Source organism: Dipodomys spectabilis, unplaced genomic scaffold, assembly GCF_019054845.1.
Source record: "Dipodomys spectabilis isolate Male_0828 unplaced genomic scaffold, ASM1905484v1 ptg000036l, whole genome shotgun sequence".
NCBI lineage: Eukaryota > Metazoa > Chordata > Mammalia > Rodentia > Heteromyidae > Dipodomys > Dipodomys spectabilis.
In genome coordinates this window covers 2,869,335-2,941,423 of record NW_024870713.1, presented here as the reverse complement: position 1 = coordinate 2,941,423, position 72,089 = coordinate 2,869,335, and the positions used below count along the sequence as shown (strand labels likewise).

At 43.9% G+C, this 72,089-nt stretch overlaps 1 protein-coding gene across 1 annotated transcript; it reads right to left on the bottom strand.

Moving 5' to 3' along the window:
- Positions 1–26,566: 26,566 nt before the first annotated feature.
- Rxrg (retinoid X receptor gamma) lies at positions 26,567–53,343 on the bottom strand. Its single transcript, XM_042677342.1, has 9 exons — positions 53,301–53,343; positions 47,742–47,886; positions 43,247–43,426; positions 36,919–37,079; positions 36,663–36,792; positions 35,484–35,616; positions 34,236–34,327; positions 32,805–32,910; positions 26,567–26,786 (listed from the first exon to the last, which is right to left on the bottom strand). Exons 2-9 carry the CDS (start codon positions 47,812–47,814, stop codon positions 26,639–26,641), a joined length of 1,023 nt encoding a protein of 340 aa, XP_042533276.1. The 5' UTR covers positions 47,815–47,886; positions 53,301–53,343; the 3' UTR covers positions 26,567–26,638.
- Between the last annotated feature and the right edge of the window lie 18,746 nt (positions 53,344–72,089).

The following is a 72,089-nucleotide window of genomic DNA, read 5'->3' as shown; positions in this document are numbered from 1 at the left end:
AAGCCGAGCTCTGAGGTACCTCTTTCCCTGGCTGTGTTCATTCCCAGCCCCAGTCCAGCTTCCCCAGGCAAGGATTAGCCCAAGTCTTTTGGCTGGAACTAGCTAGGGCCCTCTCTCCACCTCGCAGCCTTTGGCCTCATCCCTGGGGCTGCAACCTCCCTTCCCCCAGCCCCCCCCTCTCCCCACCCCCTATCCACCGGCTCTGCTGCCAGAATCGAGTTTCCGTTCCACAGTTTTGATCTTGTCACATCCCCTCCTCCCTTGGAAGACCCCAGAGTCCCATGAGCCTCATATGTCAAATCTCAATTTCTAACTGTGAGCATTAAGGTCCTCCCCCATGGCCCCCCATCTTGCCTGCCAAGTCTCAGTGGCCTCCTCTCCAGCACTAGTCCAATACGAAACTTGTGCTCAGATGACACAAAACTTCAGAGCCTCTCCCTCCCTTCCCCCATACACTTAGTCATTCAACAAGTATTTATTGAGTATTTATAATGGGCCAGGCACTGAACTACAGGCTGCAAACCTAATAATGAGAGAGGAACGCTCATCGGCCTTCACAGACTACTTCCCAGTCAATTTACAAAGACAATTAAACAAGAAACGATTTCTTGCTCCTAATTGTCACTGAAGCAACAGAGATCCCATGTAAACCTGAGCACAACTTTATTGAATAAACTAATAAACAGATGATGCACAAATCAAAGACTAAAAGAAAAGATGCCAAGATTGTTGGTAGTTATTCCCCAGGTTAGCTGACAAGTAGAATTAGGGTAACGATTTCCTTACTTCTACTTCACAGTAGTTTCCAAATTTTCTAACAAGATACGAATTTTCATAATAAAAAGCAAGTTGTTTTATGAGGTGTGTGTGTGTGCACGGAAGCGTGTGTACCAGTACTGGGGCTTGAACTCAGGACATCACACACTCTTCACTTAATGATTTTTTTTTTCCTGGTTAATTGGAAATTAGAATCTTAAGAGACTTTTCTGCTCCAGATGGTTTGGAACTAAGATACTCAGATTTCAGCCTCCTATGTAGCTAGAATTACAGGTATGAAGCACCATACCTGGCATGAAATTTGTTGTTGTTTTCTTAGTAAAAAAGCAATTTCCTCCTCCCCCTCCTCCTGCTCCTTTTCTTTCTCCTCCTTCTCTTCCTCCTTCTCTTCTTTTTCTTCTTCTTCTTCCTCCCCCCCCCCACCTCTCTGCCAGTACTAGGGCTTGAACTCAGGTCCTGTGCACTATCCCTGAGAGGTTTTTGTTTGCTTTTTGCTAAAGGCTAGAGCTCTACCACTTAAGCCACAGTTCTACTTGTGGCTTTTTGGTGGTTAATTAGAGGTAAGAGTCTCATGGTCTTTTCCTGCCCAGATTGGCTTCCAATCACAATATTCAGAGTATCTAGGATTACAGGGAATTTTTAAAAGGTAATTTTGAAACTATAGAATATATTAGTAAGAAAAAAATCCACAATCCTAATATTAACACATTATAAATACATTTTAATTATGTTAGCACTCATCCATTGTCATATTTTTTCATAAAATTGGGCTTACATCATATGCAATATGTTGTAACTGTATGTGTGTGTGAGTGTGTGTGTGTGTGTGTGTGTGTGAGTGTGTGTGTGTGTGTGTGCATGTGCACACACTGGGCCTTGTATTCAGAGCCTGTGCTCTTGCTTGGCTTTTTCTTATCAAGGCTAGTGCTCTACCCCTTGAGCCACATCTCCACTTCTGATTTTTTACTAGTTAACTGGAAATAAGAGTCTCACAGACGGGGCTGGGAAGGTGGCTCAGTGGTAGAGCGCTTGCCTTGCATGCCTGAGGCCCTGGGTTCGATTCCTCAGCACCACATAAGCAAAAAGAAAAAAAGCCGGAAGTGGCGCTGTGGCTCAAGTGGTAGAGCGCTAGCCTTGAGCTGAAGAGCTGAGGGACGGCGCCCAGGCCCAGAGTTCAGGCCCCAGGACCGGACCCAAAAAAAAAAAAAAAAGAGTCTCACAGACATTTCTTCCCCAGCTGGCTTTGTACCATGTTCCCCAGATAGCAGCCTCTTGAGTACCTAGGATTACAGATGTGAGTCACCAGGTTAATAACACTTATTTTAGCCTAATTTAAATAATTACCATGACATTGAAGTGACTTTCTGCATCATTTTTATGTCTTCATAATATTTCACATTAATGAACCACCTCTGGCTTGATCAATCTTTATGTATAAGTCATTATACACATCTCTGAAGAGGGAGATAAACTCTTGATCGCTGGATTGGAATCCTGACTATAACACTTGTTGAATATAATTTTTAGTCAACTTTACTAAATTTTTCTAGGTCTCACTGTTCTCACACATATTCATGATGATAATAATATCATCTTAGTTGTGAGAACAAAGTAGAATAGCATACATACATAGCTTTGGGCATGCCTGGTACACACAACTTGGTCACTAGCATTGGTCAGCCCTGGGATTACATCAATGCAAGAAATGCTAGGCAAAGCAATTAGCTTATCATGAAGATTTTGGAGGCATACTGCCAAGTCATACTGTGAAGAACATTAACAATTCATGTGAGAAAATAAACAGGAAGCATATGGGGAAAGTCCTAAAAGTCCAATTTATTTGACCCTGTGTGCCCTGGGTCATCTCAGGCTTATCCAGTAAAAAGACAGCTAGTATCACCTAGCTGTTCACTCCACCATGAATACCTTCCTCTGCTAAGAATCCCTTCCTCTGCCTAGTCTCAGCTGGATTCCTGTGGAGCTTCCTCCAAGAGTGTCCCCTGCATATGCCTCCTCTCCGAACATTTCTGGTGCATCCAAACACTGTATTACCTAAGCCTTTTTGCACTCTCTCACACAGGCCCATGCTTACTCTTCCATCAGATTCTTAACTGATGTTTGAGGGACAAATTAAACTGCTTTGGATTCTTTAGTTCACTCGTTGCTGCATGGATATAGGATAAACTACACTTGAAGACCTGAGAGGTAAGAAGCAGGCATATGCAGAGATGTTAGGTAAGGAAGCCTGGACATCAGGAAAAAATGAATCCTCTCCAAACTCATGCAGCAGCAAAGGAGCCCTCGTTCCTGTCTCTTGGTGTCCTGCCCATCATGTCAGTCTCCTCCCGCCAGGGTCTATGTTTTATTGCTCCATCTAAGCCCTGTGCTATGCACCACACTATGTCAACTTGAAAAATCTTGCCCTTGACTCTTGCTTTTGTGCAGAACACTGCCCTGCTATCTGTCCAGATCGTTCTCTGCCTTTGGACACCACACTCCCACCCACCACCCTTCCGTGAACTGGGGGAGGAAACGGAGTCTGTGCCCACCCCAGCATTCCTGCGTATGCTGGACATGAAAGCAGTTATGAAACAGGCAGAATCCTCCCCAATTTATTTCGTTTTTCCCTTACATCCCTTCCCACTTTGATGTCAGAAGAATATTTGAAAGAAAAGGCTCTAATGTGACCTACTACCCTGGAATGCCAAGAAAAACATTTACCAGGGTGATGGTGCGCAGTGAGCAGAGGAAGACATGGGCAAAACAGGTTTGTTTTCTGAACTCTTATTCCTCTTCAGGGCTGCTCTTTCTTTCTGCAAGTGATCCAGAGCTCCCCACTTACTATCCTCAGTGTTCCCACAAGGTATTCCTAAAAGGGAGAGGATCTTTTATTATCACATTGCTTTCACTGATAGCACATAATTACATCTACAAGATATATCAGCGAGGTAGATATAAACTTAAAAACAAAGCGTAGGGCTGGAGGTGCCGCCCAAGTGATAGAGAACCAGCAGAGGAAACAAGCCAAGCAAAAGTGAAATCCTGAGATCACACTACAGTAGTGGCTCACGCCTGTAATCTAACTACTTAGGAGGCTGAAATCTGGAGTACTGCAGTTCAAAGTCAGCCCAGACAGGAAAGCCCACAACAGTGAGCACACATAGCTCTGAGTTCAAGCTCAGGCACCAGGAAAAAATGACTAAATAAATCTAGTATAATATTCTTGTTTGAAGAATCAAACATTATAAGAACACATGGAGATTGCTACAACAAAGTTAAAAGAACTAGCCACTTCTGGCAGAGGTTTTTACCCCTCATAGAGCTAAGCAGGCTAATTTCAACGTGGCTTTTCATCCACTCCCTCCCCTCCGCTCCCTCACCAGGCACTATGGATCAGACACTACTTCCTGCTGATCCTTAGCCACTACTTCCTGCCTTAGCAGAAGGTAAGAAAAACTGGGGGCTCAGAAAAAGCTTTTACTCCTGGCTGTTACCTCTGTCAGTGTGACATTCTGACCTCAACATCCCAAAGTATGTACCAATCAAACTGCACAAGACGTAATGGAGTTATAAACTGTCCTTCTGTGGGCATTGCTTGCGAGCGTGTGCGGGCGCGCGCGCATACACACACACACACACACACACACACTCACACACACCAAGTGTGGCTCTGCTCAGAAAAGTCTCTGCTGACCACTATATCTAAAATGGTAAGCTTCCTTTCCCAGCACAGGGCCTCCTTTCCTCCCTTACCTTGTATTTGTTCTTCATCATGTATAGAATTTCCTTTCTATGGGTTCCTTTGCTTTTCTATTCCTTCCTAGAACATCAACTCCATGAGATCAAGAATAATTTTACTCATTGCCTAATCCCAAAGCCTAGAACACAACCTGGCTTATATGGTATGAATAGTATGAGCCTGGCAAAAAATGGTATGAAAGTAATTATACGTAGTATAATATATATCTATATCTATCTACATCTATATCGATACCTATATTTATACTTATATAAATATATATAATTTATATCTTCTATCTCTATAGTTATAGATATATAGAGATAGATATAGATATACATCTAGCTATCAAAAGAACTTCTGAGTATGTTTTTGATTCCTAAGAGTTTTATGCAATACAGGAGGGTTGTAGTTGCTGATCTCCTTCTCTTCCTACCTAGTTCTTTGATTTAATTATAATAGACAAGAGTTTTGAGCAGCTGAGACAGAGCTAAGATACCCCCAAAATTCAGGGTTCTCCTAGCAGAAATTATGAAAATATGTTCAGAGGAGGTTGACTGAAGGAGGAGTTCTTTGCTAATGAACACACAGGGATTCAGGATGCAAACTTACACTCCCCCCCCCCCCAGTCCAAAGCATGTAATGAAGAGTAATATATCTTATGTAAGTCATATCTCAAATTCCATTGTTTACAGAGGAAGTACTATTTCTGATAAGCATAAGCCACTGAGAAATATGACAGGAGTTATAAGCCCTGACAAAGGAGCAGTTCCTGAACTGGAAGGTTTGACAGTGCAATTGCATTGTATTTGCTCAGACATTTCTGTAACCCATGGAAAAAATGTGTCTTTTCAGTGTTTGTCCAGAAGAGAAGCAAATGACTCAGAAGACAGAATAGTCCATGCAATGCATAGGTGTCCTTGGGGAGCTATAATGTGGGGAATGAGAATCTGGGCTCTAGTTTTCATGTAGTGGCATCTTTTCTGCCACATGGACGATAAAGCCACATGCATGACTAGTGTCTGATTCTCTTCTGAATACCTACCCTCAAAGTGACATGTATTTCTGTGACTTCCTCTGGCCAGTGAAATGCAAATACAATATTACCTGTTGGGGAGAATATTTTAGAAGTAGCATCTGATTATTTGGGTCCACTTTCCTTCCTGTTACTGCAAACCTAAAGCCTAATGTTGAGATGGCCATACAAGATTCTTCAGAACATCTATTATTAACAACATCCCTCCTTCTATTTTCTCATTGAGTACGTAGTGTAGAGGAGAATAAAGCCTTATTTCACACATTGGGATTGTTACATCAGCAAATGTAGCCTATCCTGACTACAGCATATCTATAACATCCTACAGACAGTAGGAAGGCATGTGCTCTTCCATCCATTGACCTGTGTGATTACTCCTGCAAATGCTGATGGGTAAGAAAGAAGACAGGTTCAGCAAGATCAAGATTCAGACATTGGGGACCAAAAACAAAACAACTTCAAAGCTGACTTGCCTGATTCCAGAGTAGATTTCCTCTCCTCTCTACTACATTATGATGACTTTTGCTTTTTTTAAATTAAGTTTTTTTATTGTGAAAATACTTCACAAGGGGGTTACAATTACATGAGCAAGGTAATGAGTACATTTCTTATCCAGCATTGTTGCCGCCTCCTTTGTTTTTCCCCTACCATCCCTTCCCTCCCACCTCCTCAGCTACAGGACTTCTGCTTTTGATGTTCATGTTCCTTCAGACCCTGTGGGGCTCACCACCCCTGTTCAGGAACTATGGTGTCTTGGTTTTTTATTTATGGAGGTCTATGGCATCATAGGTTTTATGATTTAAGGGGGAAAGTCAGAGAGATATTCATACTTTTTCCTTTAAAAGCAGGTTGGAGATCAGGCATACCAGGGACATGTGGAAGATTAGAGGGTGTGTGACTGAGAGAGGTCGGGAGGAACGTTAGGATGGGCAGCCAAGCCCAGGGAAGCCCAACAGTCATTCTGAGAGGTGTCAGATTGGACTGGCTCTTGGAAGAGTTGGGTTCCAGCTTGGCTGGGCCAGTCTTGATGAGTCACCTTTCTGGGCCTACCTCCCAGATATCGAATAAGCACTTTTGGATTTCAGTGCTGTTTGCACATTAGTATCACCTGGGGAGCTTTAAAAAGCTGAGTGTCCCTTGACCTCAGAGGTTCGGATCCAGGGGGATAGGCGGCATTCAGCTCTTGATGGGAGCTGAAGCACAAGCAACCTGGGTGTCACTAGGATAGGTCATGCTCGGATTCCCTCCTCTTGACACAGCGACCTGGGTGCATCCCTGCTCTGCTTTCGCCAAGGAGTTTTAGCCATTCCTGGGTTCCAACTTAGCTTTCTGGAGAAGTGCACAAAAGGCCTCTCTGCCAGGACTCCAGTGGCCACTCAAGTCAGGGGTTCCAGGGGGCAGAGGATTCTGAGGGACTCCATGCCTACCCTTTGACTGATGCCATCTTTATAAGCTCTGTCTCTCTCTGTCTCTCTCTCTCTCTCTCTCTCTCAAGCCAAGAAATTTCTTCACCCAGATGATCCTCATGCTCCCCACTATTGCAGGCCACACAACCAGGCAACACTTTTTAGCCACAAAGAACAAGCCAGCCTGCCTCCAAAGCCTCTTTAGATCTGCCTCTTGTTGCTCTAGATCCTCTGGACCCTTCAGATGCTGATATCTGCGGCATTAGCCTTGGGCTTGGTCGGTTGAGAAACTGCAACAGTGCCAGGGAATTGGCAGAGGCTGACAGCTTTCCACCAGCTTCTTGGCAGAACCCAAGGCGGCCTCTTGGTTGGTGTGCTGGATCCCAGGCTGCTGGGTCCTTGCCTGGCTCTAGTGACAGACTCCACGGCAGAGGGCAGGGCATGCAGCCGCTCTGGTTGGTAAGCACATTCCGGTTTCTAGGAGTCTCATGGAAACATGAAGCAAATTAGCCATCTAATTAAGGCCATCAAAGCTGAAACTCATTTTTGTCTTCAGTATGGGGCTGTTCAAATGAAAGGCCTCGCCTGCTCCACACCGCGCTCTGTGAATCCCAAGCAGTATCTGGGGAGGTGGCTGCAGGGCCATCATTCTCTGTAGGGCCCCAAGGAACGTAGCACACAGACATGGGCTATCATTGCTCCTCGCAATGGCTTGGTGGTCCTCCTGCAGCTATCTCCTGCTCTGAGCTGCACAAGGTCAGGGATGTCCAAATGTGCATGCGGACCTCATGCCACAAACCATGGCCACAGCCTTGGGGGTAGGATCTGAGAAGCATTGAAGAAGCTATGGTTTTACCTTTTTCGTGTAACTGTAACCCCTTTTACCTTCTCATTTACCTACTTTCTAAATCTTTCTAGCTTTCCAAAAAACAATTGCAAAATAAAATTAAATGAGAGAATTATCCACTGAACCACTAAGAGAAAGAAGGAAGCTAAGAGGCAGATATTGAAGCTGTTGGGATAAAGGAGAGAAATAGGAGATGAGCAGTTGTACCAAGAGACTAAACATTAAAAAAAAAATGTGCCTGCAATCTGGTGCAAAACTCAGTCCTAAACATCCTGATAATATGGATCAAGATGATCTTCCTAAGTTAGTGTTTAAACTTAAAAACAAACAACCGTCACTTGATGAAATTTCAAATTTTTCTATTGCAGATGGAGTTCCCTGGAGACAGACTTTGAGCAGAAAAACTTGTTGCACAAAGTTTACCCAGAACTGCTCTTGGAAGACAGACCTGTAAGGAAGGAAAGAAGATAGGATGAGCCAGCAAAGAGATACTGACCCACGTGTGGTAGGAATGGAGGCCTCTGCCAGGCGTGTGGGAAGTTCTGGAGCTGGGATACTCATATGGCGTGGTTGCAAGTTGAAGCAAAAAAGTTCAGGTATCAGCTAGCTATTGGCCACAGACCATCCCTTGGGAATGGGACATAAGAAGAGGTAAGAGTCACTCAGGTTTGTCTGCCCACGCTGGCTTTAAACCTTGATCCTCAAATCTCAGACTCCTGAGTAGCTAGGATTACAGATGTGAGCCACCAGCACTTGGCTTCCTCCTTTCTTTTTTTTATTACAATAAATATACTCATATACACGTGCATATATACCTATATGTATATATAGTATATTTCCATGTTTAATCTAGTAGCACTAATTATAGCCACAAGGCTATGCCACCCCCCCCCCATCCATTTCCAAAACTTGATCTCTCCAAACAGAAGTTTAACTCCTCATTTTCCACTTTCTCCAGTCTTAGTAACCTCTCACCTACGTTGTGATTCTGTGAGTTGTCCTATGCTAGATGTTTCGTACCTGTGGAGTCCTAATTTATCTGACTTTTCACTTAGCATAACATTGGCAAGGTTCATCAATGTTGTAGCATGTATTAGAACTTGGTGCCTTTTTTCTTGGTGCCTGTATAGGACTTAAACTCTGGGCACTGAGCACTCATTTGGCTTTTGTTTGCTCTTTACATCTGTCATTCTACCTCTTGAGCCCACCCCCTCACTTCTGGCATTTTGGTGATTAATGGGAGAGAGAGTCTTGAAGACTCTTCTGCTGCAACAGGTTTTGAACCCTGATCCTCAGATCTGAACCTCCTGAATAGCTAGGATTATGGGCGTGAACCACCAGCATCCAGCTTCCATTTCTCAGTTTTAAGCATCTCACTTTACATCAAAGGAACTGTCCATCAGTCCTTTCATATAGGCAGAATTTCCTCACCCTACTGCACAGCGTATATTCTTCTCTTCACCTAGAGCGCTGGTCACTTCTCCACACCTCATAATCCTCTCCCACTGTGCTAGAAAGAAGTGCTCCTGTAAGTACTATTCATTTCCAAATCCCTAGAGCCTGTGAATATGATTTTACATGGCAAATGAGGTGGCTAAGATAGAGATCCAAAGAGGAGAAGCTGACCTTGGATGACCATTGTGGGATCAAATGCCCTCACTGTATCTGCACAAAAGAGAGCAGGGACAGATATACACCGAGGAGGCCTATGAAATTAGAGGCAGAGTCTGGAGTGATGGGCCAAGCCCAGGATTGTTGGCAGCCTCCAGATGCTCTTCTAAGAGGTAAGGAATGGATTGTCCCCTGGGTTTTGTTGTAGGACACTAGCACAGCCCTGCCATCACCTGGGGATGTCTGGCTTCCAGAATCATGAGAAGACATTTCCGTTGCTATCAGTCACCAAGATGGTGGTGATTTGTCCATGACAGCCCCAAGCATCAACACATCATCTTTGAAGAATTATTCAAGCCCCACTTTCTCCAAGAAGCCAGCCCTGATTACCTATTGTGGAAACTAAAGGTTCCCTTTTCTGGGCTACTTCACCCTTTGCTTATGTCTTTTTTTTTTTCATTTTCCTTTTCTTTCCCTCCTCCCTCCGCCCCCTCTCTCTCTTTCTTCCTTCCTTTCCTTCTTTCTTTTTTTGTAGTATTAGGGATTGAGCTCGGGGCCTTGTGCTTGCTAGGCAAGCATTCTTATCATTTTCCATATTGCCAGCTCATTTTTGCTTTAGTTATTGTTCAGATAGAGTCTCATGCTTTTTTTTTTACCTGGGCCTGTCTCAGACCATAGTCCTCCTATCTCTATGTGTTTGAAGAAGCTGGGATTACAGGTGTAAACTGCCATGCCTGGCTGCTATATCTCTTCCTAATGTTTTTCATAGTGTGTTTTGAAGTGTGAATGTCTGGATTATAAAATATTTAAGAGTAGGCATCAACTCTTATGCATTAAACTATTTCATTTAAATTCATATAATAAGTACTTAGGTCTGCTCCAGAGACTGAAGTCCTTGGTTTGGCTCACATACATCTTTCTGATTTTTTCATTTCATAAATAATTCATTCATTTAATCAACAAACATTTATTGGACACTTACTCTGTGCCAGACATTTTTCATTTTAGATTTTGCAGAAAAAAAAATAATGGCAAACAAAATAGTAGCCCTAGTACTTGACAACCGCCAAATAGTCCTTGTCCTCACGAGGACGCTGGAAAATAAACAAGTATTATTTATGTAGTAATGAGTTGCATGTGGAAGTTTCAGGCCACAATGGACGGCGTGCACAATGATGGTCCTATAAGATTACAACAGAACAGAAAATTCCCATTGCCAAGTGACTTCATACCCAGGCAATATTGCGGAGTGATGCATTAGCACGTCATTGTGTGGGTGCTGGTGTGACAGCTATGGTGACTGTTCAGACTAGCACATGAAAGTATTGTAAAGCAGTTATGCCAGCGCATAGTACTTGATAATAGATCACCATGCTACTGGTTGAGGTGTTTACTATACTGTACTCATTTATTGATTTGAGTGTGGGGAGCTATAGAGGAGCTTGAACTCAGGGCCTCATTTCTCACTTGGCTTGTTTGCTCAAGGCTAGTACTTCACCACTTGAGTCATACCTCCACTTCTGGCATTTTTGGTGGTAAATTAGAAAGGCTAGTGCTCTACCACTTGAGCCACAGCGCCACTTCCGGCTTTTTTCTTTTTGCTTATGTGGTGCTGAGGAATCGAACCCAGGGCCTCTGGCATGCAAGGCAAGTGCTCTACCACTGAGCCACCTTCCCAGCCCCTTATTGATATTTTAGAGTATAGTCCATCTACTTAAAAACATTTACTGTAAAACAGTATGCACATTATGTTGTCAGCAGCCTAATATTACTATGTGTTTACTGTGTCTCTTGAGTGTATCAAGTTCTCTTGTGCTTGGTTTAATGCAGTGTTATTTTGTTCATCATGGCCCTAGGAACAACTGGTTACATACCGCATTCTTGATGTGTGGCCAGCCATCACACCAGGCATGTGTAACTATACTCTGTGGTGTCACCACAACCAAAAGGCCCAAGGATGGAGTTCTCAGAAGGTACTAATATTAAGTGATCATGACTGTTCACACACACACACACACACACACACACACACACACACACGGTGACAATACCGACTAAAGAATTTCAGAGGTAATATATAACTTTTGCCCTACACAAACTGTAATATTACACTTGAGCCTTGTCCTCTGGGTTAACATTGTGTGTCATCTTTTTGCTACATACTTATGCACACCACATAAAGATCTTTTTATTTTGTTTAGAAATGGAATCATCCTTTATGCTTTCATTGTACTAGAGCTTGGCATAGATTTTCACAGGGTTTTTATTTTGCCTACATCGATAGAATAGATGCTTGGTAGCCTGAGTTTCTTGAAGGTCTCCAAAGACCTACCTAATGTTGAGCTTTAGGGCTTTTGTCTAAGGTCAGTGGCTGGTCTTTCTGGCCTCTTCTATGAATGGGTGTGTCTGTCAGTGAGCTCCATAGGTGCAGGAACGAGCTGAGCCACTGGGATTCATGTGTGGAGCCCCCAGCTCCACAACTCCATCCTTCCATCACAATGCTTCTTGGTGTTTAGAGCCTGTGTTTAAGATATGGGACAGCCCCAGGCCAGATGCTTCCGCCTTGATCTGAGCAGTAGCTTCAGCCCCTAGAGAATGTTCCAGATCAGACTGAGGTGTCAAATGGTATCCCAAGCCCTCTCAAGATGAACTCCATGAATAAAGAAGACTAGGAGTCTGAACCCCAGGAGTCTGAACCCCACCTGCCACCTGGCTTCATCTGCCCTGGAGGAAGCTATATGTTCCGCAGTTGATGTGCAGAGTGGAAATGCTGTCCTTGTCCATCGAGTCCAGCCCCGGTCAGCGCTGTAGGTGCCTTTCCTATTTCCGCCAATGCCTTCTGCTCTTGCCTCTGCTATATTCCATAGCAGCACATTGCCCAAACAATTCCATTCAGTGTACATGTGTGCCTATAGTGAGAAATCACTGACGAGAAAGGAACACCCTGAAAGCATTTATCTGTCTCCAGGAAGCCTGTGTCTAAGTCATAGACCATGGCTGGGTGTTTTCCAGCATTTAACCCTCATTGAGGAAATTGAAAGATGACAGATCTCATCCTAGACCACGTTTCCAAATACAGTATTTGCAGACAAATTAACTTCCTACTTGTGTCACCTGACTTACGACTAAACCACACTGTCTCCTTCCATTGACCACATGCTCCAAATAAGAGATTTGGTCTTCTTATTACTTTAAAAAAAATTTACCTTTTCTTCCAGATCATTCTTCATATAGGAATTAATAGGAGCCATCCAACAACGCAATTTTGAAAGGAGTCACAATACAAGTCACTTTAAACAACACCTCTGACATATTTTGTTCACTTTTTACTTTTACACACTTCCAGCGTTCCTCCCACCCCCTTTTCTTGTGTGAAGTGGTGATCTGGAATCCAACCACTGGGCCCCTGAGTCAGCGTGGCTGTTTCTAATTAGGGAGCATCTAGAAGCCATTCCAGACAACCGCCCGGCATTACGTTCCCACCACCAAAACCTGAGAGACAGAACTCTTGCTTACAAAATGCTAAAGTTAAGGGTTGAAAGACAACTTTCATTATAACCTCCTGTTTTCACTCACTTATAATTGTCCAAAAATTGTCCTTTTGCTCCAAATCATTCCATGCTCTGTTTCCACCCCAGGGATGAAATTGCTTGGAAAGTTTGAACGAAAGTGGTTTGGCCAGTTTTGGAATCGGGCAAACTTGGAGGAGAATATCAGATCCTTCATTAGCTGAACAACAAATAATGTCCACAGCATCTCCGGCTGTGGACAAACTCTGAAAATAGCTGTCTCCTCATCACGGTGAGTGGGTGGTCAGCTGGCTTCAAAAAGCAAGACACGTCTGTGCGTGAAGAGGAATTTCAAGAAAGAAATCAGAAGCAATAAAAGAGTGGGCTTCTCCAACAGTGGGGCTGGGGGAGAGAGAGAGCAAGGGACTTATACTGTATTATCTGCAACACAAAGGAGCTCTTTCTTCCCTGGGATTAGCTATCGTCTTTCTAATAAAGAACAGTGGTTACAAGTATGTGATTTAAGTGTAGGCATTTTTTAGTTTGAGTTTGGCTTTCTGGCTGTGACTAGCTATCTGACCTTGAATTAAATTAAACAGCTAATTAAGTTAAACAACTTCTCTGAGCTTTCATGTCCTCACCATTAAAATGGGATCATAGCAGTCTCCCTCTCTCAGAAAATTCCATGAGGATAAAATGAGGTGATGTGTAAGGCAGGGCTGGGCCTGCTGCCTGGCCTGCCATGTGTGTGCCAGCACAGGTCACCTGGAGGGCTGTGGTGTGAGGGAGAAAATGTACATGCGTGACTGAATGCTCAACTTACCAACTTCATTGACATCTTGGGTTTGTGCTTTTTATTTGCGTTGTTTTGTTTTGTCTTCCAGATCCATTCCTGTCTGTTCAGGTGACCTCAGCTTAGTTTTCCTTTCAGGAAACCATTCCTTCCAGGTCTCAGTCCATATGATCAATTCAGAGCTACTGTGGTTTACAGATGTATCTTGGGGTCCCATTTCAATCAATTAGAGCTTGGGAATACCTGCTCCAGGATTTCTGCAGGGACATGGGAAGAGAGGGGAGGTCTTCTATTGGGTGGGGTTGAATAGCCTGTCAAGGTGCCAACTTAGCCCTCATGGTAGTCCTCTGGGGGCAAGTTTGCCAGGAATGTTTTTGACAGACACAAGGGCAGCCCCAGGAGGTAGCAAGAGTTCTTCTGCAGGCACTGTCTGAGCCTCTGGCCCTGCTGTCCCTGGAACTGGCTCTCTGCCTTTGGATTTTTCAGTGTTGTAAGGTAGTATGCTCTCGTCTTTCCTAAGCTTTCCTAAATTGAATCTCTACTACTCTGCGCCTTTCAGAGCAGAGACTGAGAGCGTATGGCAATGAGGCTGAGTGTCTCAGGGCATACTTGGAAAGCACTTATTACACTGCCTCTCATTGCAGCTTTGACAGGTTCCTGTGTTCTCTGGACCCATAGGAACTTAACGGTTGGCGCAAGCAGATGTAAGCAGTATGCACTGAAGCACCAGTATCCTGTGGGTTTTTGAGTTGTGAAGGAGAGAGCAGAAGTACTCACAGTCTTTGGTGCCAGAGGAGAAATAAGATCTAGGCTTGAGAGACTGGGTTTAATGTCTGGTTCCATTTCTTGATACTATGAGCAAGTTACCCAACCTAAGATGTTGCTCTTGTCTAAAGAAGCTATTGAAATTATTGAATGAAAACAACTACTGGAAATATTTGCACATTCATGCTTATTGCAGAACTATTCACAAGAGCCAAGCAATGGTAGTGCCCATCAGTTGATGAATGGATTTAAAAATGTAGTATATCTATACAGGGGATTATTATTTGGTCATAAAAGAGAATGAAACTATGTGGTTTGCAAGAAAATGGATGGGACAAGAGATCCTCAGGATGACTGATACAAGCCAAGCTCAGAAAGATAAATATCAGAGTCTTTAACTCCCACTTCCTGCCTGGGAGCAGGACATAGTTCTCCTTTTTTCATCTCTCCTTACTTTATCCTGTCATACTGAAATATATCTTTGCTAAAACTTCCAGGAAGGAAGGAAGAAATGGAAGGAGGGAAGGAGGATAGGAGGAAGAAAGAAAAGGAAGGAAGAAAAGAAGGAAGGATAAACATCTCCTGTTTTTGCTAAGTTTAAACCTAAGAAAATCTTGGCATAACCTTAAAAGGGGGACTATGGGAAAGGGAGGAACAAACTGGCTGATATGGGGTGAATGTAACTGAAGTACATTATATATGTGTGTGAAAATAGCATAATAACCCCCCTCCCAAGTGCTGTTAAAAGGGTAGGAAGGAAGGAGCTAAAAAAGAGTAATAGAGAAGGTAAATTTGATTGAGTACATTATATACATGCCTGGCACAATCGCAAGGATATCCCTTTGTATAATTAAGTGCTGCCGATAAAGAGTTGTAATTTTCTTTCCTAGCCTTTATTCTCATTTCAGCACAAAGACAAAGGACTTTTACTTGTCTGCTGGAGATAATAGTCATGAAACCCTTCGGCTTCTCTCTGATTTGGCATCTCGCTCCTCCTCAGGGTGGAGATGGGCTGGGCTGGCTGGTGAGCCTGGAAGAAGGGCTAGTCGTTCTCCCATGCTTCCTCCATGGCCAAGGTGATGAGTAAAGGCCAGGGCAGCTGTGAGGCCCTGCGTGGGCTGAAGTTCACTGAACAAGGTGCTTCCAGGAGCCCTGGGAGGAGGCTCTAATAGGACCACTCCTGCCACCAAAGCCTCCATTCTCCAGCTCCTCCACCTGGAAAGGCATGGGTGAGTCAGTCAACCTGAACAGGACCTGGATATATATTGTCATGGGGCTTGAACTCTGGGCCTGGGCACTGTCTCTCAGCTCTTTAGCTCAAGGCTAGCACATTCTACCACTTGAGCCACAGCGCCATTTCTGGTTTTCTGGTGGTTAATTGGAGATAAGAGTCTCACGGACTTTCCTGCCTGGGTTGGCTTTGAACCATGATCTCCAGATCTCCTGAGTAGCTAGGATTATAGGCATGAGCCACCAGCTCCCAGCAGGACCTGGATATCTTTAACCCAGGGAAGAAAGGAGGTAGGATGGCCTCTTATATTCTCCAGCCCACACCGTCTTACCAAACAGACTTTTTATCACCTCTAGGCTCCTTGGGACTGTGGTTATGTTAATGAGGAAATGATTGTGGGCTGTGGGAATAACAAAGGTACCTCCAAGATTCCACAAAGTGAGATATGGATGGATTTGGCCACATTAAAATGGGAGATTTTGCTTAAGATAATATGTAGCATTAGATTGGGAGAAATTACTCATAACATCTATAGCTTCCAAAGGTGTAGTGTATAAAATGTTTATTATATCCCTGCCAATTCATAAGAAAAGGTCAAGAAACACCATAGAAAAAGTGAACAAAAGATAGTTAGCATCTCAGTTTGTTCTGACTGTTGTACCAGAATATGCACACTTGGTGGTTTACATATAACAGAAGTTCATTTTCATGGTTTGGGAGGCTGGAAGTCCAAGATCAAAGCACTAGCAGCTTTGGTGTCTGACAAGGGTCCGTATCCTGGCTCACTGATTATCATCTTGTTGTCTCCCAATATTGCTGAAGGGCTGGGGGATCTCTGTGAAGTCTCTTTTATAAGAACACTGAGTCCATTCATGAGTACAGAGGTCTTCCAAGGCCACTAATCACCTTGATTCCCCCAACCCCCACCTCCTAAACCACCACCCAGGAGTCAGAAATTCCATATATGAAGTTGAAGGGTGGAACAGAAGTCATATATATGCAGCTCACTGATAAAGTCCAACACTCAGACAACACCAAGGACTAAAAGGGATGTGCAGAAATGGCACTTGCATTGGTGGTGGAGTATGTACAGGTGTAATCAACCTGGAAGGGAGTGTGGAAGTATTGAAATTGAGTGTGTGGTTATGTGACAGGCAAGCCCTACTTCTGAGTGTATGAACCAGTGAGAGAGTGAGAACGCCCCTATAGGAAAAGAAGGAGATGAGCAAGAATGCCTATGAGGCAAATGATTGTAAGCCACCTATGTGTTACTGGAATACTGCATAGCAATAAATAAGATTGGGCTAGAGTTACATGAATTTCACTGATGGCTCTCAAAAGCCTAGAGCTGAATAAAATAAAGACTGAATTAACCGAGTGCCAGTGGCTCACGCCTGTAATCCTAGCTACTCAGGAGGCTGAGATCTGAGGGTTATGGTTCAAAGCCAGCCAGGGCAGGTAAGTCTGTGAGACTCTTATTGCCAGTTAACCACCAGAAAACTAGAAGTGCCACTGTGGCTCAATGCCTTGAGCTGAAGAGCTGAGGGACAGTGCCCAGGCCCAGAGTTCAAGCCCCATGACTGACAAAAATTAAAAAAAATTAAACACATAGAAAGTAATGATATATCATTTCTATGGTTATTATCTGTAGAGATACAGAGAGTACATCTTTGGAACTTTCTAGGAAAAATATAAGAAGTGGAGAGATTTAAATCTGAAATAGCAAAGAAAAGGAATAATAAAGAGGTCTCTTGAATGTTTTTTGCTGTTCACTAAAGATGATAATTGTTTATAAATGCATCATTTATCATAGCAGGCACTTGGTTTAAACTGGGTGGTTTAGCCTTCAGATTCTAGGCTTTTGAAGAAATAGGATCTGTTTTCTCTAGAACCAATGCCTGGAGCTCGAGTGTCCCCTGCTTCCATGAACTGTCCTGAACAAACATTTCTAAAGACATTATTGATTCAGTGAGGTTCAAGAAGCCTACCCAAACCTGGCCACTGCATGTCAGTGGGGGGACCCTGCCCCCCCTCACCCCAGCTTCTGCTCTTCGCACTAGCACCTGATTGTGAGTGCTGCCTCCCCTGTGTACTGGGACTGACTTCAGCCTGCTTGGAATGTCTGCATCTGGCTTCCCAAACTCAGCAAGGGCTGAGCTCGCACTTTTCTATGCTGCGCTACATAAGCCACTCCTCCTCTTTGCAGGGAAAAGCAAAGACAACCGGACATTTCCCAACCATAGAATCCTATTATTGAAAACTGACATTCAACTGCCCTCAAAAAAAAAAATCCTAAAGCCTACTTCTGAAACAGAGGTAGCCCTGATTGTCAGGGTTGCATTGGGAACTTCTGTAATTTAGTGGGCACTGGCCTTGTAGGGAGTGGCCCTGCGTGGCCTTAGTTTGTCTATGAATGCAGCGTTGACCAGGCACACGTCTGTGACCCCTTCATCATGAGATCATTCTTTCCCAACCTAGACCTTTATTTCTAAGCAATCTCCACACGTATCCACGCTTCCCCGCCCCCCCCCCCACACACGCTAAAGTGGTTCCTCTTTGGAGTCCATTTCCCTAGAGTTTAAGATACACATTCATAGTGTGGTTTTCTTTTCAGGAATATCTGGCCAGGGTTGGGTGTTACCTCCCAGGCTTCTGCAAGATGGCTTTTTCCCCAGGAAAGGGAGTGTGATGATAGAAGCTGGCAGCAGAGGGCGCCCGTGCCTAACAATCTTCTCGTCCTAAGGGTCCAGCTGAAGGTAGGCGGGTTGCAAACATCCCTTCCACAGCTGCACAACCCGAGGAGCCTCCCTTGGGGAACCTGGGCCCTGGGCCAGTTCCTCTGTGGTCTGTGGTCAGAGACGGCTGTGTGCTCCAAAACCGTCACGGGAGACATTTCCATGGAGTTTTCCAAGGGGGAGGGTGAAAACTGTTCTTTCCTGGCTGGGGAGCTTGGGTCTCCAACTCTACTCCACAAGCTAGCAGAGACCCTTTCCCCAGCTTGGCCTTCCTTGCTTCCTAAGGGGAAAAAAAAGGGTTTGAGCTTTCCTTTGCACTCCCCACTTCTCTCCTCCCAGGAACGCCCTAAATTAATCCTATAAGGGGGCCCAACTCTTTCTCCTGGCAGAACGGCATGATTGGTTTATTGCTTAGAGCCTTGAGATCATTGGGGGAGGGGAGGAGGGAAGACCCCCACAGAACCTTACCAGTTTAAATTACAGAGGTGGTGGCAAATTATCACCCGTGAAGGGGGGGGGGGACATTTGATTTTTGAAAACCGTCAAATCCCATTCAGCTGCGACTATGTGAAATAATGTAGGAAAGAAAGCTGAGAATGTAAAAGCAGAAGCCCAGGACCTGGCAAACAGTGGGTCTGGGTAGATTGGAATGATATGTGAATTTAGATGGCATGGGAGCTATTCTAGTTGTCATTTAATGTGTTTTTAATATAGAACCCAGAGATCATTTTTTTTTCTTAGGTGGCCTCTACACTAGCTCTTTAGACAAAACCTAAAAGAGAACTAGCCAAAGAAAACATCCGGGGGGGAAGGGGGGTGGTAATGCAGGGGGAACTCCTGAAGGAAATGTTGGCTGCTTGGTTTGTTCAAGTTCCATGATGATTTTAAAAAACAAAACACACTTCCCTATTATTTTCTATTTGCTGCTGGTATAGAACAGTTTGTTGGGTGGCAAGTCTTCCTGGGGCACAGAACAGAAAGGCAGAGGTCTCTGCCTTCTGTGGGACTTGTTCTGCAGCTGCTTGGAGAGTAGCCGAGTCCTCATACTGACCCCCACGTGTGTTCTGGGACCAGCATGGGATCTCCACAGTCTTCGTTTCTTCATCTTTGGAATGGGTGTCTTATAAATATGTACAAAGACCATGTGTCCATTAAAAGCAAGAGAATAGAGAACCACAGCTCCCCACTTACTCCTCAAGTCCAGATTATAATCCCAGATTTTTTGATGCGCTTTATAAACTGAAGTGTCATTAGCTTTTATTAAGCTTTCTGTTGTTCTTCATCCTTGTGCATTTTTTTAAAATGTATAAACTCCCTGAAGACAAAGAACATGCTTTTACTTCTGCAGTGGCGGCCTGTCATACTCATGAAAAGTAATTTAGCAGGCAAAGGGAAACCTTTGATCTTCTGTTAACAGCCTGGTTTTTCTGGCTCTTGGTTCCACAGTGAAGCTCCTGGGCTTGCTGTGGGCTTCCGACTGTTGAGGATGAGATCAGCCATATTAACTATTCTAAATATTTACTGAATGCCCAACGTTGGGCTAGGCACTCTCAGAGTCCTTGTGGAAACAGTTGTGTCAAACATGATCTCTGTGCTCAAGGACTTTACAAATCAGTTGATAGAATATGTAACTAGTTATTGCTGTAACTCACCGTGTGTTCAAATGGAACCACAAGATAATCAGAAAATGGAATGGAAAGATCAGGAATGGGAAGATCAGGAACAGGAATGGAAAGATCAGGAACAGCTCCATAGAGCTGTGGCAATACGGATAGCCTCAAAGGATGAGTAGAACCTGATAGATTGCCGCTAATGAAGATGCCAGACAGAGAAGGAGGGCTGAGCAAACACAGATAGCTGGTCATTTGGGAAATAGCTCTGCTGGCTGATGTGACTGTGCTGGAAACATGTGAAGAAAGAGATAAAGGGGACCTAGCTACCTTGGCTCTACCTTGACCTAGCTATCTGGGCTTATCTTAAAGGCAAAAGCAGTCATTGGAGCTGATGCTTTGGGGATGATGATGGTGGAGGAGTGGGAAGTGGGAATGGTGTCACCATGCTGGTGGTCAGAGAAGGCAAAGCCAAGGAGAGGCCTGCTTGGGACCCCAGTTTGCTGAAGCATTCCAAGACTTTCATTCAGCCACGGCCTTCAAACCAGTCCTATGATATTTCCATTCTTTACTGTTATCGGTACCTAGGGAGAACCTCAAAACAGCACCTTTTGGTCATTAAAAAGATCCAGTCCCGCCCAAAGTGAGTGGTCAAATCTATGACTTTTCTTCTGCCTTCTTTCCCTTCTTTTCTCTTTGGCGGTCTTCCTTTCTTCTACCCACTAGGGAATTAGGCCTTCAAAGAAGGGTGAGAAAAAAAAGAGAAGTTCTTAAGAACTTCTTGGGGACATGTGGCAAGTTGTTCATGATGCCCCATGAAAATCTTGTAGCACAAAGAACCAGATGTGGTGGGGGAATGCTCTCAGGAACTCGTGTTTGACATGCTACAGCCTTTGGCTGCAGGGACCCCTTGTCTTGAGGGGCCATGTGCTTAGGCTTTGTCCCTTCTGGAGATTCTAGTCATCCACCTCATCTACTATCACAAGTTCTTGATGGACATATCTCCTCTTTACAAAGGACCGCCTGGCCCCACCTTGGGCTGCAGTGAAAATTCCAAAGCAATAGGGAAACCCTCTTAGATGGTGCCTTCCATTACTTCTGACATTTGAAGCAGCTCCTCCTTGGTTGTCAGGCTGTGCACTGGCAGTGGTGAGCAGTACCCCTGGTTTCTACCCCAAAACAACTGCCCTGATCCCCACAATCAAAGATGCCTGTCTTCAGATGTTAGCACCTGTGTCTGGGAAGAGGCAGATGGGTCCGGAAAACGTGTTTTGTTTTTTTTTTAATTTTATTTTATTGTAAGGATGATATACAAAGGGGTTATGTTACATAAGTAAGGCAATGAGTACATTTCTTTTTCTACAGTGTTACCTTCTCCGTTGTTGCCTCCCACTTTCACTCCCCATCCCCCTCAAGTTGTAAAGTTCATTTCCAGCACAGTGTCTAGTGAGTAGCACTATTGCATTGGTTTGCCCTTTGTCCTGCCATTCTGTGATTCCCCTTTACTTCCTCAAATCAGATAAGCTTATATACAAAACATAGGGCACGGAAATTAGAAACAGTGACCATAGGGAATAAATTAGAGGAGAGAAAAAAAGGAAAGACAAAAGAAATAACTGCAAACAGTACACTATAAAAAAGAAAAGAAAAGAAAACAACAACAAAGCCCTCTTGTATCATATACTTTAAGGATCCTGTTTCTCAATATTCAGTGGCTGTTGCTCTGCCCTGGCTCTATACAGTTTGAACCTGTTGTAGCAGTGGTTGTTTGGAAGAAAACTTGAGCTTATGAGCAACCATGCATAACTCCTCCAGCTTTAAAAACAATAATACCTCCAAAAAATAAGAAACAAAACAGGGACTGGGAAGGTGACTCAGTGGTAGAGCGCTTGCCTTGCATGCAAGAGACCCTGGGTTCGATTCCTCAGTACCACATAAGCAGAAAAAGCCAGAAATAGTATTAACCACAGTGGTAGAGCGCTAGCCTTGAGCTGAAGAACTGAGAGACAGTGCCCAGGCCCAGAGTTAAGGCCCCATGACCCACAAAAAATAATACAGCCTTATCAGCCAGGAAATTAATTGCTTGATCTGAGAGTAGCACACACACACACACACACACACACACACACACACACACACACACACACACACACATGTCTTTCTTCTCTTCCAACATCTCCTTAGCATTTTGAGCCTGCATTCCTTTCAACATATTTGTAAATATGTGTTAATACTTTAAAAACACTTTCTTATAATATCCAGAATGTATACATCTTCATTATTAGATTGAAAATAAAAAAGGAATTTTCTCAGAAAATGACTCATAAATATGTTATATAACATGACAAGCATGGTACTCTAAATTCTCAGGGCCAAATATAAAGTCAAATATATCTGATGATCTTCCCAACATACTATTTTTCTTTTGTAGACACGTGATTAGCATAGCTGAAAATTAGGTACCAAATTTGATGCACCAGTAAGTTGAATTGATCTTTTCTAGGCTCCTGGTGAAACTGGTCAATAGACAGAAGTAAGCCACTGAACAATTTTCAGTAAGGAAGTAATATAAAATGATAACTGAATGTCATTCTGTTAATTTCCCTGACTGATAATGCAAAGAAATGGGGACGGCCAAGAAATATTTGTTATACATGTGACATCTTTTTAATCATCCTCAGTGGTATACAAAATGCTACTGTGCATTTATTTCATGTAATTTCCATGTGCTTCTGGTGGATTGTTACCATGAAGGACAGAGACTAGGGTGTAGGAAGTTCTCAGGTAAGGGTGGTGATAAGAACAAGTTAGCTCTAGGAAAGAGGTTTTCCCAAATCTAGCACTTTCTTTTCAGAACAGGAATCCCTTAGAAAAAAATATTTGGAATAGATATTGCAGTAAAATTAATTGAGAGCTTCTCATGGGCTGAGCATGAGCGGTGTATCTTTCATTGATTATTTCCTTTAATTGGCTCAACAAGCTCCAGGAATAAGCACCTTAATTATTCCCCATTTACAAAGTTGAAAACTAAGATTTATGAGGTTAAGTCAGCAGGCTAAGGTTATCCAGCATTCAGATGTTTTAATCAAGACCAGCTGGGCAGTTCCGAACCCTTGTTTGTAACCAGCGCAAGGTGCCTCCCTGAACTAGCTTGCTCTAATCTGGCTGCGAAGACACATCCACAGGTCTGAGTCCCGTGTCCATGCATGGTCCTCACAGCTTGTACAAAGCATTTCCATTACCATCACTGACTCATGGAGACACAACCTAAATAGAAGCAGTAAATCCAAACCACACCCCCGAAACAGTGTGTGTGCATGGACACATACACATGTGTATATGCATGTGTGTACATGTGCCAGTCCTGAAGCTTGATCTTGGGGCCTGGGTACTGTCCCTAAGCTTTTTGTGCCCAAGGGTAGTGCTCTACTACTTTGAACCACCACTCCACTCTGGGAGTGGCTCATTGGAGATAAGAGTCTCACTGACTTTCCTGCTTGGGCTGGCTTTGGACCACAGTCCTTAGATTTCAGCCTTCTGAGTAGCTTAAGATTATGAGCCACCAACACCTAGCTAAACCAAGAACTGTTTTGATACCTTGGATGATTCACTAGACAAACCAGGACAGGTTGTTGAATAGAAGATTCCAGTAGCTTAAAATTACAAAATCATGTTTTAATTACAATATCACTCTTCAGCAGAAAAAGGGTAATATACTTTTTTCTATGTTCTTTTTTTTTCTTGCCAGTTTGAACTACTTGAACTCATGGTCTGTCCCTGAGCTTCTTTTGCTCAAGGTTAGCACTCTACCACTTGAGCCACAGGGCTACTTTGGGCTTTTTCTGTTTATGTGGTACTGAGGAATTGAATCCAGGGCTTCATGCTTGCTAGGCAAGCACTCTACCACTAAGCCACATTCCCAGCCTCCTATTTTTTTTTTTTCCGGTCATGAGGCTTGAACTCTGGGCCTGGGTGCTGTCCCTGCACTCTTCAGTTCAAAGCAGGTGCTCTACCTTGAGCCATAGTGCCACTTCTGGTTTTCTAGTGGTAAACTGGAGATAAGAATCTCACGGAGTCTCCTGCCTGAGCTGGCTTTGAACCGTGATTCTCAGATCTTAGCCTCCTGAGGAGCTAGGATTACAGGCATGAGCCACCGGTGCCTGGCCTATTTTCTTTGTCAGTCACTGTGCTAAGAGCTTTGCTCTTGCAACTGAAGTGATCCTGCTGACAATGCTGTGGTGTGGGTACAGATGTACCATTTCACAGATTACTCAGGGGAAGCACAGCAGGTTTAAGTCCATCAAGAACAGCCAAGGCAGAACTCGGACCTAAGAATGTTCTATACCAAAGCACCAAGCTCTCAACCTGGCCTCTCTAACCTTTGCCTCTATTTTTACAAGGTACAATTACCTGACTTTTGCAACTTAAGGAAGGGAATGAGAGCCAGGGAGGTCGAACAGCTTCTACCCAAACACAAGGCCACCAGTGGGCAGCTCTGTGGCTAGGCTCCAGCTAAACCCAGGATCCTGAGGCTTCTTTTCTTGGAGCCATGGCCCACGTTCGTCAAGAACACCATAGATGAAGATGGCCCCTTTCAGGTTTCCTGTGTAATTCGAGCCATGGGATTCAGGAATCATAGATCAGAGTTGTCTCCATGGAGTCCACGCTGCCTGGAATGAGGTGTGCTGAGAGAGGAAGGCTCTTGCTTCTGAGGTGCTGGCCTAGCTGTTGGGGCCCAGCAAACCCTGCCAGCTAGGCCTATATATCCTCTCAGTTGCTCACCCTGAGTTTTAAGGAAGCCAGTCTGGAGTCATGGGACCAGCCTGTGAAGACAGGCCAGCCTGGCTTCCATGCAGCTTGAAAGTCTCTGGTAGAAGTTCTGGGCCTCAGTCAACCTGAACTGTACTGCAAGCAAGAACCGGGATTCGAGAACAAGGATCAGAAAGGGATTCAGGTTACCTCAGTGGCAGGAAGCAGGTCCCTATTACAGCCAAAGCAGTTAAATGTGTTGGGTGATCTGTGCTGGCAGGGCAGAGGTCAGGAGGCATACAGGGAAACTGTAGTCCAACCATTTTCATTGATTCACGGCAATGCAGATAACAATGGGAAGGCGCAAACTAAAGTCGCATTTATTGTTTCTGCTCCAAGGCTAAGGGAACCCTCAAGGGGCCCACAATTGTGTGACCACTGAGAGATGGACTTCCTATCCCCAGACTGGGTCTTCCTATATAGCCCAGGCTTGCCTTGAACTTGTGATTCTCTACCTCAGCCTTCCAAGCACATATGCCACCATGCCAGGCTGACAGATGGATTTGAAAGCATGACTTAGCCCAAGAGTTTCTGAGGGGTCAGGTTGCTGTTGGAGGATGAGGCCACTGCCATCCACAATGCCACGAGAGAGTTCCCTTCAGATATGTGAAGGCCATCACAACAATACACATCCCTGAGTGCTCACTGCGCATCAGATGCTGGGCTAGATTCTGCTGGTGCAGAGAAGGAAAGCTGGATTGCTTTGGACAGTGGTTCAGGTTGTATACTTATATGGCTCTGTAAGTCATACATAGACAGACAGACAGACAGATATATAGATATCCTAAGCCCTACTTCTGCCCATGGCTGAATGGTGCCTTAGAAACAATGGGCCACATAGGCTGGCGATAGAAGGCCAGTATCCTCCTTCAAGGAGCTCATTGTGCTGATTAGCAACCCCTAGGTAACCTGGAGAGCCTAAGGCTGGCAGACATTTCCTTCTTTCCCTTACAAAAACAGGCTAGGTAGGGCTTGGTAACAATGGGAAAGAAACTCGGGTGTTTTTGTCTTTCCTCTATTGCTGGTAATGACAGAGAACCTACTCCTTTGTAACCACCTTTCACCAACTCCCATGATCTTCCATCAACTTCTCAAGACATCTTTTTGGGGGGGGCCTGATACACAATTGCCCCCAATCAGATCAAGGCTCCTTCTGTTCATTATTCTTAAGGGAAAAGAGGAAAACAAGAATCCAAGTTGCCTCTGAAAGGCAATATTTTTCTGGTTTCCCCAGGGGACTCCAGAAGGCAAAGCTGGCTGTGCCTAGCCCCCAAGTAGCTGATACCCTGCTGCTGGAAGCCCGGCTTAGACCCAGGCTGCAGCTCTGGATGTGCAATCTCCCTGGGGGGCCCAGTCCCTACCAAAACCTCCTGCTCCCTCCCACCACCCAGAGAACTTCCAGCAAGACAATAACACACCAGTGCTCCAAACAGTGCCAATATCACATTGATTCTTTTATTTTCTCTTTGTTTGCTTTTCCATGACAAGTGAAAAAATAATTTAACCCAGTGATATGTACAGAGGCTTGGTTACTTTTCTCAAGAACTTCCAGAAAGACCTCAGCCCCTTAAGATAGCAAAGAAGGATGACCTTCCCCATCTATACAAAACTCCACCTATAAAAGTCTCGCATGTAGAAAGGTTGGCTTTATTATGAGCATCACATTTTAGGAACAGGGAGAGGTCAGCGGGGGGTGAAGGGATGTGCAGGGTGGGCTCCACACGCATCTGCAGGGGACATCCCCAGTGAGGAGGCTGTGACTGGTGGGGTTCAGGTGATCTGCAGCGGGGTCTCCAGCATCTCCATGAGGAAGGTATCGATGGGGGTGTCCCCAATGAGCTTGAAGAAGAAGAGGTGTTCCAGGCATTTCAGACCAATGGAGCGCAGAGCAGGAAGGCGCAACAGCAGCTTGGCAAACCTGCAGGGAAATCAGGGGGGCATGGCTGACCAGGGAGAGCAGGCAGCAAGCTGGAGGGGAGGATGTATGTGTGCGAGAAAACCTGGCAATGAGAATTGTAGGAGATTTCATCTTAGGGAGCCTCAGAATCAGGCAAAAGGGTCAGTTAGTCTTAAAGGAGAAGGGGGAACCTCTGACCTCTGGGGAATCTTGGGAAATCACCTCCCTCCATGTTATTCATGGTGGTGGAGGAGAATAAGGTGACTGATGGTACCCTCAGGGCCAACACTTCCCTGTTGGTGACCTGCACATTCCCTGGGTTCCCCAGAGTTTCTGCTGAGATTAGCAGAAGCCATTGGAACAGGGCATGGTTTGTGGGTGTGCTGGGTCCATGGCAGACACAAGCACTAGATGAGCATGCTTGAGTACCTACTACTTGCCAGGCATCCCACCACAGGTTCTGAGGATACAAAAGTGACTGAGAACTGCTCATCAGTCCTGATCCCAGGAGTGGTCACTCTTCTCCACAGGGTGCAGTAGCTTTAGGCTACATGATTTCAGATTGCTCTATCAACATATTTTTTTTTTGTTTTCAATTTTGGTGTTTTGGTCAGTCATGAATTCAGGACCTGGGCATTGTCCCTAAGCTCTTTTTACTCAAAGCTAGCATTCCACCACTTCGAGCCACAGCTCTACTTCCAGTTTTCTGGTGGTTAATTGGAGATAAGAGTCTCCTGGACTTTCCTACGTGGGCTGGCTTTGAACTGTGATCCTCAGATCTCCACCTCCTGAGAAACTAGGATGACAGGCCTGAGCCACCAGCACCCATCTATTTTCAATTTTTTAACGAGTTGTTACTCAGCTTCTTTGTCTGCACTTTCTATAAGTTTCAAAGAGATGGGAGAGGAAAGAAGGTCTGCTGCTGAAGGTCCTAACATCTATGTGGGGAGATAATTCACACACTTGCATGAACATGGACACGCAGATTCTTGTGTTACCCTCCCATGCGCCTTACTTGTGTGCTATTCAGCCCCAGACTCAACTCTCTCATATACCCTCATACTTGTGCTTGCAACATGTCCTGGCTGCTTTTGCACATACATGTGTGTACACTCCCATGCAGACACACTCACACAGGGTTACATCATGAAGACACAGACTGGCACAAGCATACACATATCCATGCTTCATACACTTTTCTATAGGTGAGGATATTCATTATGAGGTCCACGAAAGGAAGAGCAACCAGCCTGGGGAAGAATTTGTCTATGTGTGCCCATTGTTAGACCCCAGCTTTGTGAAAGTCTTCACTTTGCCTGTATAGCTCTCTGTGTCTCTCAAAATCCTTCCGTGCCAGTGAAGCTCATTTCTAGTGTTATGAATGCTACTAGAGATCGTCATTCTACTCACAACCTTCAATAAAAAGTGCAGGGACCAAAGTCACATTAGTTTTCACACCTTACATCAGAGATTTCTGAGGAGACCAGGATCTTTACTGATAGTTGAACCATTATTTCATTAAAAAAAATAGATATTGGAATTTCAGTGTGTGTACTTAGATATTCATGCCACATGACATTTCAAAATGTAACCATGGAAGAAAAACTTGACCACATACAAAAGTAGGAATCATTGTTTTTTTCTACATGGAAAAGCTGAAAGTCTATGCAAATGCTAACATGAAACTTCAAAGCATCTGGGCACCAATAGCTCATGCCTGTAATCCTAGCTACTCAGGCTGAGGTCTGATGATCACAGTTCAAAGCCAACCTGGGCACGAAAGTGGAACAAAGAGGCTCAGGGACAGCATACAGGCTGTTCAAGCCCTAGAATTGGGTGGGGGGAGGTAAGAGAAGGGAGACAAACAAACTTAATGATAAAGCACTAGGATGCATCTGAGCAATGCCACCTAGAGTGACACCTGTGGCCAAGGGACAGTTCCCAACGAAGGAAGCTGAGCTCCTGACAGCATTTTGCCATCCTACCAATCTGCCAATGAAGTAGTATATGGAATTCATCAAAGAAAAGGGCCTCCCTACAAAGTACAAAGTTAGAGCCAGGCATGTTGACTCACATCTGTATTTCCAGATACTCAGGCGGTATAAATCAAAAGGATTACTGTTTAAGGCCATCTCTGACCAAGAATTATCAAGGCTCCATCTCAGCAAACAACCCAGGCATGCAAATTTGTAATCCTAGCTAGGCAAGAAACATATGTAGGAGGATAATTGTCTGAAGCTAGCTGGGGCAAAAGTGAGAGACCCATGTGAAAGATAACTAAAACAAAAAGGGCTAGAGGTGTGGTTCAGGTATTAAAGCAAATGTTCAAAGCCCAGTACTGACAAAAAACAATTATATATAAAGTGAAAAGATTGACTCTGACAATTTTTTATTTTAACTATTCAAATGTCTGTGTTCCAATATGCAAAATGCTAACTAACTTGATGTGTTCATCTCTTCGCTACCTGTCCTGGATTTCAGAATTAAGATCAGGGGAAGAAAGCATCCACTAATCTGCAGACTCATGGGACTGCCATTGCTTGCCTATATGTTGGCTGTACGGGAGACTCATGGCCTTTGAAGGTATTTGCCGTGTGTACAAGAGAATGTGTGTGAGTTGTGCACCCTGTTGACTTTTGATTTCTGCTTTTTTTTTTTCCTCCCCAAAGAGATTGACACCATGAATTGCATTTCCAGAGAATTTCCACTGAGTGGCAGCACTCCACCACTGAGAAAATGGCTTCACCTGGCAGCGTGAGGATTCATTCACTATAACCAGTCTCTGCAAGCCAGAGGTGAGCAGCCTTCCTGGCTGGGTGACTGACCTGCCTGGGTGAGCCAAGTGACACCCTGATGTGCCTCTGAGCCTCCCACAAACTTGAGACACAGTAATCACCCTCTGTCCATGTTGTGCTAGACAAGCCCAGGGATGGGGTACAGGGGCTGGGGTGCAGCTGCAGTGAAACATTTGGTTGTAATCCCCAGCATGACAAAACAAAAACCAAAACAAAGAAAATGGTTGCTGATTTTTTTTCCTGCTTATAAGAAATGCTCTGCCAACTCCCTGAGCTTCAGCAATAAGGACTGGCGTCTCCACCCAGCGTCAGGAGGAAGCCCAGGCCCTGGCAGCCCTTCTTCAGAAAGAGTCAAATTCCAAAGATTTCTTTAAAGTGATATGTAGAAACAGCCTAGCGGCCAATCACAGCGCAATGACTGAGTACATAAAAATAAATCCACATTGCAACGCTTTACAAAACTATGGAAAATGATTATGTATTTTTACTAAAAATTCTTTGAATGTCTAAAGGATAAAAATACACCAAATTATATACTTTCATACATGTGAATACATATTTTATGTATACATAGATACGCCATATATACATATACACATATAAATATATATGCACACACATATATGCATATATATATACATAGACACATAGGAAATTGGAACAAAATATACCCAAATATTATCAAATTTTATTATCTGGTTTTTAAGGAATGACTCTTGTTTTTCTACCAAAGCAGGCATTGCACTTATAAACAGGGATGGGGGATTGTTGCTTTAGTTTTTGTTTTACCTTTCTGAGGATCAAACCCTGGACCACATACACACTGGGAAAGTTCTTTACCACTGAGCCACATCTATTGGTAAAAACATTGAGTTTTATTTAAAGATGAATAGCCAGGACCTAGAACCACAGTTCCAGAAAAAGGATAGTATGCTCTGCTTACAATACGTGCACTAGAAACCCATCTGATGTTGCTTTAAAGCTGGAAGATTCCAGAGAAAGTCCAAACTAGGACTTTCAGGTACTGTGTACTGCTGTCCAAAGCCCTTGATACCTGGTGCAGATGGAGAGACTGCCAGGTAGTTACTAAGCTCCCCTGGCTCCTTCCTCTTTGACCTCAGAGACACAATGCCTGTGACTAAGCTTTGCCAGTGGCAGTGAGTGAGTGATGAGGGCTGTTTAGGAACTATGTCTCCCTCCCATAGCCTAACACCCCACTCCTGCCACCCCTGTCTGCTCCTGCACCTTTTCCTCCTCCATCACCTGGATACAAACCACAATGTGGCTCTGGGTCTTGACAGAACTACAAGAAGGAAGGAGTCTATGTGCCCAACTGACCATGTGGAAGAGAGCTGTGTCCTTGAAAATGATTGGCCACCCAAATTAATGAATGAGAAAGAAAATCTCTAATGACGCTAAATTACTGACTATTGTTAGGTCTATTATTACAGCTTAGCCTCTAATGTAGTAACCTGTTTACTCATTCATTGCACCAAAGAACTGAAACCCACTCAGCTTGGATTTCTTTACAGGCTCCAACACGACCCAACTTCTTTCCAATACATTGATTTGTGATCCAGAACAAATAACGAAATGGAATTTAGACATCACAGAGGATTACAAGTCACCATTGAGAATGTGCTGTAAAATTTATTCTGAAAGACAAAAAAACTAACGGTCTTTCAGTTTCACTTCTAGTTTTCTGGGATTGAAGACCACCTCATTTTAACTAGGGTCTGAAGGGAGGGAAAGTTTTTTGTTTAGTGCAACTTGCAAGAAAATAAACACCAGGAAGTGGATACTCGAAAGGGGTGGGAAAGGGTCAGGGGAACGTGGTAGATGAATGAAAAGGAGAAGAGGGGGAGAATGTATGTCCTAAAAAACTCAAGAAAAAAAATCAAGAAAGTGAGGGAAGGGGTGGGTAGGGGAGGGATGGGTGAGAATGTTGAAAGGGGTGACATTGATCAAGATTTACTGTATTCATAAACTACTTTGTACAACTACTTAAAGATTTAAAAAAAAAAGAAAGGAAAAGAAACAAGATTTATATAAATGACTCCGGAGTAGCTAGATTGGTAAATAGATTAGCTAGGCCAGAGAGACAGATCCCTAGGAGTCTCCTGGCTCACAAAGCCTGCCTTACTGCATGGGATTTCCATGGGGCACACCATACAGCAATGCGGTCATATCACACTGCTCTTTGAAATCATAGCTGGCCTGGTCCACATTTCACCTCCACCACAGACCAGATTTACCTTCTTACACTGGTCACTGCTCCTCGCTGAGCCTCTGTTGCTTGTTAGAATGGAAAAAGATTCTCACATTGACCATTGGTTTGCCTAATATTTAGAGTTGTATACTATAGACCCTCCTTATCGCTGTACCCCTCCTGAAAAACTCATATGTAGGTTTTCATATATATACAAGTATATATATACATATATATAGTGTGTGTGCATACACACACACAGCTAAGGTAAAGTTTAATTCATAAATTAGACATAGTGAGAGATTAATAGCAGTAATAAGCAAATTTAAAAACAAACATCGAAACAATTGCAACAATTAGTGTAATTTAAAGTCATTTAAAACTGATGAATTATTTATTTCTGGGACTTTCTATTTAATGTTTTCAGATTGTGTTTGACTGCTGGTAACAGAAACAACTAACTAAAAGTGAGCTGCAGAATCTGGGGATTCTGTGACTGTGAGCCCACAGATTTGGGGTTACTAGATTTTTCCTTGTTACTACTTCAAGTGCTTATTCTGGAGCACTAAATCATGGAGTTAGCATTCATGTGTGTGTGTGTGTGTGTGTGTGTGTGTGTGTGTGTGTGTGTGTGTGTGTCTGTCTGTCTGTCTGTCTGTCTGTCTGTCTGTCTGTCTGTCCGTCTGTCTGTCTGTGCTGGTAGTAGGGCTTGAACTTAGGACCTTATACCCTAGCTTGGCTTCTTCACTCAGTGCTGGTGCTTAACCACTTAAGCCAAACCTTTACTTCTGCCTTCTTGGAGATAAAAGTCTCATGTACTTTTCTACCTAGGTTGGCTTGGAACCTCAATCCTCAGATCTCAGCCTCCTGACTTGGTTAGAATTTTAGACGTGAGCCACCAGTGCCTGGCTTACTGCCTTGTTTAGTAAGATCTATGTAACATCTAGAAACATCTAAACAGTGCCTGTTACACAGTAGGCTCAGTAATAGGGAGGAGTCATTTCAGCTATTATTACCCTCACAGTACTCTCTCACCTGCCTGGTTGTTCTGGATACTTCTGCTTGGTGTAGGCTTCCAGGGTGGCGTAAACCTTCTCCCGCAGAGTCTCCACCTCTGAAGGGTTGGATAGACCCTTGGCATCTGAAAAAGATTTCGTCTCTGCTTGGCAACTCAGTAGGACCTCCATGCATGTCCCCACCATACCGGCCACCTCCCATAGTTAGGAGAGATCCGACTGGGGAGAATTGGGAAATCAACTTTTGGAGTAACACTTTTCATTGTTAATAGTCAAGTGTGCCTGCCACCGTCTCCAAGGAGGAGAATTTTACTTTATTCAGGCAGTTCTAGAAGTACTCTTGTCACACATTTCCTCAGTGTCTCCTGTGTGATGAGGTGAGCACAAAGAATGAATCTGCATGTGCCCTGAACCAAGCACCAAACACTCCCTCCTTCAGAAGATGCAGTATGGGCACAAGTTACTCTCCTAATTGTGAAGACGAGTCTTTCTGATCCATAGCAATATCTGATGAAGCTGATCACTTTTCCTTCTTGAAATCCATTCCTCCCTGAATGTCCAGAATGCCCCTCTCTGGTCTCTCCTTGTCTACTGAAGAACCTCTCTTGATCAAGCTCCTTTGCAACTTTTCCTTGTCCCTCTGATTTCAAGAGTCAGCATGGCTGGGGGGGGGGGGGGGGGCTTCAGTCCCTGCCCTCTTCTCTGCCATCCCTACTTTCTCCTCAGGTGACCTTACCTCCAGGCTCAGGAGTTTCCATGCCAGGAAGAGGCTATGGCTCTCACATCTCTATGTTCCTGGATTCTCCCATGCAGCCCCTACTGCTTGTTATATATCTGCTGTCTGAGTATCTATCATCTCTGAATTTTGCTCAAACACAGTATCATGATTCATTCGCCCACGGTTAGAACTTGCTTTCCCTGGAGTTTTCCCAATCTCAGTAAATGAGGATTCCATTTGCCCAATGGTTCAGGAAAGAAAACAATCCTGAGTTATGTTTGACCCCTGCTTTTCTTTCACAGCCTACATCCATTAGCAGATCCATTAGCAGATCCCTGTGGCTTTGCCTAGAAATATACCCAGCATCTGACCACTTTCTACCACCTCCTTCACTACCATGGTGCTCACTGTTATTTCTCTTCTTCCCCAGCTGCCTCCAACTACGCATACTTCATGCTTGGCTCAGACATTTTCAAGACCACTCTAGAGTAAACGCCATTACAGGTTGACACTTGGGGCTGGAAGTGTGGCTCCAGTGGTAGCCCATTTGTAAGTCTCTGAGTTCAAACCCCAGTCTCACCAAAAATAAAGAATGATCTCTTCTGGATTTCTGGTCTTGCTTGCTCTCTCTATATCTCTCAGCCAAGCAAGAGAGCCAAAAAAAAATCGTCAGAACCCTGGAGGCCAGTTTTGGAGGAGGGATAAACTGCCACTGGGATTAAACAAAATCACCTGGGTTAAACAGCACGATGGCTCGCAGGCAGCCCAGCTCCGACTTATCCATCTGCATGTCTTTCATCTTGGAAACCAGCTCAGTTAGAACTCTGTTCACAAAAAAACAGGGACAGGTAGGGAGAGAAGCATAAATTCCAAGAAATGAGCCAACAAATGGATTTTACTGACACTTGCTATGGAACCACCCTACTTTCCAGATGGTGCTTCAGGTATTAGGGGTACAGACAGGAATAAGACGCAGCCCTCATCTCGAGGAGAGTGCAGTTTGACTAAAGAAACAGGCACAGATACAAGAGCAAAGCCCAGTGAAAGAACTGCCATGAGCCAAGTTCAAGGGCACAGTAAGGAGGAAGCAATGCATTGCAAGCAGGAGGCAAAATGGCACCTTGGGAGACATGGAAATGAGAAATGCAATGAACAATGCAAGGCTAGTACACTGAAAGTCTACAAGAACCACAAGGGGACAACATTCAGCAATAGGGCAAGTTTTAAAGATCATGTTGGAAGCCAGTATGAGAAAAAACAGGGAAGAAGTAGACATCCCTTACATGGTCATGAATGTGACCCCCAAAGGACCATTTATGATGGAGGAAGAAAGGAACCCTGAGGCCTGGGAACTGGACAAACTATTTTCAACTTTCTCAGCTCTCTATTTTCTCACCTCCAAACCACTAATCTACTCATTTTCCTTTGGCACCATGGAAAGCATGGAACCTCTGTCCAGGTGTCACTGTTTGATTGACAGGGGTGTAGTCCTGTTATAGACCTCCCCCAGGGATTTACAGACTCCACTATAAACCTCAGCCTACCTTGCTCAATCTCTTGAAGATACATGTGGAATCTTTCTCTTATTCTTGTCCCCCAGGATAAGCATTTCATTTCCCTATCCCGAGTTTACTAGATGATGTCAATCATCCACTCTCCTCTTTAGAAAAACAGGATAAACAGGCTCTTCCATTTTCCCACCAATGATACTGGCCTCTGACTGTATCCATTTTATTGTAGTCTCAGTCTTTCTTTTAATCCCTTTCTTCTTCCTCAAGTGTATGTTTCATGTGCTTAAGGGTCTCTACATAGTCACATGCATCTGTTGAGGCTGCCTGTCCTCCATCCCAGTCTTTCTTACAGGTATATGACCCCATATGAATTCATCCTCTCCCCCCACCCCGACACACACACACACACACACACACACACACACACACACACACACACACACACACACTGAAAGCATAAGGGAGACACCTGTCAAAGATGGAGCCCACTCCAGCGCTGTGAGCACTGCTTCGATGGACATGGAGACCTGTGGCCAGCAGGATGCCATCCTGCACAGAGACTGAGCGGTGGGAGAAGGAGGCAATCAGCAGTTCATTCCACCCTGTGAGCAGAGAGAGCAGGCCTTGAGGGAAAACACCCACTTCATTCCTGCTTCATTATTCTCCATCCAAGGTATGTTTGTTAGCTCATGGAATAAAGGCAGAATTGGAAATCTAAGGTGGTTAAGACCTTTGCTCAAGAAAACACAGAAACAAAGAAGAAACCTGACTTTGCTATCCATCTCCCAGTGTCTCTGATATAGACCAAAATGACAGCTTGAGGACAAGGACTTTTTCTTTTCCTCACCAGTCAACAAATACAGATTGAAATTTTGCCAGCTAATAGTTACTATATTAGCTGCCATGGTGGATAAAGCGAACACTCCCTGAAGCTCTGTCCCCAGGACCTGACAACCTAGTTTTCTTTCTTTGGTGTTACAGTAACACCCAGTGTGGTAAACAGCTTTCAGTCGATATCCAGTTGACTCAGCTAATGGGAATGAATGAGTGAACTGGTTCCCACCGCTCAGCCAAGCTTCATGAAATTTCCCCAGTGATGGAGAGGAGATACGGCTGATGTCAACAGACTGCATATGAGAGGCAAGAGGGAATGTAGCACATACACTCTTAATATTGGAAGAGATCTTGAAGTCTCTATAGGATAAGCCTGAGAAAGTCTCTGGCTTTCTTATCCTACCTGTGAGATGGAACTCTATCCATTTGCCAATTTTGCTATGATAACAAAGCCCTGCTTCAAATTATCTTCAATGAAAATGATTTAAAAGTCTTTGAAAATTCAATGCAAATTATAATGCAAAAGTGTCATGTTTGCATGGAAAGAATCCCACTCCTCCAGGAACAAACAAAACAATGGCTTATTTGGCAATGAAAGATTTTTGGGGGAGGAGGGAACCATCCAAATGAAAGAGAGTACAAGTAAAATAAAAAAGAACACCCTTCTTCAGAGAGAGTGATCATTGTTGACATGCTCCACAGCTCAGCTGGGTTTCAGCTCCATTCAATTGCTTATTGTAGAATCCCAATGGTAATTTCAAAATGGCAGCATAGAGGATAGTTCCCAAGAACAAAAGAACCTGATATGGTTTACCTGCCCGTAGCAGAATAACCTGGTCCTCCAAGGTGAGGTCAGAGAAATGAGGAATGCGCTTGGCCCATTCAACAAGGGTGAAAAGCTGCTTATCAGCAGCATGGCATATGTTGGTAACAGGGTCATTTGTCTGAATAAAATGGAACAAACAATGGTGAGAGACAGATTCTAGGACTCCAAATACATTCTCCCCCCCCCCCCCATCTCCAGCCCCAACCAAGAAATGGAAGACGGATGGAGCTCTAAGCCCACATACTGAGTTCTCCATGTTCATGTCTCCATAGGATTCTGTCTTTGGTTCCACTGCAAGTTCAGCTTCTAGAATCCTCTCCACAGGCATGTCTTCATGGCCACCACTGGTACATTCTGCCTCACTCTCAGCTCGCTCCCGGCTCCTCTGTCTTTCTTCTTGTACCGCTGATAGACAGCAGGACATATAGACATTACCAAAATGCCCAGGACAAGTGTGGGAAATTTAGTGACCCTACCTAAGCCTCAATTCCACATGTGCACAATGGAATAATCAGAGTACTGAACATGGAATACTGTGATGGTGAGAAATGAAACAAGGAAAGCAATATGCTTATGCCTCCCCAGAATGATATGACTATTTAGTTCATATCATTGCTAATGCATGGTGGAGACTGTGCTAAGTTTGCATTGTAAGGTTTCATAAACTTTCATTATAAACTCTCTCTGGAAGAACCAAACCTCCTGCTGTTCCTACATTCTCCCTCGTTCCTTCCTCTTTCTGGGACCTCTGATAAGTTGTAAGCATACAATAGTTTGAGAGTAAGCATGTTGCTGTAAAAGCTTCCTCTGTCAGATCCTATGTATCATCCTTGGTATTCACGTCCCATTAGGTCTGCCCCTCCTGTCCCAGCTCATCACAGCATCGCCTGATCCAACTTGTCAGGAAACATCTTCAGGGAGCTGGCTGTGGGGATTTAGTAAGTGAAGGGGTGGAGAGATGTCACCTAGATGACATTTCAGAATCAGCCACTGACTTTAAGAGTGGGGGAGGGCACACAGGCAAAGGTGTAGGCTGAATGACATCAGCCTCCCACAAACTTTGAGGTTTTCCTCGAGGTTCACTCTAACTTAAAGAACCCTTAGGTCTGTATATTAGGATGAAAGGCAGGCCCTGGTCCCCAGGATTACCTTCCTACTACTGGACTCATTCCTATCATCTTAGAAGCCATGATTTCAGCTTAGGTGCAGCATCAGTAAGTAGAATTCCACATTAGAGCATAGGTTTTATGGCCCAAGAGTGGAGCACGTTCCACTGTAAGCAGCTGACTAAACTGGAAGTCAGTGACAGCTCCTGCACTAGCAACTCCTCTCCTACCTGCAGTCCACTCACAGAAAGCTCCTTTCACTCTTGGGTGGGGATTGTGGGAAATGAAGCCACAGGGCTTCACAGTGACTGGAATTGCAATCATGCAAGTGACAGCATTGACCTCTCAAGGGCAGAGAAAGGTAGGACTAAAAACCACTATCACCATCCTCTAGAGCCTCCACACAATGGCATACTGAGGCTGGAAGGAATCAAAGGAACATAGCAAGGCAGAAAGGAAAGGAAGAAAGCAAAGAAGGAAGAAAACAAGATAGTAAGAAAAAGAAGAAGTGAGAGAACAGAGAAGAGAAAAAAGAGCGAAGGGCATGTACTTGCAGGGGCGGGGGGGCAAAGAAAACGTTTTCAAAATGTTGCTGTAAGCTGGATGCTGGTAGCTCATGCTTGTCCTACCTACTCAGGAGTCTGAGATCAGAGGATCCTGATTCAAAGCCAGACCAGACAGGAAAGTCTGAGACTCTTATCTCCAATTAGCCACAAAAAATAAAAATACAAATAAGTCCACAAGTGGTAAGTGCCAGCCTTGAGCACAAAAACTCAGGGACTATGTCCAGGCCCTGAGTCCACGTCCCAAGACTGGCACAAAAAATTCTAATATTAAAAGTAAATTAATTGGGTTCTATTTTAAAAACAGGAGAACAAACTAGTTAAGTTCCTGTGGTGGTTTTCAATTTCTTCTATAGGCTTGTCAAACTTGAGGAAAATAACCTTCAGCCTTCAAAGAAAATAACAGCTTCAAGAAATTAGATTCTAATTCTTATTTTGCCATTAGTAGGGTGGATGTGGGCTATTCACTTTTCCTTTTTACTATAGAGCTTACTGTCATGAATGAGGAGATTTGTATCTGTTACTGACAGTCCTCTATGTAGGCATTACAATAGCCTACATTTATAAAGCTCTTTCTGTATCAGAAGTTATGCTCAACTCTTTATAAAAATGATCATATTTCAAAGTACATTTCCTTATCATATTTCATAGTTCCCTCTGGGGCATTTGACATCACAGAGCATCTAGGTAGCCTATTGCAGGCCAAGAACTGAAGCGTGATGGGGTGGATTCATGGACCCTGGCTGGCTGCCTCCCCAATCTACCTCTAAATATCCTGTGCTCCCTCTCAGGCTCTAGTCACATTGACAAAGACCATCCAGGTGGTAGAAGACAAAAAAAATCACACATGGACATGATAAATTAAACAGGACTCTAAATATTCACACAGTGAAACCAAAGGAGGATATTCTTAGGAGAGGATCACAAAGGCTCAATAATTATGTGCGTATGATCATATAAAATGATGTTTATTGAACGAACTCCAAGAAATGGAAACAAAAGTTTTTTTGTTATTTTGATTTTGGTTTGGGGATTTTTTTTCCCTCCTTTGTTGCTGTTTTTGATTTCTGTACCTTGTGTCTTGTATGTAAGTTTATCTGATTTGTGGATGGTAAGGGGGAGCACAAAAATGGAGGGACAAAGGGTGAACTAATGCAGCAGTGATACTCACTAGACACTATGTTGAAAATGAATTATACAACCTGTGGGGAGAAAGAGTCAGGAGGAGAAAAACTGGGAGAAAATGATGGAAGTGGTGACACTGTTAAAAAAAAAGAAATGTATTCATTACCCAACTTATGTAACTGTAATCCCTCTGTACATCACCCTTACAATAATGATAATAATAGTAATAATAATAATATCATACAGGGCTCATAAGGATATGAATGCTGCTTATAAATGGTCTCCAAGACAACCTATTCTCTTATCTTGAAACTGTACCTCTACAATGAGTGGTCATGACAGTAGCTTCTTCAGAATTTCTGAAGTGGCTTGGGATTTAGAGGGTCTCAGTTCTGTCCCAGTGCTGCCATTCACTTGCTATATAAACATTGGTAGACCTCCAGCCTCTCTGAATCTCTATTTCTTCTTTCAGGAAGTAGATGTGTGATATCAAAGAAGAGAAAATGTCGATTATGTATACTGAAAGAGTCCTGGTGTCCAGAACCTATCCCAATCCCAACTCCTGCTATTGGGATACATTCCAGGCTTTACATTGTATGTCTGAGAATTTTGTGGGTATTTTTGTCCTCAAGGAAAAGTCCAAAATGAGCCCCTGGTTCTGCACATCAAGGCCAGAAATGAGGGTGGCGAAACTGACGGGTTTCTCTGCACACAACTCCCATAGAAAGTTCTCTGAGTGCTTCTTTCCTCTCCTCTTTTCACAGCTTTTTTGGCATTACTGTGCTCCATGTTCTTTTAAAACATATAGAAGCAGAACCTGGGCCCAATTTCTTATCCAGGTATCAAATACTAGTTTTAAATACCAGTCTCTTAAATGAACCCTAAGATATGTATTCAAATGTTTCTTTTTCTTTCAGGTGATTGTTTCTAACACATTTATAAGATTATTTCTTTGTTGCTTTGTATGTCCCTCCCCCATGGTATAACCCCTGCTTTCACTCTATTTGATGTTGGTATAATTTGTGGAAGGGAAGGGAAAAAACAAATCGTTTAAATAGGGACACAGGTGGACCCATTGCAACAATGAGATGTACAAGTCGTTATGTAGAAAAACGAACTTTACAACTTTGGTGGGGGGGGGGAGGAGGATTGGGTGTGGGGGGAGGAGCGGAGGATGGGAAGGAGAAACAAAGGAGGAGGCTACAATGCTTGATAAGAAATGTACTCATTATCTTGCCTATGTAATTGTAACCCCTCTGTACAGTATTTTCACAATAAAAAATAAATAAATGTAAAAATTTAAAAACAATAAAAAAATATCAGTCTCTTACATTTCACATATCCCTGTTTGGCTAACCTTTTTTTAGTAGTATTGGGATTTGAACTCACAGCTACATGCTTACTCAGTAAGACACTCTACCACTGAGCCACACATCCAATCTGTTTTGACCACGTTAACTTTGAGATAGGGTCTCCCTCTTTCTAGGCATGTCTTTGGATCAAGATCTGCCTATTTTAGTCTTCCTGTGGTAGATAGGATAATAGATGCCTGCCACCATGACTAGATCTTGGTTGAGAAGGGGTCTTTCAGACTTTTCTGCCCATGCTGGCCTTAAACCACAATCCTTTCAAACTCAGCCTCCAAAGTAGCTAGGATTACAGGTATAAGCCACTGATGCTTATTAATTGTTGTTGGTTTTCTTTTTTCTTCTTCTTCTTTTTAATGAGAGTACCTTCAATGGACCTGTTGTTCACTCTGATCCTAACTGACCTGGGGAATATTCAGTTTGAGTTTTTACAGATGGAAGAGACTAGCTGAAAGAGAAGAAACTGTCTCTAAAGAAGGCCATTTACCTTCCTTTAATTCAATTTTTTGTCGGTGGTAGGGCCTGAGCTCTTCAGCTCAAGGCACTCTACCACTTGAGCCACAGCACCACTCCTGGCTTTCTGGTGGTTAATTGGAGATAAGAGTCTCACAGACTTTCCTGTCTGGGCTAGCTTTGAACTGCAATCCTCAGATCTCAGCCTCCTGAGTAGCTAGGATTACAGACATGAGCCACAGGCACCTGGCCTTAATTCAATATTTTATGCTTAATAGAAATTGTTTTGTTTCTTGTTTTAGGTGAGCTTGTGTTCTCAAGGTTAGCACTCTGCCGCTTGAGCCACGCCATCACTTCTGGCTTTTTACTGGTTAATTAGGGATGAGTCTCACAGACTTTCCTGCTGGTGCTCGCTCAAACTGTGAACTCAGCTCCTCCTCCCACCTTCTCCTCTCCCCGCCCTCCCCAGCAGCTAGGATTACAGGCCTGAGCCACCAGCTCCTGACATGTTCTAGAAGGAATAACATAACCCTGCATCCATCATGTGCTTGCCGGTGGGGGATGTGTCTTGTGGCCATTAACATCATGTATTGTGACAATCATGATGGAGAAGGCTCTGAGGGCTATTAATTCTATCGAGCCAGAAAGAAGTCTCCAGTGTAATTATGTTATTTCATAGTGTAAACTCTAACCTGCAAGATCATCAGCCCCTGTTATGATAAATATGACATAAGTACGTGCTACTCAACAAACAATGAAGTAGTCATTTTTAGAAGCTTCATCCTGTCCTCCATCTCCTCCTCCTGTCCTTCCTCCTCGACCTCTTCTTCCTCCTCTACTTCTTTCCTCTTACACCACCACTTCCTCCTCCTCATCCCTCACCTCTTCCTCTTGCCCCACTCCTCAGGTCTAGTTTTCTATCTTTCTTTGGGTCCTTCTTCAGTCACCATGCTTCTTTGTGGATGACATTCCCCCATACCTCAGGCTCAATGGCCTTTCCCATCACTGGCTCTCACCGTAAACTCCCCTTTCTCCCAGCAAGCACCTCAGGGCTAACTCAACCCCTCTTCTCTGTTTTCAGGGATTTGACTGCCTTTACTACAGTCTATTAAGATTCACCACTAACGTCACAAACCTGCTCAAGTCTTCTAGTTAATTTACTGCCTGTGTCAGTTTATTTGTGTTACTTAAGGGAATGGCTTTTCCATCTTTAAAGATGAAACCACAATGGGTCTGGGAAGGTGGCTCAGTGGTAGAGCGCTTGCCTTGCATGCGTGAGGTCCTGGGTTCGATTCCTCAGCACCACATAAGCAAAAAGAAAAAAGCCGGAAGTGGCGCTGTGGCTCAAGTGGTAGAGCGCTAGCCTTGAGCTGAAGAGCTGAGGGACAGCGCCCAGGACCAGAGTTCACACCCCACGACCGGACAAAAAAAAAAAAAAGAAACCAAAAGCACTTTTAGATTTGTTTTTCTCAGATACTCCAACACCCCTCTTAGCTACACTATAAATTAAGAGATGTAACACTGAAATGCACAAGGAGGGTGTCTGTGAATAAGAAGACTAGGTTGTCAGACCTGGAAATGCCAATAATCCTTAAACAACATGGAGGGAACCACAGAAGGAGACCAGAGGAGAAGGCCAGTCTGGCATTCTCTTAGCAGAGCAGAGTATGGCACTCGGAAACCTCAACTCTGAGACTTGCTGCCTAGTGATTGGAAAAAAATGACAAAAAAGGAGAGGGCCCAGTATGGGGGCCAGTGTCTGGAGGCAGTGATGAGGGGGTGCCTCTTGCATTCTGTGCTCCAGAGATAGATCTTTCCTTGAAAAATCATGGTACCCAAGGCATCCCAACCTCCCATCAGGCCTCTCCCTTCCCTGCAGTCCAATGCAGTGAGGCTTTTTCCTATACAGTGTAACTGGCTCTCCCTTGAGTCCACACTTGACAGGTGCCTTGTCTTACCTTCCCGCTTCATGCCCATGACAAGGCACTTCTGATAGCGACAGTATTGGCAGCGGTTGCGCTGGCGCTTGTCAATGAGGCAATCTTTATTATCCCGACAGGTGTAGATCAGATCTTTCCTTATGGTTCTCTTGAAGAACCCTTTGCAACCCTCACAGCTGTATACCCCGTAGTGCTTTCCTGGGTAAAAGAAAAGAACATTCCATAAGTGGTTTTGTTTCTCTGGATCTGTCATTCAAACAATCCTTTGACTCTCCTCTCCTCCTCCCCCAGGAAATAGGTACATGCCCTGGGTCCTGGTATAGACTGAAAATATTAATTAGCAAAGGAATGCAAGGAGAGATCACAGAAACCAAGCTAAGACAGTAAATATACATCTCTATGGGTCTTTCTCCAACTCCACACAACATCATCAGAGAATTCCTGACCTAAGATTTTATTTACATTATTTTCATCAAGATAACCCTCAGACTTGGCCTAAGCAAATGCCCTACCTCAATTCAAGATCTTAGTGTAACCAGGCATTATCGGTGGCTCATGCCTACATTCCTACCTACTCAAGAGGCTGAGATCTGAGGATTGTAATTTGAGCTAGCCCAGGCAGGAAAGTCTGTGAGATTCTTAGTGCCAATTAACCAACAAAAGGCTAGACATGGGGCTCAAGTGGTAGAACACCAGCCTTGAGCAAAAAAAGCTAAAGAACACCACACAGGCCCCGAGTTCAAGTCCCAGTATTGGCACACACACAAAAAATGTTAGGTATATGAATTTTAAAAAAATGTTTTCTTATCATATATTACCTAACAGGAAAAATGCCTAAGTTTAACTAATGTTTCTCCAAAATTGAGGTGGAGATCTTAGGAAATACACTTAAAATTATTATCCTTCACCATAAATTATGAGCAGCGTCCTGACTTAAGAATTTTTAAGTGTGATTGCCTGTTGATGAAACAAATTAGTACATGCTCTTATAACATAATATGATATCTGATATTGAGATAGGATATAAAGATGTGATAGAAGGCATTTTTTCTTTATCTTGAATAATTTGCATTTCCTTTATGACCTGCAACTACCCCAAGCAGAAATGATTAATGACAGGAGAGCCAACATGCAACCCCCGACTCCCAGCGCTAGGTATCATGATTCAATCTCAGTACTCTAAGCAGAAGTCTTATCAAAACTGTATGCAAGGGCTGGGAAGGTGGCTCAGTGGTAGAGTGCTTGCCTGGCATGCCTGAGGCCCTGGGTTTGATTCCTCAGCACCACATAAGCAAAAAGAAAAAAGCCGGAAGTGGCGCTGTGGCTCAAGTGATAGAGCACTAGCCTTGTGCTGAAGAGCTGAGGGACAGCGCCCAGGCCCAGAGTTCAGGCCCCACGACTGGGCCCCCCCCCCAAAAAATTAAAAAACAAAAAACAAACAAAAAAAACTGTATGCAAGGTGGCTGTGCTCAGTTAATTGAAATTATAGAACTAAAAAAATACATAAGAAGATCTTTTAAAATATATTTTGGATTATATGGGACTATAAACATTCCACAGTGAGACCTAAGGAAGCTATTCTTAGGAAAGGATCAAAAAGGCTCAATACCTATGTGCATATGATCTGCTAGAATAATGTTTATCAAAATAAAAAAGGTATTTAGGTTTGATTTTTATATATGAATAAAATATGTTGCTATTTAGGCACAGAGCTGACATGACTTTCTAATCTATTTCATTTAGATTGATAGCAAAATGCACCGAAGTCTCTGAGAAATGGCAAATGTAGCTATCTGTACCTTAGAGGTTACATTTCAGAGGAGGCCACTCTATGATGAAATAGTGGCTAGAGATAGCCTGACTGATAAAAAAGCTAGCCTGTGCCTAATGAGTGAATACACTAATTTCCTGAATTTACTGTGAAGATAAACATGGAATTGTTATGTTGGGCCCAAAGAACTTAATGCTCTCAGCTCTGAAATATTTGATGCTGACAACTTGTCGAATGTATGACTCAGTCATTCCATGGCTTTGCTACAGATGTATGACCCTATCACACCTTCATCTAGAATAACTGTGGCAGAGAATTATGCTTTGCTAGGCACCATTCTATTATGGTAAGATTTGACAAGATTAGTAATGACTTTGTGGGAACAAGCAAACATTGGCCATGAAGATAAGTTCCAGGTATCTGGAACTTCCAATGGAAGAACCAGTTTTTGTTGTTGTTGGTGGTGGTGGTTGTGGGCTTGAACTCAGGGCCAAGGTGCTATTCCTGAGCCTCTTTGTGCTCAAGGCTATCATTCTATCACAGTGCCACTTCTGTCTTTTTTGAGTGGTTCATTGGAGATAAGAGTCTCAATGGACTTTTCTCCCTAGGCTGGCTTTGAACCACAATCTTCAGATCTCAGCCTCCTGAGTAGCTATGTGAGCCACTGGTGCCTGGCTTTTGCAGCAGTTTTGATGATAATTAGAGAGTGAGGCAGCCATCATGGACAGCTACAGAAAAGAATCCTTTCCTCTTCCTCCTCCATCTCCTCCTCGACTTTCTCCTCTTCCTCTTCATTTTCTTTTCCTTTTTTCTTCTTTTCTCCTCACCCTTCTTTCTCCAGTAGCTTGTTGTGTAGCCCAGGCTGGATTCAAATTCATGAGCCTCCTGTCTTTGCCTCCTAAGTTCTAGGATCACAAGCATGCATCACTATGCTCGGCCTTCTTATTCTTCAAATAATCAAAATCAGAGATTCAAATGTTTAAAACTGGCAAAGAAGAGGGGAATAAGGAGAGGAAAAACTGTAGAGGAAGGGAGGGTAGTCCAGAAATAAATTATTTGGGTCAAAAGAAGCTGAAAGAAGATAAATCTGAAAACATCTTTGTACTGATAAAAGAATATTAAAATTTTATAATGTTGTTAAAGAAGATATGGTGAAAGGTTTATCTTGGGGATGTTATGGGTAAATTTTCACTTTTCCTTTGTACCTTAGTGGTCCTCCCAAATTTTTATTGTTTTCTTTTCATAAATATTCAGTACATTTTATAATTATAAAAATATTTTCAGTTTCTTTGGGTCTGGCTTACTTCACTTAATATAATTTTTTCCAAGTCTTTTGATTTCCTTCTGAATGGGCAATGCCATTCTTTCTGATGGAAGCATAGAATTCTTGATCCATTCATCCACTGAGGGGCATCAGGGTTGATTCTACATCTTAGCTATGGTAAACAATGCTGCAATGAACATGGTTGTGCTAGTGGCTTTAGTATAGCCTGGTTTGTGATCATTTGGATAAATGCTAGGTCATAGGGAGATCTATGTTTGGTCTTTTTGTTGTTGTTGTTGTTACAGGGCTTGAATTCTGGGCCTAAGCACTGTCCTTGAGCTCTTCAGCTCAAGGCGAGTGCTCTACCACTTGAGCCAGAGTACCACTTCCAGTTTTCTGGTGGTAGAATCTAATGAACTTTCCTCCTGGATTGGCTTTGAACAACCATCCTCAGATCTCAGCCTCCTGAGTAGCTAGGGTTACAGACATGAGCTACCAGCACCCAGCTTATGTTTAGTCTTTTAAGGAACCTCCATACTGCTTTCCAGAGTGGTTGAACAAGTTTACATTCCTACCAACAATGTAATAGTGCTCCCTTTTGGCTACAAGAAACATAGGCTGCATGGTTTCCCTCATTTGTAATAATTAGAATCTGCCTATAAATCTACAAGTAAACTCAATAGATAGTAAAAGACAAATAATTACTCTTGGATGTAATTAATTAAACAGCACTCAAAAACATGCACACAGTGAGACCAAAGAAGGGTATTCTTAAGAGGGGATCACAAGGACTCAATAACTATGTGCATATGACCATATAAAATGGTGCTTATTGAAATGAACTCCAAGAAATGGAAACAAGAGGTTTTTGTGGTTCTTTTTTTTTCTTTACTTTTTCCTTTGGTTTATTCCCTTTAGTCACTGTATTTCGTTTCTGTACCCTTTGTCTTGTATATGAGTCTATCTGGCTTGGGGAGGGGAAGGGGAAGCACAGAAAATGTAGGATTCAGCAGTAATATTCAGCAGTAATATCCACTAGACACTATATTAGAATGATATCACTTGGGGTGAGAGTAGATGGGAGGGAGAAAACTAGGGGAGAATGAGGGAGTGGGTGATAGACATTGTTCAAAAGGAAATGTACTCATTGCCTGATTTATGTAACTGTAACCTCTATACATCATCTTTACAATAAAATTTTTAATAATATATATCTTAATAAAAATTAAGGAAAATAGTCTATGGAATATTTAATCATCACTGCAGCTTAGCTTTGCTGGATACATGCAATATCAAATGTCACTCTAATAAATCTAATCCTAGAAGCCAAAGATCACATTCTAGGTTCATTATGTTGGCATGTTCCCAGCCCAGTTACAAGAATTTACCCCGGAGTCCACAGTGGGCTACTCTCAAGGCCATTTTCGTGTCTTTGAGCACAAAGTGCCCAAGTGGGCAGTGAGCAAATGGACCTGTACCTGAGGATCTGTCCCCACAGATGGCGCAGATGTGTTTCACCAGAGACCCAGGGCTGGTAGATGGGTAATTCATGTTTCCAAGCCCAGGAAGCCCGGGTAAGGGCTTGATATCCTCAGAACTGCTGACACTGTTGACCACATTTAGCTGCAACACAAAAACAAAGCACAGTGAAGTATAGCCAGGGCAAACCCAGCACCTCAGGCCTATAGCAACAAGGGTGCACTTGAGAAAAGACAAGCTTTATATCAAGAAGTAGATCCCAAGCACAGAAGACCTGAAACTTAAGGCGAGGAAAAAGGTACCCAAGAGAAATGAACTCATTTCTAGGAGCTAAAACCAACACCTAGCATGCAACACATCTGTATTAGTCTCTGCTTTCATTTGTTGTACTCATGAGGTTTACTTGAGCTGGAAATCCCAGAATGGTGCACCTAGGATAATGTCAGCTGTGCCTGTTAAAATTTTTTTAACAACTACTGAGTGCCAACTTAGCAGTGCTCCAAGAAACGCTATAGCCCTCAGGCCTGAGTGAACCTAGCAAAAAACACAAATCCATTTATTAATCAATAGACAATTCCCAGTGCTGCGCCAGGTTTTGAGGTCTGAAGGCAAATAAAAATGTACACCAGGAATTCACAATCAAATGGAAGAGAAAGATACACATGACTTGGCCTCTCTAAGAGGCCCATTGAATGCCCAAACCAATTGCAGTAGCACCAAGAATTGAGCAGAGCCAAAAGGTCGTGTTTGGGAACTTGTTTGTAATGAACAGATTATGTTTTCATGAAAGCATGAAATCTGGAGAGCCAGAGACTATGTCTGCTGTTTTCTGACGAGGGGCCCAGCAAGTAGTGGGGAAGTAGTAGAGTTGGGTGGCTGAATAAGTGAAGCTTGCAGCCCTGATTACAAGTTCCAATCTACTCTCCACTCTACCCTCACGTCTCCCAGTGCTCTTGACCAAGAAGCTGCGGCTCTGCCTCCATAAGAGAAAACCAGCCAAGGCAGGCATCCAATCAGAAAAACTTCTGTATGCCCATGGGGATATAGAACATTCTAGGCTTTGGGAAGGGAATGTAAAACCTAGAAGGTTTATTTCTATTCCTCAATGACTTACAGTCTCAATAGATAATGATAACACACACAACAATTAAGAATACTTATTTTTAAAAAGTTCAAATAAAAGCAGTGTGTCCAGAAGAGGCATCCATAAACCTCAGAGGGCTGAAGGGAGGACCATGGACTTCCTGTAGACCAATCTGAATTGTGAATTCTTTTCGATAAACCACAGTGCCTGTAATCCTCCAACTGAACCAAAGGTAGGATTTTCCTCTTGATTGAAAGTCTTTGAGACTAAAGGAATCATCTATAAAAACATGAACTCTAATAGAACTTGATTTGGAATCCTTCTAAAACCACTGGCTTTTCAATTCACTAAGTCAATATTTAGTGAGCATGGAAGGTGAGAGGGGCTCTGTGTTAAACACGGAGAGGGATACACAAAAAACAGGTTGGGTGCTGTGGCTCATACTTGCAGTCATAGCTACTGGAGAAAATGAGAACAAAGAATCACTGTTCGAAGCCAACCTGGGCAGAGAAGTCTGTAAGACTCTTATCTGCAACTAACTGGCAAAATGCCAGGAGTAGAGGTGTAGTTCAAGTGGTAGAGTCATCCTTGAGCAAAAAATCCAAGCAAGATAACAATGCTCAATAGGAAATGCACTCATTACCTTACTCATGTAACTGTAACCCCTCTGTACAGTATCTTTACAATAAAAAAAATTAAAAAGCTGAGCAAGAGTGTGAGTCTTGAATTCAAGCCTTAGTACCAGCACAAAAATTAAAACTTTAAAAAATAACACAGCCTTCAGCCCCTTGTTTTGAAATCAGTCACCAGAAACTAAAAAAAATAGTAATAATAATTTGTACCACGGATGAAAGCACATGTGATAGCTGAGACACAGGAGATTAAGACAAGGCTCAGGGGACTTGCAGCCAATGCTTTGTTCTGTTCTGGGGTGCTACAGTGGATCTCAACTTGGATGCCAACAGGCTGGGAGCTTTGAGAAAACTGAGTATCGGTGTTCATGCTGAGTGGTTCTCACTGAGAGAGACTAAGAAAGGCTCTTCACAATGGGATTTTTTTTCAGTTCACCAGATCTCACTAACATATAGCAATGATTAAGAAGTACTCGTTTGTGGGCTGAGTTCTGTCAGAATGAATTCTAGGCAATAGCTTTACCTGACTGCCTCAATACAATAGAAATCAACACTTGGATGCATCTCATAAAATATAATCATTGAGGTTTGACAAGCCCACAGTGAGAACTCTCTAGCTGACCAGATCCTCAGAGGAACAAGAAGGATCATGGAAAGGATCATGGAGGTGGCCACCACTAGCTCTAGGGAACTTGGACCATTTTTGCCTGACACCGCTCTGCTGTTGTAGGCTCTTAGTGACCACAAAAGAGTAATTATGGCAGTGCATCCATCTAGGGAAGCTTACTCAGAAAATCTCACTGTATTTTTCCTATATTTTTCTTATATACATTGAGCTTTAACTTGTTTAGCTATTTGTTCATTCAGAAACAGTATGGCGATGCTGAAAGAAAGAAGACTCAGACAGAGCCTTGAGGAAGCATGGGGAAGATATAAGTAAGCTAGGATAGTTAAGAAAGGAAAGATCACTTGTTGAGAGATCAGGGAAGACTTTCTGAAGGAAGTGGCACTTAAGTTAGGATCTAACAGCTTGCAAGAAGTAGGTAGGAGCCAGGAACTGGTGGCTTATGCCTATAATCCTAGCTACTCAGATATGAGGATCATGGTTCAATGCCAGCCCATGCAGGAAAAGACTATGAGGCTCTTATCTCCAATTAATTTCCAAAAATCCAGAAATGGAGCTGTGGTCCAAAGTGGTAGACTGCTAGTCTTGAGCACAAAAGCTCAGAGACAATACCCAGGCCCTGAGTTCAAGCCCCAAGAATCACACACACACACACACACACACACACACACACACACACACACACACATCCATACACACACACACACACACACAGAGTCAAAGGAAGGATTTGGAGGGGCCAATCAATGATGTGGGTAAAAGGTTTTGAGTACAAAGACCTGGAGGGAAGCCCAGGTACTTTTAGTGTGAAGTGCCCAGGATTGGGGTAGTAGATGAGATTGAAAGGTGACCTGGAAGTTCAATGCCCTGGCTAGCAGGATGGATTTAGTTTGGGAGACAGAAAAGAACTACTAGAAGTTTTGGGATAAGAAAGAATGCTCTTGAATTTCTACCTTGGTGATATAAGGTGGCAGCAGCCTCAGGAAAGATTGGAGGAGACACCCAAGGCCAAATCACCTGCCCTGGCACCAGGTTAAGTACCTTGCCAGGTCTGACTAGTTGGTGCTAGATTCCAAGGATCTTGCAACCCTGGCTATCATTCCTCCACCTACATGTTCTCTGCACAGTAGGAGAAGAAATGGGGTAGAGGGCGAGGGTAAGGATGAGGGTGGGAGGGGGCAGGGGTTAGCAGGAGAGCCTCAGTCCTCTCTGCACTTATGGCTTCCTGCCTCACCTCCTCGACCAAAGGCTTTGGAGGGGCAGGCTTGCTTTCATGTACTTTCTCCTTGGTCTGAGCCAGCAGCCCTCTCTGTCAGACATTCTGATCTTCCTGACATCAGGTAATGATGGCACAGAGCGCCTAGGCCAGGTGGGTTGATGTTCTCTCTTCTGACTAGATCTCCAGCTGGTTTAGGGTTTGTGTGGGCTCAGACAACGACAGAGGGGGTGGAAGGCAGCTATCAGAATACAAACCTATTAGCTGCCTGGCCCCGGCATTTCCCAACCCTGGCTATCTCGTCCATTAGAGGCAGCTATGCTGAAATAGGCACTTCAGAGCCAGAATTCAGCAGGCAGTCTGACCTGCTGCTGCACCCTGAGAACAGGATAGACGCATATTGGCTTGTGCTCCCTGGGCACACTCAGCCAAGGGCTAAATGCTTCCTGGATGCCTCTGGAGCCGTCACAGAACATTGGGTCCCACATTTCAGAGCTGTCTTCAGCTCAAATTGTCCCCTCAAGGGCCAGGGTTTGGGTAAGCACTTCTGATCTGGGATGCAGACCTACACGTAGCACCTTTAAATCTAGTTAGGGTCATTGTCAGAGGAGCAGTAGCCCTTGACCTCTCTCCACCCCTTCTGTACTGAGTGATCTTGATCAGATCCTTTCACTTAATAGAAATCCCTTATCAGTGGTTCTAAGGGGTAGAAGGTGGGAAAGGGGAAGACAGGAAGAGAAAGACAGACAGACAGACAGACAGACAGACAGAGAGGACAGAGACAGTAAAAGTTGAGACTGCATATTCCCTCTGCCTCATTTAACTAAATCTGTATTTATTTAATATGCATATTGGTTTCCAAAAATGCTTTCATTTGAAGACAAGACTTTATGACTCCATGTTTTTAATTATCAAATTCGATTTAAGATCTCATTCTACATGGGTAATTTTTATTAAAATATTTACTATAAAAATATAAACATATTCAGAGAATAATAACTCAGCTGGAAATAAATATGTAAGCAGAAATCAACAGGGACAGGTTAGTCTGTAGGAGTCAGGAGGTCAGAGGTCAGTCATTGGACATTAGGAAGAGAGATTCCAAAGACTTGTAGTGTCTCTTTGGGGTCAAGCTAACAAATAGCATATGATAAATATAATGTATCACACACACACACACACACACACACACACAAACATACACACACATACACACATATATGTAGCCTACATCATTTTATCTGAAAGTTACATAAATATATCCCCCAATCATGAATTTGGTATTTGGAAATTACTCCACTTAGATGCTCCCCAAGGTAAGAACTGAATCATATACATTTTTTGTATCTCCAGTGACTAGCTGTGCCAGGGCCAATGAATGCTTACTGAAACAAAATTCTGTAGAACCTGGGCTGGGAAGGTGGCTTAGTGGTAGAGTGCTTGCCTTGCATGCATGAGGCCCTGGGTTCGATTCCACAGCACCACATAAGCAGAAAAAGCCGGAAGTGGGGCTGAGGCTCAAGTGGTAGAGCTCTAGCCTTGAGCTGAAGAGCTGATGGACAGCCCCAGGCCCAGAGTTCAGGCCTCACGACCGAAAAAAAAAAAAAAATTCTGTAGAACCTTTCAATAATACAATATACCTGAGCTAGTGATCATTTAGGTAGATAATGCTTATCACCCGAGAATAATAATAATAACAACAGTATGAACACCACTGCCTATACACCTTAACAAGAGCCTTTTCAAGTCATAAAGATTCCTAAGGGTCATGAGGACAAGTATCTGTAACCCAATAGAGAAAAGGAAAGTCAAACAGAAACCAACTAATGTGGTTTGCAAAAGGTCACACGGTCCCTGCCTGCACAGTGTCGTTCCATTTTCTTCCCTCCCGAAGCTAAAAACCCCAACAAGGGAAGAGAGAGACGCTCAAAGGGAGAAATGCAAAGGCATTGAATGGGAGACCCTGTTTGCTACCCCACACCAGGCACAAATCGTACTCACCAGGTCATGAAAAAGGAACTTCTGGCTTGAGGCCCTCCTGAAGGTGAAGGGGGCAGGGAAAGCAGGATGTATAGGAATAACCTGTTCCAAAATGACAGAGTCTCCAAGTCCCAGTGACTAACACCAAGTCCTTCTGTTCTGTGTCATCTGGTTAAGTTGTGCAAAGTTCTGATTCCCTGTGGTTCCGGAGCCGAAGCTCAGAACACTGTTCAGTGTCCGAGGCTGCTTGACCAGCACTTGGCAAGCTTAATATAGCTCCCAAAAGCCAAACTTGGCCTTGGCCTCTACACACAGCCCAGTTGGCCAAGACCAAAACTTTCAGCTGCCCTTTCAACCCCGATCCCTCTGTACAGACATACAGTCCAGGAATAGCGGCCCTGCCACTCACACGGCTGTGGAGATGAATTTACTGGCTCAGTCTGACTTCAGTGTGGTTGCTAAAAGCAGCCCCGAGGGATGATGGCTGTTCTCATCCTACCCATAAGCACTGCCACTCTCTCTCACCTCAGCCTGGCTCATTTCTCCAGCGATATAATGACTGCTATCTCACTTGTTTATTCTCTGGGTTCTTGCTCATCTTGACTGCTAGGATGTAATTGCCACCTGTATTTGGTGTTTTTCCCCAAAATCGAGGGCAGTGTCAGGTGGCATCTATGCATAGTAGGTCCTCAAACATGGTCATTCAAATGACACTCTTGCCCTTTTCAAGGACCCCACATCATCTTTCTGGTTTTGACTTCTTGCTGGTATCTTTCCACAGCAAAGAAAGTGAATGAGAAGAACTGTTTACATTGCGAAAGATGAGATATCATTGGCTCTGCCAATCTACCTGGGTGAGAATGGCATATATATGTGTATATATATATATATATATATATATATGCATGTATGTATGAATGTATGTATGTATGAATGTATATGTGTATGTATGTGTGTATGTATATATGTATGTATGTATGTATGTATGAATGTATGTATGTATGAATGTATATGTGTGTGTATGTATGTATGCATGAATGTATGTATGTATGAATGTATATGTGTGTGTGTATGTATGTACGTATGAATGTATGTGTGTATGTATGAATGCATATGTGTGTGTATGTGTGTATGTATGTATGTATGTATGTATGTATGTATGAATGTATATGTATGTATGTATGTATGTATGTATGTATGTGTATGTATATGTATGAATGTATGTGTGTATGTATGAATGCATGTGTGTGTGTATGTATGTATGTATGTATGTATGTATTCCACCTCTGCCTGTCCCATGCCTCTGTGCAGACTCGCACTGATGCGATTGGTTCATAGGTCCCCTTCTGCTGCCCTTAGGTTTTGCTGTAGCATCTGGAACAGCACATACCTTACCTCATTATGAGTTCCCTGCATAATGTGGTATTTCCTGCACCAGATTCCTGGGGGTTAGGGGGGTTACTAGGAGAAATTGTCTCACATGGATTCAGAGGCTGACAAAACCCAAGATCTGTAGTATGAGTTAACAAACTGGAGACCCCAAAACGCTGACACCCCTGAAGGCCAGCAGGATCAAGACCCAGGATAAGTCAATGTTCCACTTCAAGTCCAAAGGCAGAAAAACAAACAAACAAACAAATAAAATCCCATGACCTCTCAGGTGGTACACCATCCTTATTTGGGGTGGGGAATTTGTTCTATTCTAGCCTTCAGGTGATTGAATGATGTCTAACCACATTGAGGTAGGCACTACCTATTTAATTGTCAATCCTATCCCAAAATATCATCACAGAAACACCCAGAATATAGTTTATCCAAATATCTGGGCACCCCATTACCCAAACAAGTTGACCATCATAAAGACTACCAATTCTGCCCCAAAGTAGGCTATTAGTGTGGGCAGCAGAGACTGGTTGTTATACTGGAAGAGAATGAGGTATAGAAGGTAGGATTATTGTTCCAAATTATTCACTTCTGATGCCAAATATGCTTGAGCTGAGTCTTTGTGTATCCCACAGGAATGAACACAGCCTATTTCCCTGCCAGCCATCATTGCTGTTGGAACTGGCTGCCCAGTTTTTGTCAGCCACGAGGGAGGCAGAGGCTTCACTGGGGTGTGTGAATTTGGTTTGGTCTTTTCCCCTCATGTAAGAGACCATGAGAAAAGCAAACTCCAGTAGATGTTGCTGCTTCAGCCTGTAACATGACAAAGAGACTCCTGATAGCCTGAAGCTAAGACCAGCTCACCCAGCATCGGAAGCACAGCCATCTTTGTCACAGACTTGTGAGTTGGAAGGCAAATGTTTGTATTGCAAACTCAGAGATGAATGCTTGTTTTTGTAAGCATCAGTGAATTGCGAATCATTTTTTATGCGGTCTTATTCTAGCAGTAGCCAACCACTCCAAGGAGGGGAAGAAGAGTGATCTCAGTGTGCCATTGTTAGAGGAAAGAAATGGTATTCTGCTGTCTTATAGCACACACAGCAGCAATCTAAGTCTACTGTGTGCACACAGCAGAAGGCACTCAGGGTTATGGTAAAGTCCCCCTTGAGTTACCATGAAAGCCAACATGTGTGTATTATGATGTCTTAGTCTATGTTTATCTATGTGCCATGTCTATCTGTTCCCAGTTGAAAGATCAGTTGAAAGCTCTTAGAGAGCAAAGACAACATCCTGATCATTTCTGTATCCCCTTAACAAAAGCACATGGTATGCCATGGCTTTGATACACAATAGGAATCAGGAGAATAAAGAGGGTCAACTTGTTATGACACAATTGTCACTAACAGACACTGAAATCACAGCCAGAGCTAGAGCATTCAGCCCACCAGGGAATCTCCTTTTGGTTAAGGTCTCTTGGGCCACAAGTCATGGCCAATTCCCCAGGACTTCTCAGCTGAAAGCATGCACAGTGCAGTGAGGCCCTGTCTGAGGGCACTTGGCAGACATTCTGTCTCCTGCCGCCACACAGCGAGCACTTGCCAACTGTTAGGTCTACCCCTCAGGTAATCTGGGGGAAGCCACTAAAGATGGTAGAACCATTGGAGGGAAAGAACACATACCTGAGAGCTGGGTGGGGCGACCAAATTGATTCCTGGTGGGGCTGCCAGTGCGCCTGAGGGAGGGCCCATGGCTGAAGTGATGACTCGGTATGGAGAGCCTAGGGCATTGAGGGGAGTTCCTACTGCACTCAGAGTCCGTGGGGCACTCACGGGGGTGTCCATGTAGCTGGGGTGGCCATCCATTGGCTTCCCTGTGGACAAGGCTGCTGATGGACTCATGGACGTGGAACCAGTGTGGCCTGGGGCACCTGTAAGAAGAGCACCGGTGATGACAGATTGTGGGAGGCAGGAAGGGGGTACTTGTAGGGACAGAGGCCCACTCCAACTTGACTTTCATTTCTAGTATCTTTTCCTTCCCTTTGGGCTACCACCTGCACACTTGTGAATCCCAGGTGTGCATAGCTAAATCATGCTGGTGATATGCTGGTGAAGGCAAGCAAAGGATAAGTAAGAGAGAAGGTCTGGCCTAGAACACAGATCAGAGTTCAAGGCCAACCTAGGCAAAAAGGAATTTGAGAGAGTCCATCTCAATCAATGGTGATATTCATTTGTCATCCCCAGCAATGTAGAGAAGTACAAATAAGAAGATGGCAGCCCAAGATAACCTGGGCATAAAGCAATACTCTACCTTGAAAAGAACCAACACAGAAAGAGGCTGGAAGGTATGGATCAGATACTAGAGCACTTGTCTACCAAGTTCAGGATCCTGAATTCAATCCCCAGTACTACCAAAGAGAAGAAGGAGTAAAAGGAGGAGAAGGAGGAGGAGGAGGAGGAGGAAGAGGAGGAGGAGGAGGAGGAGGAAGAGGAGGAGGAGGAGGAGGAGGAGGAGGAGGAGGAGGAGGAGGAGGAGGAGGAGGAGGAGGAGGAAGAAAAATGTATACATATATGTGAGTGCTCATACATGAAAGAGAAAATGTGTAAGTGAACAGGAAGAAGAGGAGAGAGCCAGGCACCAGTGGCTCACCCCTGTAATCCTAGCTATACAGGATGCTGAGATCTGAGGATTGTGGTTCAAAGCCAGCTCAGGCAGGAAAGTCCGTGAGACTCTTATCTCCAATTAACTACCAGAAAACCAGAAGTGGCTCTGTGGCTCAAGTGGTAGAGCACTAGCCTTGAGCTGAAGAGGTCAGTGCTCAGGCCCAGAGTTTAAGCCCCATGACCAACACAAAAAAAGAGGAGAGGGTGGAAAGAAAGAGATAGATACTTATTGAGAAACAGGAAAGACAAGCTTGGGTACTGAGAAGTACAGAATTTTTACCAAGGTAAGGAAGTTGCTTAGCAACCTCATCCTCAGCCAATAAAAGTAAAATGTCAAGCCTGCCGTCTCTCTGACTGGCCAAACAAGGGAGCAAATGCTTGGTGTGTCCACCCCTTTGCTGCTATGCCAGGGTATCTTCCCATTAGCAACCCTCTTCAGAGAGAAATGGAAACTTGGAATGAATCATTGATGATGGTTAATGCTCACCCATGGGAAAGGAGTCATATACAAAGCTTTGCTACTTCTCAGAGCAGGACCACTATTTGAAGTTAGGGAGAGTTTCATGCAGTCCTGTCCCACTCTGGTCTCCCCCACAGTGGGAACAATCCTCATTGAAATGTGGCTTCTTTTCTTGAGTGGAGGGATATGGTGCCTTAGCCTCACAACTGCAGAGTATTCAGACACCTGGCTTGTTCTTTGTCTAAGGAGCACTTCCACATGCTTTCTCTGCTTGGCTGTTAATTCAGACAGGCTGCTGAACAAGGTCAGCAGGGGACTGGCATCCAAAGGACTTTAATTGACACTTTCCTGTCATCTCCTCTGCTGAGCAACAACAACAAGAGCTAATATTATTGAGTAATTGGCACAAGCCAGAGTTGTCAACACTTTACATATAGAGTTCATCAGCACCACTGGGTGGCTGGCATTTATTGTTCCTACATTGCAGATGCAAAACCTGGGAGACATGGGCTGGGAAGGTGGCTCAGTGGTAGAGCACTTGCCTTGCATGCCTGAGGCCCTGGGTTCAATTCCTCAGCACCACATAAGCAAAAAGAAAGAAGCCGGAAGTGGCACTGTGTCTCAGGTGGTAGAGTGCTAGCCTTGAGCTGAAGAGCTGAGGGACAGCGCCCAGGCCCAGAGTTCAGGCCCCACGACTGGACCCAAAAAAAAAACCTGGGAGACAAGTCATAATAACTCAATAGCTATGTACATATGACCACACAAAATGATGCTAATTGAAGTGAACTCCAAGATATGGAAACAACAGGTCTTTGTTCTTTTTCTTTTCTTTCTTTTTCATTTTTCTTTTTTTGGTTGTTGACCTGTTATCGCCAATGTACTGTATCTAGTTCTTTCTTCTTATTTTATTTCATTTTTCTTTTTCAGTTGGTTTATCCTGGCAATCACTGTCTTTGATTCTGGTACCCTGTGTCTTAGATATACATTGATCTGATTTGGGAAAGGGAAGGAGAATAACAAAATGCTGAAACAAGGACAAAGGACGGCCCATGGCAACAATGATACTCACAAGACACTATGTCAGAAATGAACTTTACAACTTCAGGGGGACATGTGGGAGTGAGGAGTAGGGGAGGCGGAAGGGATAGTGGGAGAAAAAGGAGTGGGTAACAATGTTTGACAAGAAATGTACTCGTTACCTTACTCATGTAACTGTAACCCCCCTGTACAGCATCTTTACAAGAAAATTTAAAAAATTCTTACTGCAACAAAAAAGAAAAAGAAACCAAGTACTTTGTCCAAGAGAATATGCATTTGATGCCAGGGAAAAAAACAGCAGGTCTGGAGTGTAATCCTACCTCTTCCATAACCTACACTGTGTGGCTGACTTCTAGCAATTTCTCTCAACAGGCCTACCTACCCAATCAAATGCTTGGCTTCCCTACGGATTCTGACCTGAGCCTATTCACACCCTTCCCCCTCTTGACTCCTGCCCTTCACAATTCTGGTTCCCATCAATAGAACCCCAATCCATAATCCTTGGATCTTTCACATACACACTACTCTGTGGTTTGCTAATACATATTACATACACTTGAACTGTCATTGACATTGTCCAAAATACTTTCACATAGCAACATTTGGGAAGAGATTGGATGGGAAGTATTTTATACCTGTTTGGTTGGTACAAAGCTCTACATTTTAACAGATGTAGAAAACAAGGTATTAGACGTGAGATTGCCAGTGAGTGGGGACCCAAAATAGCAGCAGTATGTTTGGGTGGGAAGTCTTCTCTGCTGCCAAAGCCCTCTCAGGCTTTCTCAATGGAGAAGAAAAGAACTGGTTGGGAGAGGACAGTATATCAAAGACAAGCCTTTGTCCCTGGAGGCTCAGCCTGTGGCCTAGAGTGGGAATGAGGGAGAAAAGATGCTTTAGCTGATGAACTGCTACAGCTTGAGGGCAGCTCAGCTCAGATTGGCAAAACCAGCCTCACAGCCTTTCCCAGGCACTGACTAGGCAGCTCACTTGGACTCAAGCCTTACCGGAGAAGGCTGGCTGGCATTCAGGACAAAGGCTGCGTGGCTTCTGTGCTTGAAGGAGAGGAAAAAAAAGACAATTACATTTTTTTTCATCTTTCTCCCTCTCCTTCATTCTCCTCCCCACCCTCATTCTTCCTATCTACCCCCTTCCCTTCCCTGAAAATCTGTGATGATAGAAGTAGAGAAAAGCAGGGGAAGATTGATAATCAACCTCATTATCACCAGCATTATATGTAATTATAGCAAAACCTCCCTCCCCTGGATCAATTGAGAGAAAAATCAGTCTAAATTCGTGACAAGTTGGCAGATTACTTTTAAATTACAATTTCATTACTTCTAAGTCATACACGTGAATAGTTTGTGTTTCAAGTACCACAAGCTAATGGTTACTAAGTGGGGATTTTATAAAACCTACTTTAAAAGACTCTTTTATAATTAATACCCAGTTAATATGCTAATGACGCTCCTACTATGCTATTTAAACTGCATGAAAACAGATGGATCTTAAACAGGCTCCTACCATTGTATTGGCCTATCAAATCTTTTCCTTATTATTTTCATGTGAATGAGCAACTACAAAGTAGTTTACATATACTATGACCAATGTAATCACCACTGTAAATTAAATTAGTAAGACTACATTGTCATAAATTAGTAAGACTACATTGTTTTTGTTCTGAAACTAGAATTCGTGGACACCTTATTTTTTTATTGTGAAAATACTGTACAGAGGGGTTACAATTACATGGGCAAGATAATGAGTACATTTCTTATCAAACATTGTAGCCTCCTCCTTTGTTTCCCCTTCCCATCCCATCCTCTGCCCCCCTCCCCCACCAAAGTTGTAAAATTCATTTTCGACATAACGACTTGTACATCTCATTGTTGCAATGGGTCCACCTGTATCCCTAGTTAAACGATTTGTTTTTCCCCTTCCCCTCCACAAATTATACCGACATCAAATACAGTGAAAGCAGGGGTTATACTGTGGGGGAGGGACATACAACAAAGCAACAAAGAAATAATCTTATAAATGTGTTAGAAACAATCGCATGAAAGAAAAAAAAAACATTTGAATACATATCTTAGGGTTCATTTCCCTAACATCAACTTATCTGACCTTTTCTGCTTGACTCAGACATATACTAGATATTGCAAATAAGGGAAACCATGGGACCTATGTTTCTTTGGGCCTGGCTTATTTCACTTAATATAATTTTTTCCAAGCCTTTCCATTTCCTCACAAATGGGGCAATGCCATTCTTTCTGATGGAGGCATAGAATTCCATTGTGTATATATACCACATTTTCTTGATCCATTCATCTACTGAGGGGCATCTGGGTTGGTTCCATATCCTAACTATAGTAAATAATGCTGCGATAAACATAGTTGTGCTGGTAGCTTTAGTGTGGTCTTGTTTATGAACATTTGGGTAAATGCCCAAAAGTGGGATTGCTGGGTCATAGGGGAGCTCTATGTGGAGTCTTTTGAGGAAACTCCATACTGCTTTCCAAAGTGATTGAACAAGTTTACACTCCCACCAACAATGCAGTAAGGTTCCCTTCTGGTGGACACCTTATTTTATAGAACAGGGATTATCACAGAGGTGGAAAGATTTGCCAAAGGCCACCTCAGCAAAACCATCAGGTCTGCTGGCTTCAGGGTCCAAGCTTATTTTTATCCCCTTCCTAAAGCCTAACATTTAGAAAACTCTTTATAATATATATTATTATTTCCATAGAAACTACTAATTCTATCCATCAAATCTAATTTTGGAGGTTCTCACAACGTGCAAGCCTCCATGTTAACCTCTTCAGGAAAGCTGATCCTCCTGAATTCCTGTGTAACTCAAGTAATCGGCAAGGTGGGAATTGTCCCAATTAGCTGATTAGGAAATTGAGATTCAGAAGGACACAGTGGTCTTTCAAAAGAGCTTGCTGCTTGGCACTAGTGGCTCACATCTGTAGTCCTAGCTATTCAGGAGGCTGAAATCTGGAGATCAAAGTTTGAAGCCAGCCTGGGCAGGAAAGTCCTTGACTTATCTCCCACTAACCACCAAAAAGCTAGAAGCAGAGCTGTAGCTTAAGATAGAGTGCCAGTGTCCAGGCTCTAAATTCAAGCCCTAGTAGTGGCACACAAAAAAGAGCTTGATTAATGGAAGGGGTGAGTGATACTGGCCAAGATGTATTATATACATATATTAAGATGTTGAATTGAAACCACTTCGTACACTAGTCAATTATGTTTTTTGACAGTCCTGAAGCTAGGGCTTGGGCACTGTCTCTGAGCCTTTCTGTATTCAAGGCTAGCGTTCTACCACTTGTGCCACAGAGCCACTTCCAGCTTTTTCTGAGTAGTTTGTTAGAGATAAGAGTCTTACAGACTTTTCTTCCCAGGCTGGCTTTGAATGGTGATCCTTAGATCTCAACCTCCTGAGTAGCCAGCACTACAGGTGTGAGCTACTGATGCCTGGCTCAATTATAATAATTTTTTTAAAGAGCTTGCTGTGAGTTACCTGCAGTCCTAGGGTCTGTGTCCATCTTTCTGCATGTGATTAATGATAGTTTGCTTACACACTACTGTCCCACCAAGGATCAAATTATAAACCTTGAAGGTACAGGTGGATGTTAGTCCATCACTAACAAATGAGAGGTGCCAAAGGATCCTACTAGCACATACCAACTATCTGTCCCTTAACCAGCTTCATATACTGGGACACCATGTACCCACTTGGCCCAGCAAAACACAAACCATTGAGTATTAGAGGCATCTGACCAGAGCTCACTAGCTCACCTCTCACTCCTGAAGTCCCTAAACATAAGCTTGGTCCACACCTCAGCTCTCGAGTCCATGACCTGCATCCATTTCTCTATCTCTCTGGACTTGTTCAGACTTTCCCCAATCCCTCAATGTGGAGGGACTCCTTTAGAAAGATTGCAAACATCTTACAATGCAGGGAACTGGCTATATTCCCATGCAATGTTACTGCTGGATGATACACAGAACAATACTTGTTCTCAGGTTTCAAATACCTTAAATCCTTTCTGTCCATTCACTTAAAACTCAGCCAGAAAAAACCTTCCAGAAATAATTAATCTCCAAATGTTGTGATGTTTGCAGAGCTTTGTAGCTAAGTTGGTTCCATCCTGTGGCGGGGGATGGGTTTTCTACCATCGTGTCCAAGCCAGGTGCTGAATGAAAGACTGGCAACAGTTCCTGGCTGATTCAGAATATTCTTTCCCTGCTCTCAAATTTCTGCTCTGTTCCCACATACTGCTGGGACTGAGAAAACATGCGTTTTGAGCCCAAGTCCTCTGAGAGCTGCTTCTACGTGATGCCAGTAAACAGTACCATGAAAATGAGGGACAAATGAGACACTGAGTGGGTGCAGGTGGCTCACACCTGTAATCCGAGCTACTCAGGAGGCTGAGATCCGATGTGTGGCTTGAAGCTAATCTGGGCATGAAAGTTCATGAGATTCTTATCTTCATTTAATCACCTTTTGGTGATTCTGGCTTTTTAGCCAGAAATGGAGCTGTGGCACAAGTGGTAGAGGGCACAAGAGTTCAGGGACAGTGCCCAGGGCCTGAGTTTAAGCCCCAAGTCTGACCAAAAACAAACCAACAACAACAACAAAAAACCCAAGCTGCTCAGTCACAGAAGGAAAGCCTAGGCAATTAACCCCTTAAAAAAATCCAAAACATTCAGCACTTTCTTCACCAGTCCCCCAAGACTTACATATGATTTTTTTTGGTCAGTCAGGGCTTGAACTCTGGGCCTGAACGTTGTCCCTCAGTTCTTCAGCTCAAAGCTAGTGCTCTACCATTTGAGCCACTGTGCCACTTCTGATTTTCTGGTGGTTTATTGGAGATAAGAGTCTGGTGGAATTTCCTGCCCGGGCTGGCTTTGAACCATGATCCTCAGATCTCAGCCTCCTGAGAAGCTAGGATTACAGGCGTGAGCTACCAGCGCCTTGCTTTGTCTATGATTTTTGAGCTAAAAGATTATGGGCTTTTCCATTCTTCAAGTTTGGATGAAATCTGATGGGATAAAATCCCATGAGAAGTTTGAAACTGATCTTTACCCTAGATCAGCACATTCTATCATCACGTCCAGTGCACACTCTGACACTTCATGGACAGGCAGCCCCTTCTGAAAAGGATATACAGCAGCTGAGTGTGGTGGTGCATACCTATAATTCCAGTTCACAGAAGGCTGAGGTAGGTGGATCTGGGCTATGTAGCAAAACTCTGCCTCAAAACAATAAAATAAGTACATATAAAATTCTAGTCAAATTCAATACCAGATTTTCTCTGGATTAAAAAAAGAAGAAGAACTTATTGCATGTTTACTTTTCTAAGCTTTTGAATTTTAATCCTTACACTGTAGACCATCCCACACTTACACAGTCAGTGCTGTGAAGCCATTTTCTCAAAGTTAGGGGGTCAGGAGGAACACTCTGTTGGCTAAGACTCCTTGACTTCTCTTCTTGGCCTCTCAGGTACCCCCCAAGGGCAGAATCCAGTGTGCAGACAAAAACACATTAACAGTAATAGAGGGGGCGAGATTAACAGGAAGATATTATAAACAATGCCCCCCTCATATCATTTGTGTAAGATTATAAAAAATGAAAAAAAAATTAGAAATGAGTTTTAGGAAAAAAAAGAAATGAGTTTTAGGTTAGATCTCAGAAGTTTTAACTAAAATTTTATTGTAGATTCCAATAAGAAAATTTAATTCTTTTTTTCTGCAAAATTTCCAAATAGGATGAATAGCCCTCCTTCTTGGCTATAAGGAATGAAAGTGAGGTTTGGCTGGCTGAATCACAGACTACCTTAAAGACCTTCAATCTTTAACTCTAATTCATAAGTTTAATTAAACAGAAAACAGATGAGAGATGATTTAGTACTACCTCACTAATTTTACCACCAAACAAACATACAAAATGCTTGTGGCCACCTGACTTCATTCAGTCAGATCTTATGCAGGTTGAGTATCCCTAATCTCATATCTGAAACCCAAAATGCAACAAAAGCCCAAACTTTTCCCAAGTGGAAAATTCCATGTCCTGCCTAATGTGGACGTGAATGTTGTATATTATCTTCAGACTATGTATACAGGAGGATAATAAGCATGAATAAAATTTGTGTTTGATTTGGAAAATAAATGACTGCAAACATCAGTAAGTACTGGGCCAACCTCTTGTGCTTTTCCAAGTGTCTTAACTTGTAACTGAGTGCTTGGACTAGATGAGTCACATTATCCTCTGTCCAGCTGTGCACACTCAGCTGCACACCAGGGAGGGATGTTGCAGAGCCAAAGTGCTGGGACGGCTGCTAAGGGAAGAGCAATCCACCATGGTAACAACAGTCTGCAAAATGATGCCCTAGAGGTCCCAGGGACACTTTGCAACACAGCCATAGCCCTGTGTGTTGGTTTCTGCCTTGCCCCCTGGCTGCTTCCTCAGTAACAGCTGTCCCAGAGACTGTGTGGCCTGCAAAGATGAAAATGTCACGTTAGAGAAAAAAGATGCCCACTCCTACCCAAGAATGGAAACTGGGTGCTAGTGGCTCAGACTTGTAATGGTAGCTAGTCAGAAGGCCTAGATCTGAGGACTGAGGTTAGAAGCCAGCCTGGGCAGGAAAAGCCATAAGACTCTTATCTCCAGTTAGCTACCCTAAAAGCCAGAAGTAGAGCTGTGGTTCAAGTGGTAGACTGCCAGCGTTGATGAAAAAGCTAAGGGACATTGCCCAAATCCTGAATTTAAGCTCCAGTACTGACACCAGGAAAGAAGGAAAGGCAAGAAGAGAGGAAGGAAGGAAGGAAGGAAGGAAGGAAGGAAGGAAGGAAGGAAGGAAGGAAGGAAGGAAGGGAGGGAGGGAGGGAGGGAGGGAGGGAGGGAGGGAGGGAGGGAGGGAGGGAGGGAAGGGAGGAATGGGAGGGAGGAGGAGGAAAATGGACTCTACGTGTTAGAATAAAGGACAATCCACCTGGAAAGAAAGATTTATCTTTTTTTAGTCCCATGGCTGCCCTGAATATTTTATTCATTTGCTGTAATTATGTAGCTTCAAATGAAAAGGGGCTGTGGCCATAAATAAGTTGTGAAGAGCATAAGGAGAGAAATTACTATCTTAGCTGCTGTTGCACACAGTCTAGCCATTTGGGGTTAATATACACGTCCTCTGCCTCTGAGAATGGCAAGCACATTGGCCCTGGCAAAGGACTGCCCAGAACGAATCCTGGCTCTGCTCCTTCCCAGCCACATGATCTTGTGTACTTTGGTCAACCTCCCTGTGGCTTCACTCTCCTGTCAGGAAAATGGAGATGATGATGATGATAACACCATCTCCCAGTATCCTTGAGAATATTAAATTAGATAATGCATGTGATGCCCTGGGGAAAATGTTTGGAACACAGTAGATGCCTAGAAAGTATTAACTACTCAGCTACTCAGGAGATCAATATTGGGATGATCATAGTTTGAGGCCAACCTGGACAGAAGTTTAGCAAGACTGTCATCTTAAGGAACAAAACAAGACCAGACTAGTAACATGCATGCACCATAATCCCAGCTATAGTGGGAAGTACAGATAGGTGGTTCAGGGTCTGAGAGTAACCCTGGGCTTTTGCCCAAAAGAGACCCTAGCTGAAAAACAACTAAAGCAAAAAAGGGGCTGGACATGTGGCTCAAGTAATAGAGCTCCTGCTAGCAAACACAAAGTTGTGAGTTAAACACCTCAATAGTAAGTAACAAGTAAGCAAGCAAGCGAGTCAATCAATCAATCAATGTTAACTACCATTTTCATTCTTTTGTGAGGAATACTGGACCAGGACTGAGTCGATCTCATAAGAGCCATTGGAAGTCCAGGCATTCTGGAAAACAGTTTTCTTTCATTTCCAGGGCCTCTATATCTTTTACATCTGTTTCCGAAGAGGGAAAAAAAAAGATGCCTAAGGCTGTTGGCTCAGCTGTCTGCAGACCCCAAAACTACATAATGAGGAGAGGGAATTAATCTTCACACAATTTCTTCTCTCTGTTGCTATTCAGTTTTCTATCTCTTGGGAAGACTGCGAATGTTTCAGAAAATAGTTTATATTAAATATGTTCCTTCCTACATCTCATAAACAGTTATTCCTTCCTACATAAACCTAACCACTTACGCCCATGGTAGGCTCCAATTAGCCACCCACACATCTGCAGAGAGGAAATATGCTCTGTCATAGCCACACATGTGAGCATATGCATGCAACCATCAACCCAATCTCACTGTGGCTACTCAGATGGAAAGGGGTGTGTTCTACACCAATGCTGGTGCCAGTTGGGCAGGTCTCTGGCAAGTCAAGAAGTCCCAAAAGGGCTGGGAAGGTGGCTCAGTGGTAGAGCGCTTGCCTTGCATGCCTGAGGCCCTGGGTTCAATTCCTCAGCACCACATAAGCAAAAAGAAGAAAAAAGCCGGAAGTGGCGCTGTGGCTCAAGCGGTAGAGCGCTAGCCTTGAGCTGAAGAGCTGAGGGACGGTGCCCAGGCCCAGAGTTCAGGCCCCATGACCGGACCCAAAAAAAAAAAAAGAAGTCCCGGGAAGTTATCTATCACTGCTGAGGCTGGGTTTCCAAGGCTGGACTGGGGCTCCTGACCCCTCCCACCCTAGTATGCTGCAACCCCTCATCTTACAGAGCTCATGTTCCTCTACAAAAGCCATAAGAGACAAATCAGCTGGACATGGTGCTGGAGCCAGGCTACCTGAGTTCAAGCCCTTGGCTGTGTCTTTTCCAATTGTGGGGCTTTCCTAGAGTTTTTGTTTTGTTTTGTGCTAGTCCTGGGGCTTGAACTCTGGGCCTACACTCTGTCCTCAAGGTTTTTTGTTTTGTTTTGTTTTTTCTCAAGGCTAGCACTCTATTATTTGACCCACAGCTTCACTTCTGGCCTTTTGGTGGTTAACTGGAGATAAGAGTCTCATGGACTTTCCTTCCTGGGCTGGCTTTGCACCATAATCCTCAGATCTCAGTCACTTGAGTAGCTAGGATTGCAGGCATAAGCCACCAGTGCCCAGCTTAAAAGTTCTTTATCTTTCAACACCTTCATCTCCTCTTTCCTAAGAGAAGCCTGACAGTGAAGGAAGGAAATTGTGCCAACCTTTGGTTTGCTGAGGATGAAATGAATTGGTGCTGGTAGAGCTAAGGAGTGAGATGGGAGCCACTCCTGTCCCATCTCTTCTGTCCTGAAGAATGGGGTCTGTACAGATTAATTACTGCACCGTGGCAGTAATTCTGAGATGTAGCAACATCTCATACCAGGAAAACAAACCTCTTTCCAAGCAGTTAGCAGGATTTGGCTGATCAGAAGAGAAGAATCCTTTGGACATTGAAGGGCAGTTGCCCTGAGCTGGGAGAGCAGGTGCCTTTGTGGTGCCACTACAGCCCTGGTAGCCACCACTTTTGGTTCAGTCTCTGGTTCACTGACCCAATAATGCTCTGACAGGCTGGAGAACACAACCCAGACTCAAACTCCAAGTGGTACTTCCCAAGGGTGACGCTGCTTCCCAAAGATTTCCACACATGTCATAGAAGTCGCCACGGCTCTGTTTGCTAATCTGTGAAGGGCAGTGGCTGCCCATCCAATAGTATGGAAAGGGCAGTGCCACTTGCTGCATGGGGGCAAAGGCATCAGAGGCTGCAGAGGTGGCTACTCTAATACTCAGGAACCAGTCCAGCCATGGGTCTCCCAGCCCCTTTCCAGCTCTGCATTTAAATGCACTGTATTTAAGACTTCACTGAGGATGGAGCAGAGTCCTTTTGGTTCAGTATTCAGGACTCCTCTTAGGTGGTGCAAACAAAAAATGAGTAACAACACATTCAAATGAAGTCATTGGACTTCCCCAGGAATGACAATGAGAAGTAGCATTAGAAGGCAGATTAAAAACGACCTCCATAACCCTCTCCCTTCCAGGTAACATTGAACTGTTTTCTTCTATTTGAAATGGAAGTATACTAAATCCTAGAACCTCCAAAATTAAGAAAATCTAAGCCAAACAAAGCATGTGGGTTTAACTGTGTCTTTTCCCAGATTCCTGTCTCAGCAAAGTCTGATTTTAAAACTAATATGTGTGTTAATATTTGAGCAAAATGGAGGGGATGAAAATGGGTACCAAATGTATAGACTGCAGTATAGCAGCTGCTTTATCATATGCTAGCTCATTTAGTTCCCATGACAAAACTCTAAAGATAAGATTATGTATCCCATTTTACAGGTGAAGATGCTAAGGCCCAGAGAAGTTCAATATTTATCCTAAGTCCACACTGCTGGGAATCCCAACTGAGATTCCCTGTCCCCCCCCCCCCTCCCTCCCTTCTCTGTCTCTCCCTCTCTTCTCCCTCCCTCCCTCCCTCTCTTTCTTTTTAAGATATCAGATTAAGGCAATACTATTACAAGTTTGAACATTATAAAAACTCTATTATAAGCACTCTGTAACCTCGGACTAGATAAAAGCTCAGGTTGACCATCTATAAAGTGGGAGGTCTGTGATGTTCACCTAAGAAGCTACTATTTCAGATTCAACTAAGCAACCCCCAGTCTGCTTTAGCTCTTTCCCTAAATGTTTCTATATCTACAATCCTTTTATTCATGTCAAATGTCTTTGAGAGTTTCTTTAGTTGAGAGTTTCTTTAGCCTTACGAAAACCAGAAGCTCAGAGACCTTCGAGGGTCCAAAGAATCTGGCTGAGAATAAGCATGCTCCTAAAACAACGGAATTCAGTTGCAAAGAAAAAGAACAGTCCCCAGCCAGAACAGAACTGAGATGGGAGTTGAGGGAGCCCAACTCTAAACTGGAGGCCTGTGTTCGGGGCCTCACACTGGCCAACACTCTCTCCCTTGCTCATTAGGTGTGCCTGAGCAGACTGAGCATTAGCTTGTGAGTATTCCCCAGTCCCTTCACCTAGGGTACAAGAAGCAGCTTCCACAGGCCTCCCTATCACACACAGGACACAGCACTGTGAATAAGCTGTTCCCAGACCAAGAGAAGCCTGTCTCATTCACATTGGCACCTCTGGTGCCTCATGCCAGCCATGACTGAACAGCCATACAAAACATCCCACAAGTGAGTTGGCGCCCTGGCCCCCTAGGACTGTGTCTACATTGCAGGACTCCACTGAGTCTCAGAGGGTTCTGTCCAGCAAAACAGACAAACCTTATCCCCAAGCCTTCAGACGGATTAGCTATCTGTTCCTAGAGGAGGTCAGGAGAGCAGAAACTTCGCAGCTCCCAAGACCTTAGGAAAAATAGGTTTCATCCTATTTTTCTCCATAGGGGCTCCCTCTTTGACTCCCAAGATATGAGCAAACCAGAGTCCAGCATTTACTCAAAGATCCAGATGTGCCTGGGCATGAAGGCATCCTGTGGACACAGCATCTGAAAGCTTCTGTGATGTGTACCCACAGTGCTGTCCTGCCTGGCTTGGAGACCTACCTTCAGTTTGTGGGTCCCCTTTCCTAAGAGCCCAGACCACCCACACACACACCAGCCCAGATGGTACCCCCCCCCAGAAGAAATGATGGAAGCCCCTTGTCCTGGAATTCTGGGACAGCAGCTGGGGAGGAGAAAAGAGGCTATTAGGGAATCCAAAGAAAAGAAAACAGGAAGGAAAGCAGGGTGGCAAATTAAAGGAGGACTATGTTTTCTTTTTGAAAATCCAATGGTAGAAAACGTGCTTTTCAGTCAAAACAAACTATGTTCCCCTTTACAAATCAGATAATAGGAACATCTTAGGAATCTCCCTTTCACGCTTCCACTTTTCACACAGACACAAACATGTGCGTAAAACAATGCGCGCGTGTTTGCCTCAGACGGATGCTCGAGCTGGTTGGCTTAGACTCTCTCCTTGGACTCCCCCAGCCCCTCTTCGGATGTGCCAACATAGGATCACTCACCAGCCCCGCCCTCGGCTCCCAGGCATGAGCCCCCCCCACTCACAAGAGCACATGGGATTGTACCACACAGCAGCAATACATACGAACATATCTGCCCTCCTGCCCATATCTGCCCTCCTGCCCATGCAACATGCATCCAGTGGTCCTGCCCCCCCGCCCTCCCTCCCCTGCTTCTCCAAGACAGGGTTCAGCCGTGAAGCCCCCAGCTTCACAGATCCTTACCGCCAAAGCCCGCAGGAAACTTCATGAAGTGAGGATAATTTCCATACATGTTTACGCTTCAGTTCTGGTGAATAGCACGGCCTCTCCCAGCTCCCAGGCACCGTCCAGCTTTCTTCAACTTGGGCTAACAAGAGTGGTCATCGCCTGCAAGCAGCCCGGGGAGCAGAGGCTGGGCCGGCCCTCTGGGATTAGTCAGGAATCTGCTTCTTGATCGGGGAGTCCTCATAGTGTGTGGAGAGGCTGTGGCGGGCGGTGGCAGCTGGTGCCTGTCAGTAATCACGCATAATGCTACCTCCACCGCGCTACTGCTGTTACTGCGGCTGCCGCCGCCTGAGATCCTGTTGCTACTTTGATTAACTCCGGGTTGGGCTGCTGCTGCGTGTGCGACTCTTCCAGCCTTCCCCCTCCCCCACTGGTCCCCAGAGGTCCCTACCGTGTGGCACAATCTATTATCTAGGAACCAATCGATGTGTGACAGCCCTAGTAGGTCAGGAGAGAGGGCGGGCAGAGGTAGCAAGGGGATGCAAGACTCTTGAGGTGCCTTTTCTTGGACTTGCACCCACAAAAAAAAATCAATGGGGTTTTTATTAAAATGCATTTTCTCACTCTGGCTCCTCACTGTCCAATGCACTTGGTATTTGATATGTGAAAAGGGGTGGGGGTAGGGGCTAAAAGAGAACAGAGCCCTTTCACAGGCTTGGAATCAGAAAAGCATGAGACTTGATGCTCAGCTACGGAAAACTAAAATAGAGCAGTTCTGGGCGGGAGGGGGCAGGGTTCCTGTGGGCTCCCCCTGCCTGAGGGGCCCAGGCACATTTGTTCACACCCTATCCATGCAAGCTTTGAAAAGTGCAGTCAGGAGCTGGAGTTGGCTCCTTGTGGACTCTCACAGACAGGGAGGAGGTGTTTTGACAAGGCTGGGTTAGATGTTTTGCTGGAGGTACACCTTTGACACCATGGCTTCATTGTCATTGTGACACCTGTTCAAACACAGGTCCTACCTGACACAGACTTCTTTGGGTGGAGACAACCCACAGATGAGAGTCTAAGTCCCTTTGATATTTGGGTCTATTCTACAACTTCTCTGGCAAGGTGCTGTTCAGTCTATACTTGAATACCCTC

Coding starts and splice junctions, on each gene's coding strand:
- Rxrg (XM_042677342.1), bottom strand. CDS start 47,814: ATGAATTACCCATCTACCAGCCCTGGGTCTCTGGTGAAACACATCTGC. Junction 43,427..47,741: donor CTGTGGGGACAGATCCTCAG/GTACAGGTCCAT, acceptor TCTTTTACCCAG/GAAAGCACTACGGGGTATAC. Junction 37,080..43,246: donor CATGGGCATGAAGCGGGAAG/GTAAGACAAGGC, acceptor GCTGTCTATCAG/CGGTACAAGAAGAAAGACAG.